At 48.0% G+C, this 72,089-nt stretch overlaps 1 long non-coding RNA gene and 3 other non-coding genes across 5 annotated transcripts; all 4 read right to left on the bottom strand.

Moving 5' to 3' along the window:
- Positions 1–15,331: 15,331 nt before the first annotated feature.
- trnar-ucg (transfer RNA arginine (anticodon UCG)) lies at positions 15,332–15,420 on the bottom strand. Its single transcript is given in 2 exon segments — positions 15,332–15,367; positions 15,384–15,420. It is a non-coding gene; the product is annotated as a tRNA-Arg (tRNA).
- Positions 15,421–29,220: 13,800 nt separating this feature from the next.
- Positions 29,221–29,292, bottom strand: trnaw-cca (transfer RNA tryptophan (anticodon CCA)). The gene has a single exon. It is a non-coding gene; the product is annotated as a tRNA-Trp (tRNA).
- Positions 29,293–29,737: 445 nt separating this feature from the next.
- Positions 29,738–29,809, bottom strand: trnag-ucc (transfer RNA glycine (anticodon UCC)). The gene has a single exon. It is a non-coding gene; the product is annotated as a tRNA-Gly (tRNA).
- Positions 29,810–32,249: 2,440 nt separating this feature from the next.
- LOC140400007 (uncharacterized) lies at positions 32,250–65,779 on the bottom strand. 2 transcript variants are annotated; one of them, XR_011937959.1, is made up of 3 exons: positions 65,710–65,779; positions 46,934–47,169; positions 32,250–32,788 (listed from the first exon to the last, which is right to left on the bottom strand). It is a non-coding gene; the product is annotated as an uncharacterized lncRNA (long non-coding RNA). The 2 variants fall into 2 exon arrangements; XR_011937958.1 differs by lacking the exon at positions 46,934–47,169.
- Positions 65,780–72,089: the final 6,310 nt, after the last annotated feature.

Genomic DNA, 72,089 nt, shown 5'->3' with positions numbered 1-72,089 from the left:
ATGCCCACCCGGTATGGGGACCTGACGCAATCAGCATCAGGGTCTGTTGGGCTGTCGGGATCGGAATCTGGCATGCCTTGTTGTATTGAGCGGACACTTCTGCGCCGCAGCTGGGATCGCTGGCTGCTGAGCGGTGGAGCAGATCTGCAAAGGGCTGCATAGTGGCCAAGCTTGCCACACTGTAGACACCGGCGTCCTTTTGCCGGACATTTCCGCTTTAAGTGGGTGGAGCCACAATTCGCAGATGTCATGACGCCGACGACAGGGCATTCCGTGCGCCATCTTGCATGCGCAGTGCGGTTGGTCGACGTACGCACCTGTGCAGTCGTGTTTTCGGCCTCGTCGTCCACTCGGTCATGGCGCACATGCACAGGGACCCGGGAAAAGTGCACAAAGTGACCACTCTCCTCGATGCTCAGGCCCTGCATTTGAACAATGGCCTGCACCCGTTCCGCCTCGTGGGCGGCCAGTTTTGCAGTTTCTGCCGCCCTGATGTGGGAGTAACGATTCTTAGCATGCTCATGGATAACGCATGTCTCAATAGCAACTGAGAGGGTCAACTGTTTGACTTTCAGGAGCTGCTGCCGAAGGGAATCGGAGTGGACCCCGAAAACGATCTGATCCCGGATCATGGAATCAGCCGTGGAGTCATAGTTACATGACTGCGCTAGGATGCGGAGATGGGTCACGAAGGACTGAAAAGGTTCATTCTTACCCTGAAGCCTCTGCTGGAAAAAGTACCATTCAAAGCTCTCATTCACCTCAGTGTCGCAGTGGCCGTCAAACTTCAGCAGGACTGTTTTGAATTTTGTTTTGTCTTCGCCGGCAGCGAACGTAAGGGAGTTGTAGATGTGGATGGCGTGGCCCCCCACGGTGGAGACAAATAATGTGATCTTCCTGACATCTGATGCTGCTTCGAGGTCGGAGGCCTCGATGTACAGGAGGAACTTTTGCTTGAAGATTTTCCAATTGGCGCCAATGTTGCCGGTGATGCGGAGCTGCGGAGGAGGCTGGTGTTTTCCATTTCACCGGATGGCTGCTTCCTGGTCAATGCTGATTCACTCGAGGTAGGTCCGTCAAGATCAGTATCACTCTGGTACCATGATGTGTTAGGCAGGTAGGCTCAATGTGGACTGCACTCGATGCAGGGAAGCTAAAAACAGACGTCGAACACTGGAGAAAATCCAACACTGTTTTATTCAACGATAGAACTGATACACATATTCAGCTGTGGGTCGACACTATACTGAACTGACTGGAGACCTTGTAGTAGCCTGATCAGACTTACTAGCTACCGCATGATGTTTGCACTTGCTAGCTCGTGGACTCTGACTGTCTCAGTGGCTGGGTCCAGAGAGAGAGGGAAACCTAGTGCCCTCTGGCTTTATAGTGGTAGTGTCCTGTTTGGTGATTGGCTGCACTGTGTTGTGCTTACTGGTCATCCTGTGTGTCCATCACTGACTGTTTGCATCTCATTATATACATGAGTGGATATTATGACAGACTCCAAATCCAATGGTCTTTTTCCGCGGAGAATCTATCCCTTCTCACAGACAGACTGGGAGACTCGTCATCGCATGAAAGCAATAACTTCCTGGAGTGATTCCAGGTTGGGTTTATATCGCATAAATTGTCAATGAATTTCTTGGTAAACGTAGTTCAGTTAGCGGAGTGGCTGTGGCTTGGTACTTGCAATCAACTGGGGTTCCCCCGCACAGATTCGAAACCTACTCGCACTGTAGGCAGCACGGTAGCACAGTGGTTAGCACAGTTGTTTCACACCTCCAGGGAGCTGCCTGTGCGGAGTCTGCGCGTTCACCCGGTGTCTGCGTGGGTTTCCTCCGGGTGCCTCCGGTTTCTTTCGGAAGTTCGGTGCAGACTCAAGAGGCCGAATGTCCTGCAGGGATTCTCTGGATAACAAATTAGAATCGTCAGAACTCCGACATTGACGGGATGTTTAAGGCGTCTGACTGATCTTCATCATGATGCGATCAAATGTTTGTATCTTTCAGACTTTCCGCGGTGTTTTATTTACAATGTGTAGAAACATGTTTAACATGGTGTTGAAGTGTTTCCCATCAGTCCATTCAGAACAATCCTTCAGCTGATATGATGGAAATGTAAGTTGCTGACAGAAACAACATTCCCAACACTTCACATCTGGCTGCACATCTGGACCAATGCACAAAGACGACCTTCTTCCGTTAGTTATTGTGGATATTAAACATCCATGGGGTGGTTTGCTGAAGTCAGGTCCTATGGCGAGTTGGCCGAGAGGTGAAGGTGATGCGCTGCTAATCCATTGTGCTTTGCATCTGCGGGTCTGAATCCATCCTCGTCGATGATCCATTTCCTGCGTCTCCGCGTTGGGCCACTTATTGAGGGTGACCTGATGATTCATTCAGTGTATCCGGAACTAGGATGGAGTTTAGATTCGGAGTTTAACAGGCCTGAGGAGTGAATCTTCTTGCACCAATCTCTATACCGATATTCCTAATCCTCTGTCTGATAATCGATTTAAATCTCGACACCAGCTTTGGGCACGAGTTTGGCACCATGAAAACTTGCGGCTTCAGAAACTCCAAAACAGACGCCAGCTTCATCTGGGGCACTGCTGGCAGATTTTGCCTTTCCAGAACCGGCCGCCCAGCCGTGAAATCAAGTTCATCAGGTGACCTCATTACACTGTAAGACGGAGGAGCAGAAGTAGGCCATTCGGCCAATCGTGTCTGCTCCACCATTCAAAGAGATTATGACTGATCTGATATAATCCTCAAATCCACTTTTCCGCCACATCCCCATAATCCTTGTTTTCTTTACTGATTAAATCTTGAACATATTAACTGACCCACCCTCGACAATCCTATTCGCTTAGAAACGATATTTCCACAGATACAGTATCTCCTTAGAGAAGAAATTACTCATCATTTCTTGCTTAACTGGGCGGTCCCTTACCCTGAGATTAATCCCTCAGGTCCCAGACTCTCCCACGTGGAGAAACAACCTCTCAGCATCCACCCTGTCAACCCCCCTGAAAAGCTATTAAATCTGTGAATTTGAATGGTGGGAATTATTCCCTGTCCCAAAGATTAGTTCAGGCCTCTGGATTCCCAATCCAGTGACATAATCTTTCATCCCTCTGAACAACAGTTGATTCGGCTCATTATTAAACATCTTGGGCCAGTGGGCCGATGAATGGCAGATGGAGTTTAATTTGGATAAATGTGAGGTGAGGCATTTTGGTAGCTCAAATCAGTGATTGACCTACTCAGTTAATGGTAGGGAGTTGGGGAGAATTACAGAACAAACAGATCGAGGAGAACAGGTTCACACATCCTTGAAGGTGATGTCGCAGGTGGACAGGGTGGTGAAGAAGGCATTCAGCATGCTAGGTTTTAAGGTCAAAATATTGAATCCAAGAGTTGTGATGTCTTGTTCAAGTTGTACAAGACATGCTGGTAAGACCACACGGGAAATACTGTGTTCAATTCTGGTCACCCTATTTTCGGAAGGATATTGTTAAACTAGAAAGGGTGCAGAAGTGATTTACAAGGAAGTTACCAGGACTTGATGGTGTGAATGAAAAGTAGAGGCTGGATAGGCTGGGACGTTTTTTTCCTGGAGCGTAGGAGGCTTATGGGTGATGTCATAGAGGTCTATGAAATAATGAGGAACATAAATAAGGTAATGAGGAGCATCTGAACGGGCTGCCAGAGGCAGTGGTAGTGGCGGGTATCATTTTGATTTTAAAAATCAGTTAGACAGTTACATGGGCAGGGTGGGTGGAGATGGATATGGGCCAAATGCGGGCAAGTGGGACCAGCTTAGTGATAGAAACTGGGCAGCATTGACAAGCTGGGACGAAGGGCTGTTTCCATGCTGCCAACATCCACGACTCTTTGACTCTGTCTGTCTTCCTGATGATATTAGAATTTCCTCCACAGAATTGTATTGAACCGATTGATACATAATATTTTATTCTATGTTTTATCCAAGTCAAACAGGTACTGTGGATTCATCAGGGGATAAACAAAATACTAGGATGAGAGCGAATTGAATGAACAATGTTCCCAAAAATTATATTCCAAAAGGAGCCCTGCAACGTTTGGATGGAAAGGTGAAACTTTGAGCGGAGGAAGGAAAACTCGGCTGACAGTAAGCTCCACCGGATTTCTACATCAAGCGATCGCGGTGGGACTCGAGCCTCCAATCATCTGATATCTTCATTATGTTCACCGAAATCAGACGCCTTAGCCATTAGGCCACGCGACCACCGCATGGGACATACGGGCTGATGTTTATCGCATGTGAATAAATACTGTGATTCTCTCTGTTTCCCTAGAAACCAGTACAATGCCGAAGGAGGCCATTCGGCCCATCGACTCTGCACCGACCCTCCAATCCTGCACCCCACTCATGCTTTAATTTGGATCTAGACTGGGACGTTCGGTGCTGTTCCATGTAAAGCAAAAATGAACTTCGAGGATATTTCCAATGCAACAGTTTTTCTTCCGCAAACAATTGAATCAGTGAAATTGTGCGTTTCGGGAGCTGGGATTTTCGAGTCTCTCAAGGCTTCTCTCCAAATCCATTGGTCATTTTAAGGTAGATTCAACCGCTCCTCACATAAACACCGGGGCACCGTTCATCGCAGGAATGCAAGAACGTCCTGGAGTGATTCCAGGCCAGTTTTATAATGTTTAATGAATGACCTATTGAACACAGCTGCGATGGTCGAGTGGTTAAGGTGTTGGACTTTCCCCAGCAGGTTCGAACCCTGCTCCCAACGACTGTGACTGAAGAATTAATCGATTTTTAGTAAACGGTTTGACACAAAGTTCGCTACTTAGCAAATTCTAATATCCTCAGGAAGAGGGTTAATGGTATTTTGGACATCAGCCCGGTTAGTTTGTCGGTAGAGCATCATAGATTATCATAGAATTGCATCGAGTCTGTACCGGCTCTTGGAAAGAGCACCCGACCCAAGGTCAACACCTCCACCCTATTCCCATAACCCAGTAACCCCACCCAACACTAAGGGCAATTTTGGAGACTAAGGGAAATTTACCATGGCCAATCCACCTAACCTGCACATCTTTGGACTGTGGGAGGAAACCGGAGCACCCGGAGGAAACCCACGCACACACGGGGAGGATTTGCAGACTCCGCACAGACAGTGACCCAAGCCGGAATCGAACCTGGGACTCTGGAGCTGTGAAGCAATTGTTCGATCCACAATGGTACCGTGCTGCCCTCATGCATGGGACTCTTAATCCCAGGGTCGTGGGTTCCAGACCCACGTTGGGCGCTTCCATATTGTAATCTGAGAGTGTTGAGCTGAACGAACTGATTTGATAACAGGAACACAAGGTTATGTTCCTGGACTGGGAATCCAGAGGCCTGAACTAATCTTTAGTGACAAGATTTAATTAATCTGGAATTGAAATTTCATCTCAGTAATGGCGCAGGAAGGTTCTGCTGCAGACGGATCATATTTCGACAACTGGGAACACATTTGCACAACAGGGAATGATTAGCACAACCACAGTGAAGATCTGTCACCGGCAGAGTCACGGTTCCAACAGAGAGAACAGTTACACAGCAGAGAGCACAGTTACACAGCCGGGAGCACAGTTACACAGCAGAGAGCTCAGTTACACAGCAGAGAGCTCAGCTACACAGCAGAGAGCACAGTTACACAGCAGACAGCAGAGAGCACAGTTACACAGCAGAGAGCTCAGTTACACAGCAGAGAGCACAGTTACACAGCAGACAGCAGAGAGCACAGTTACACAGCAGAGAGCTCAGTTACACAGCAGACAGCTCAGTTACACAGCAGACAGCAGAGAGAACAGTTGCACAGCAGAGAGCTCAGTTACACAGCAGAGAGCTCAGTTACACAGCAGGAAAAACATTTAATTGCCTATCTTTGTGGAACAGAAAATCCCTTTTTGCTAAATAACCAGTTTTTCCATCTCAGTACCTTGCTGGTTTGCTCGGCACCTTTTCTGTGTGTCATTGTGTGTGTGTCCTGATAGTCTCTTCCTGCTTTACTGTGTGTCTTTCTCTGTCTGTCACAGCCGTGCTGATGTTCCGTGTTATTGTCCAGCCAAGGTGAGCTTCACAACACGTGGTTCTCGTTTAAGAAAAAAATAGTTATGTGGCTGCCGCAGAACAGCAATTGCGAACACGGCGGATCTGAAAAACAGAGTGGCGCAGCGAAAGCGTGCTGGGCCCATAACCCAGAGGTCAATGGATCGAAACCATCCTCTGCTATTGATATTCTCAGTCACCCCAAAATTAAACATGACGCTATCACCCTGCGGCACATCCGCCTTTTCTTTTCAGTCGATTAGTATCAAAGTGTTGCATCCAGTGTGATCCGGACATTTGCGCCAGGAATGAAGCAGACAGCATTACATCACTGTGAAGCTCAAAGTAACAAAATAGGGAAGCTCTTCAATTGACTCTCACTGAGGAAAACAGACAACATCTGCTGTGTTGTGTGAGTATTATTGGTGCCAATATCACATCTCCTCTGACTGGAATGGGTTATGTTTTATTAACACAGTCATGTCATTTGGTAAAGATCGAACCGGGAGTTTTTCAGTGTTTTCAAACCCTATAACAGCGAGAACGTGAAAAGTTTATATAATAACTTCCAGGAATACCCCACAGAGGGGCAATAAGCATATATAACAATATCAAACCACTATAGAAACCGAGATCACAGTTTCGCCACTCGGACGGATGTGAACAATCCAACCAGACTATTTAGAACAAGCGGAGATTCCTGCCTCCAGCCACCTCGCTGTCTCCAGCTTTCTTCCTCAGCTCGAAACACAGGAAAAGACGCAAACGCCTCCAATCAAATTATTATTGCGATGGCCGGGAATCGTACCCGGATCAACTGCTTGGAAGGCAGCGATGCTCATCAGTATCCCCCCATCACTTACTGCCGAATGTTGAGTCCTTTTGATGCTTTGCATTAGTTTGATAAATTGTTTCGTAAACAACGTCTTACTATGTTTATGTTATTTCACTCCAATTTAAAATGCTCCTGAATGAAAGTGTCCGTGTCGCACGGCTCCCGGTCAGCCAGGAGATGGCACCCGTCCACAATAAAAGTATTTATTTCTGATGTTCTGTGTGCCATTACATGGGACTCTTGCTCTGGCCTGAGACCTTACCTTGTCCTTATGTCCTGATGCTGCCGTTTGCACCCTGGTTAAGTAACCATAGAATGCCTCCAGTGCAGAAGGAGACCATTCGGCCCATCCAGTCTGCACTGACCCTCGGAAAGAGCACCCCAACACGTACCCCCAATCATCTCCGAACCGTTTGGATACATCAGGTGTCAGTCTCCTCTGGAGACGAGGGTTCAATCCCACTCATGACATTGACATTGATTCTCGGCTGCGATAAAATGCCAGAGGTCCCGGGTTCAAAAATCCGGACGAGCCCGGATGGTGTCATTGACTGAAATTGGGAGGAGGTTTAAGCTCCCGGGAAGTTATTGCAGCGAATATATCAGTGCAGAACACGTGAAGAAACGGACCGGGTATTTAAAGGTCGTTTGATCATGGTGTGGGATCCTGAATTTCTCCTCAAGTGAAAACAGACGCACGCTTGTGCATCCGCGCAGCTGGCTGAATACAATGGTTATTTGTACCTGATAAACCTTTGATTTGACAAACGCGCTTGCGGGATGAGGTGGCCGAGGGGTTAAGGGGACGGGTTCTAATCCATTGAGCTCTCCGTGCGTGGGTTCGAAACCCATCATTGTCGATTTTCCATCCTGCTTTCTCCCAGTGGGACTCATTTTCCCAAAGTATCTGCAATCACTGATGTGACAATCCAGTCCAAGTTGTGAGGCCGGATTGCATCGAGTTGTGTTGGAAGCGCGAGAATTAAAATTCAGTCTTGTTCCGATTGAGATGCATTGATCGGGTAGTGAGGTCGGAACCACTCTGTCTATTGGGTAGTGTCAAAGCCAAGCGACATTTCATTGTTCGAGAGAATGAGGAGTTTAGGGAATCAGGATATTTACCCGGCAAAAATCTGCTGGAGGAGGGAATGAGGGGAGTCCAAAAATGTATTCAGAACCTTAATGTATCGGCGGCAATGCAGATTCACCAGAATGATACAGACATAGAAGGTTTCAATTACGAGAACAGATTAGAATTATAGAATCATAGAATGGTTCCAGCACAGGGTGCGGCCATTCCGCCCACCGTGTCCATGTCAGTCGCCCAGAGCTGGAAAATCTCAGCAGACCTGGCAGCATCTGTGGAGCGGCCGAGTTATCCAACATTGTCTATTTCTGTTGCAGCATTTTATGAAGAATCTCCATAGCGGCCTTGCCTTTGTGCTCGGGGTTTCTATTTATTTATTTCGTTCTGTATAAATTTAGAGTACCCAATTATCTTTATTCTCCAATTAAGGGCCAATTTAGCGTGGCCAATCCACGTACCTTGCACATCTTTGGGTTGCGGGGGTGAAACCCACGCACACATGGGAAGAATGAGCAAACTCCAGGCGGGCAGTGACCCAGGGCCGGGATGACGCTTCTATTTATAAAGACTGGTCCCGTATGGGCACTAAGGGCAATTTATCCAATCCACCTAATGCACGTCTTTGAACTGTGGGAGGAATCCGGAGCACCCGGAGGAAACCCACGCAGACACGGGCAGACGGTGCAGACTCCGCACAGGCAGTGAATCGAACCTGGTACCATGGCACTGTGAAGCCACTTGTGCTACCGTGCTTTGTGCCAGGTACATTATTGCAGCGAATATATCAGTGGAGAACAAGTAAAGAAATGAAAACGACATTTTTTAAAAACCGCACGCTTGTGCACCCAGGTAACTGGCTGAATGCAATGGTTGTATGCAACCCCGATAAACCTTTGATTTATTTGCTGAACAAGAATTTCCCCATCTCCGCCTTAAAAATAATCAATGTCCCGCTTCCGCGGCCTTCTGTGGCAGAGTTCCAAATTCGCACAACTCTCTGAGAGGGAGAAATCTCCTCATCTCCGTCCGAAAAAGAGCGACGTCCTTGTTTTGAACTGCCCAGTTGTTCTAGTCTCTCCCACGAGCAGTAAGATTGAACCAACTGTTTGGACAGCACGGTAGCACAATGGTCAGCACAGTTGGTTCAATATTCTCAGATAATAATATGGACGCGGCCAACTGGGAGGTAGAGTCACATGCTCTACTGACTGAGCTATCCGAGTCTCCGCATGTTCGATTAAACTGCATAAAAATATAAACTGAGCGGGTCAATCTGAAATATCCGCAAACATTTACCAGCATTGTGGCTTTGAACGGAGTCATTTCGGGAATATTTCCACAGAGAGAAATTCCTGGAACCAGCGGCAGAAAATCCTCCGGAGCCTGACGTGATTTGAACATGTAATTTCCTGAGCTGGAGTCAGACGCGCTACCGTTGCGCCACAAGCCCAAGTGCAAACCATTACCGGTTTCTCCTCATAGATTTATGTTTTATTTATACCCAACTGTGCGAAAGAAACGCAAAGAAGTTCGATTGAGGGATATTAAAGGGCCCTGAAGTAAAGCAGCTGTCCCACGTGGTTAAGGGGATGCACAATAATCCATTGTGCTCTGTACACGTGGCTTCAAATCCAATCCTGGCCTGTAACGTGTCTGTTGTGTCTCTGTTTGGTCCCCTCATGGGGGTTGTGGTCCACTGTAATAGGAGATGTAAGGTAGGGCCTGCACTACAGGTTCGCCGGTAGCTCCTGCCTGCTGGCTCCGCCCAGTGAGAACTGTATAAATATGCATGCCCTCCAGTGCCCTGCCATTTCGCCAGCTGCAGCAGGAGGCCTCGCATCTGACTGTAATAAAGCCACAGTTGTACACAACTTTAGTCTTTGTGCAATTGATCGTGCATCAAAGATGAAGTATAAATGCTGTTATTTTTAACTTTTGTTTGAGGGCTGGCGCGGGGGGCGGGCGGGGGGCGGGTTGATAGTCGAACACTGCCCACATTGAAACCACGTTAAAAAACGATAAATACTTATTTCATTCCCCGCTGTATTTGCGTCTAAGTGAGAAACTTTCTCTTCCTCAGTTTGAAACTCACGAAGAGGCGCAAAAATTCCCAATTTATTATTGCGATGGCCGTGAATCTAACCCGGGTCAATTGCTTCGAAGGCAGCTATGCTCACCACTATACCACCATCGCTCACTGATCAGAGACGTGTCCTTTTGGTTCTTTAGATCAGTTTGATTAACTGTTTCGTTACAAATACTTACTTTGCGTAAGTTATTTCACTCCAATTTAAAATGCTCCTGAATGAAAGTGTCCGTGTCGCACGGCTCCGGTTCAGCCAGGAGATGGCACCAGTCCACAATAAATCTACATTCTATGTGTCATTACACAGGACACTTACTCTGGCCTGAGACCTTAACTTGTCCTTGTGTCCTGATGCTGCCATTTTCACCCTGTTTAATAATCATAGAATGCCTCCAGTGCAGAAGGAGGCCATTCGTCCCATGGAACCGGTACCGACCCTCGGAAAGAGCACCAGATTTCGGCCGAAACGCACCTAAACTTTCGAATACGTCAGGATGGTCGAGCGCAGGTCGCAGTCTCCTCTGGAGGTCAGGGCCCGAATCCCACTCCTGAAATTGACTTTTCCTCCGCGAGGCACCATCCAAACCTGGAACCCCTCCCTAACAGCACTGTGTGTGTACATACACCATATGGACTTGCAGCGGTTCCAGAATCCCCTCACCGCCCATTCTCACTGTCAATTAATGATAGATTGTAAATGTTTGGCCGAATCAGCGACAATCAAAGCCAGAGCCCTTGTGATTAGCTGAACATCCTCAGACTCTGTAGCTTCGTCCGGTAAAGTGTCTGTTCCCTAAAGAAAAATCTGGACTCAAATCCCAGCCCAGCCTTATTCCGTTTGACCACCTGTGCGATTGAGAACTTCCTCCACAACAGGGGGAAATGTGTTGGATTTCTAGTCGGAAAATATGCCTTTTGCAGGTTTCAATTCAGTAGAATATCTACAGAGATTGTAACGCAAGTACTGATTTTAGCTGCCATCATCCAGTTGTTAAATCTTTCCATTGGAAACCCACTGGATTTTCCCCTTTGACTTGAGTCCTGCTCCCAGAGGATCAGTTCAGTATTTTCAACAATATTATATTTTGAATGCTCTGTGTCCAGAGAATTGTGACGCTGAAATTGCTCACACTTCTCTGCATTGTTATCTACTCTGCAGGTATTGACTACACCGTCTAATGGAGACATGCTCGCAGGGCTGTGAGAGAGGCTTTCTGTCAGGCGTGAGGCCTCTTTTGGTCCATCAACAGCAACCGGATGCCTGCAGAGAAACTCGGAATACCGAGCCCCTCTTCCCAGGATGGACTTAATCAGGGACAAGATGTTGTTTGAAGAGTGAATCAAAGGTCTGAAGAATTGGTCTGAGATTCCTGGCGTTTTGTGAAGAGAACAAGATGGTGGAGCAATGTGACAATAGCAGGATACGAGTTTGGGATATTATCCAGTTTGTGCTGGGGGGCTGCGGGAAGGACGTTGTCTTGTCTGCCCACCCAAGCTGAATGTTGGGATTGAGGTGGTGATCAGATTCCGAGAGGAGGGTGAAATCCTTTCACTGAGTTTCAAGCTCACAGTTCGGTTGAGTGTCTTGAGTTATAGGAAGATACAGACGGGATGGTCAAATGGGCAGAAAAGTGGCTGATGGAATTTAACGCTGAAAAATTAGATGTGATCATTTGGTAGGGGGTTTTCGCAGTAACTTCATTGGAGTGTTAATATAATCCTATTTGTGACAATAAAGAATATTATATTATTATTATAGGATTAATGTTAATGGCCCGACACTGGGAAGTCCTCAGGAACAAAGGGACCTTGGAGTGTTTGTCCAGAGATCTCTGAAGGCAGAAGGACAGGTTAATAGGGTGGTGGAAAAGGCATTTGAGATATTTGTCTTTCTCAATCGGGGCATGGATTACAAAAGCAGAGAGGTCATGGTGGAGTTGTATAGAATGTTGGGGAGGTCACAGCTGGAGTACCGTGTGCAATTCTGGTCACCACATTATAGGAAATATGTGAGTGCACTGGATGGGGTGCAGAGGTGATTCAGCAGGATGTTGCTTGGGATGGAACATTTAGGATATGAAGAGAGGTTGGATAGGCTTGTTTTCTCTCTCACGCAGGAACAGAGATGACTGAGGGATGATCTCATCGAGGTGTACAAGATTATGATAGGTATAGACAGGGCGGATAAGGAGCACCTGTTCCCCTCAGTCACAAGGGGACACTATTGTTCTGTGATTCTGTTACAGATCAGATCTTGGAGGTATCGCTGCTGTATTCCCAGGAGGCGGCGGTCTGATTCGGAGAGCAAAAGCTTACATCGAGGACGGGGTTCTCAATAAGAACAAACTGGAGGTGTGGGATGTTAGAATCTGCTCAGCACTGATTCATTTTTATTCATTGTTGTGTCCTAGAATAAACACGTGGATTGTAGCGGTCCATTCAAAACAAAAATAGAATTCGGAAGTTTCTGGCCAGTAACTTCACCATGTCCACGTTACATCACTCAGCATCCTCAGCTGCATCACATCTGGTCCACGTTTCCTCAGCAGAGAGCAGTTTCACAGCAGAGAGTACATTTCCACTGGAGAAATCGCAGTTTCTCAGCAGAGCGCACAGTTCACGGCAGAGAACACAGTAACACAACAGAGAGCACAGTTTCACAGCAGAGAACACAGTAACACAGCAGAGAGCACATATTCGCAGCAGAGAACACAGTACCACAGCAGAGAGCACAGTTTCACAGCAGAGAACACAGTACCACAGCAGAGAACACAGTACCACAGCAGAGAGCACAGTTTCACAGCAGAGAACACAGTACCACAGCAGAGAACACAGTAACACAGCAGAGAGCACAATTTCGCAGCAGAGAACACAGTACCACAGCAGAGAGCACAGTTTCACAGCAGAGAACACAGTCCCACAGCAGAGAACACAGTCCTACAGCAGAGAGCACAGTTTCACAGCAGAGAACACAGTAACACAGCAGAGAACACAGTATCACAGCAGAGAGCACAGTTTCACAGGAGAGGTCTCTCTCTGATACAGTCTGTGAGTTCGCCCTCAATGCTCTCACCTTCTGACCTATTGCTCACGTGCACACTCCCATGGTGTTGAAGTGTTTCCCATCAGTCCGTTCAGAACAATCCTTCAGCTGATATGTTGGAAATGTAATTTGCTAACAGAGACTATATTTCCAACACTTCACATCTGGCTGCACATCTGGACCAATGCACAAAGACGACCTTCTTCCGTTAGTTATTGGGGATATTAAACATCCATGAGGTGGTTTGGTGAAGTCAGGTCATATGGCGAGTTGGCCGAGAGGTGATGGCGATGCGCTGCTAATCCATTGTGCTTTGCATCTGCGGGTCTGAATCCATCCTCGTCGATGATCCATTTCCTGCGTCTCCGCGTTGGGCCACTTATTGAGGGTGACCTGATGATTCATTCAGTGTATCCGGAACTAGGATGGAGTTTAGATTCGGAGTTCAACAGGCCTGAGGAGTGAATCTTCTTGCACCAATCTCGATACCGATATTCCGAATCCTCTGTCTGATAATCGATTTAAATCACGACACCAGCTTTGGGCAGGAGTTTGGCACCATGAAAACTTGCGGCTTCAGAAGCTCCAAAACAGACGCCAGCTTCATCTGGGGCACTGCTGGCAGATTTTGTCTTTCCAGAACCGGACGCCCAGCCGTGAAAACAAGTTCATCAGAGGATCTCATTACACTGTAAGACGGAAGAGCAGAAGTGGCCCATTGGGCCCATCCTGTCTGCTCCACCATTCAAAGAGGTTATGATTGACCTGATATAATCTTCAAACCCACTTTCCCGCCTTATCCCCATAACCCTTGATTCCCTTACTGATTTAATCTTGCACATATTAACTTCCCCAGCCTCGACAAGTATTCGCTGAGAAACAATGTTTCCACAGATACACTATACTCTGAGAGAACAAATTACTCATCATTTCTGATTTAATTGGGCGGCCCCTTACTCTGAGATCATTCCCTCTGGTCCTAGACTCTCCCACATGGAGAAACAACCTCTCAGCATCCACCCTGTCAACGCCCCTGAAAATCAATTGAATCAGTGAATTTGAATGGTGAGCTTTATTCCCTTTCCCAAAGAGTATTTCAGGCCTCTGGATTCCCAATCCAGTGAGATAATCTTTCATCCCTCTGAACAAAAAACAGTTGATTCAGCTCATTATTAAACATCTTGGGCCAGTGGGCCGATGAATGGCAGATGGAGTTTAATTTGGATAAATGTGAGGTGATGTATTTTGGTAGCTCAAATCAGGGATTGACCTAATCAGTTACTAGTAGGGAGTTGGGGAGAATTACAGAACAAACAGATCTAGGAGTACAGGTTCACAGCTCCTTGAAGGTGGTGTCGCAGGTGGATAGGGTGGTGAAGAAGGCATTCGGAATGCGAGGTTTTAAGCTCAAAATGTTGAATACAAGAGTAGGGACGTCTTGTTCAAGTTGCACAAGAAATTGGTAAGAGCACACGTGGAATATTGTGTTTAGTTCTGGTCACCCTATTTTCCGAAGGATATTGTTAAACTAGAAAGAGTGCAGAAGTGGTTTACAAGGGTGCTACCAGGACTTGATGGTCTGAGTGAAAGGTAGAGGCTGGATAGGCTGGCACTTTTTTTCCTGGAGCGTAGGAGGCTTATGGATGATGTCATAGAGGTCTATGAAATAATGAGGAGCATAAATAAGGTAATGAGGAGCATCTGGAACGGGCTGCCAGAGGCAGTGGTAGAGGCGGGTATCATTTTATCTTTTAAAAATCAGTTCGACAGTTATATGGGCAGGGTGGGTATAGAGGGATATGGGCCAAATGCGGACAAGTGGGACTAGCTTAGTGAAAGAAACTGGGCGGCATTGACAAGCTGGGCCGAAGGGCTTTTTCCATGCTGCCAACATCTATGACTCTATGACTCTGTCTGTCTTCCTGACGACATTAGAATTTCCTCTGCAGAATTGTAGTGAACCGATTGATACACAGTATTTTATTCTATACTTTATCCAAGTCAAACAGATACTGTGGATTCATCAGGGGATAAACAAAATACTAGGATGAGAGCGAATTGAATGAAAACACTTAGAAGGAATTATATTCCATAAAACGCCCTGCAATGCTTGGATGGAAAGGTGGAACTATGAGCTGAGGAGGGAAAACTCGGCTGTCAGCAAGTTCCACCGGATTTCTGTATAAACGACCGCGACAGGACTCGAACCTGCAATCTTCTGATATCATCATTCGATTCATCGAAGTCAGACGCCTTATCCATTAGGCCACGCGGCCACCCCCAGTGACGTGCGAGCCAATGTTTATCCCATGTGAATACATACTGTGATCATATCTGTTTTCGTGGAAACCAGTAAAATGCAGAAGGAGGCTATTCGGCCCATCGAGTCTGCACTGACCCTCCATTCCTGCACCCCACTCATGAGAGGAGTGGGACGGATTTCAGGGGTTGGAATGGGGGTCAGAGTTGCTCCATCGGACCCAATATTCCAGTAGAGGGCAGGTGCGTGAGCTTTCGGAGGGTCAGTACATACTCGTTGTGCCGAATGGTCTTCATTTGCACAATAGGGATTCTCTGATTCTATGACAGCAGCGGGTTTAGGTGGCGAAGCCCTTGTGCCATACTGCCCACTCCTGACACCATGGAGAAATTCTGATCTCTCAAGGACGTGTAACAAAAAATAATCTATTTACTTTTGAGCAGCTGCTCCAGGCTTGTGCTCTGAGCGCGATCCGGGGAGAACACCTGATCATTTTAGATGCGGAACACGTAATCACGTGACCATTCGGTCTGCACAGGCCTCCTTCTGTGCTGCCAGTTTCTGTGATTGAATTGCTTTAATTTGGAGCTGGACTGGGAAGTTCGGTGCTGTTCCATGTAAAGCAAAAATGAACTTCTCGGATATTTCCAAAGTAACTTATTTTCTTCCGCAAACAAATGAATCAATGGAATTGTGCGTTTCGGGAACTTGGATTTTCGAGTCTCTCAAGGCTTCTCTCCAAATCCAATGGTCATTTGTAAGGTAGATTCAACCGCTCCTCACATAAACACCGGGGCACCGTTCATCGCAGGAATGCAAGACCTTCCTGGAGTGATTCCTGGCCGGTTTTATAATGTTTTGTATGTTTTATAATGTTTAATGAATGACCTATTGAACCGAGCTGCTATGGTCGAGTGGTTAAGGTGTTGGACTTCCCCAGCAGGTTCGAGCCCTGCTCCCAGCGACTGTGGCCGAAGAATTAATCGGAATTTTAGTAAACGGTTTGACACAAGGTTCGCTGCTTAGCAAATTATAATCTCCTCAGGAAGAGGGATAATAATAATTCTGACAGCAGCCCGGCTAGCTCAGTCGGTAGAGCATCGGACATTTAATCCCACGGTCGTGGATTCAAGCTTCATATTGTTTTCAAGCCCCATATTGGGCGCTTCCATCTGAGAATGTTGAGCTGACCGAACTGTTTTGATAACAGGAAAACAAGGTTCTGTCCCGGGACTGGGAATCTAGAGGCCTGAACTAATCTTTCATGACAAGATTTGATAAATCTGGAATTGAAATTTCGTCTCAGTAATGGCGGAGAAAGGTTCTGATTCAGACGGATCACATTTCCACAACTGGGAACATATTTACACAACAGGGAATGATTTGACCCAACCACAGTGAAGATCTGTCAACGGCACAGTCACGGTTGCAGGACAGAGAGAACAGGTACACAGCAGAGAGCACAATTATACTGCAGCGAGCGCAGTTACTCAGCAGAGAGCTCAGTTACACAGCAGAGAGTTCAGTTACGCAGCAGAGAGCACAATTATACAGCAGACAGCTCAGTTACACAGCAGAAAGCTCAGTTACACAGCAGAGAGCACAGTTACACAGCAGAGAGCACAGTTACGCAGCAGAGAGCTCAGTTACACAGCAGAGAGCACAGTTACACAGCAGAGAGCACAGTTACACAGCAGAGAGCACGGTTATACAGCAGAGAGCTCAGTTACACAGCAGAGAGGACGGTTACACAGCAGAGAGCAGAGTTACACAGCAGAGAGCACTGTTACACAGCAGAGAGCTCAGTTACACAGCAGACAGAACAGTTACACAGCAGACAGCACAGTTACTCAGCAGAGAGCACGGTTACACAGCAGAGAGCACAGTTACGCAGCAGAGAGCACGGTTACACAGCAGAGAGCTCAGTTACACAGCAGAGAGCGCAGTTACTCAGCAGAGAGCTCAGTTACACAGCAGAGAGCACAGTTACACAGCAGAGAGCACGGTTACACAGCAGAGAGCTCAGTAACACAGCAGAGAACACAGTAACACAGCAGAGAGCACAGTTTCACAGCAGCGTACACAGTACCACAGCAGAGAGCTCAGTTTCACAGCAGAGAACACAGTAACACAGCAGAGGGCACATTTCCACAGGAGAGGTCTCTCTCTGATACAGTCTGTGAGTTCTCCCTCAATGCTCTCACCTTCTGACCTATTGCTCACGTGCCCACTCCCATGGTGTTGAAGTGTTTCCCATCAGTCCGTTCAGAACAATCCTTCAGCTGATATGTTGGAAATGTAATTTGCTGACAGAGACTATATTTCCAACATTTCACAACTGGCTGCACATCTGGACCAATGGAAAAATACAACCTTCTTCCGTTAGTTGTTGCAGATGTTAAAGGTCCATGAGGTGGTTTGGTGAAGTTAGGTCATTTGGCGTGTTGGCCGAGAGGTGAAGGTGATGCGCTGCTAATCCATTGTGCTTTGCATCTGCGGGTCTGAATCCATCCTCCTCGATGATCAATTTCCTGCATCTCCGTGTTGGGCCATTTATTGAGGGCGCCCTGATGATTCATTCAGTGTATCCGGAACTAGGATGGAGTTTAGATTCGGAGTACAACAGGCCTGAGGAGTGAATCTTCTTGCACCAATCTCTATCCCGACATTCCTAATCCTCTGTCTGATAATCGATTTAAATCACGACACCAGCTTTGGGCAGGAGTTTGGCACCATGAAAACTTGCGGCTTCAGAAACTCCAAAACAGACGCCAGCTTCATCTGGGGCACTGCTGGCAGATTTTGTCTTTCCAGAACCGGCCGCACAGCCGTGAAATCAAGTTCATCAGATGATCTCATTACACTGTAAGACGGAAGAGCAGAAGTGGCCCATTTGGGCCCATCCTGTCTGCTCCACCATTCAAAGAGGTTATGATTGACCTGATATAATCTTCAAACCCACTTTCCCGCCTTATCCCCATAACCCTTGATTCCCTTACTGATTTAATCTTGCACATATTAACTTCCCCAGCCTCGACAAGTATTCGCTTAGAAACAATGTTTCCACAGATACACTATACTCTGAGAGAACAAATTACTCATCATTTCTGATTTAATTGGGCGGCCCCTTACTCTGAGATCATTCCCTCTGGTCCTAGACTCTCCCACATGGAGAAACAACCTCTCAGCATCCACCCTGTCAACGCCCCTGAAAATCAATTGAATCAGTGAATTTGAATGGTGAGCTTTATTCCCTGTCCCAAAGAGTATTTCAGGCCTCTGGATTCCCAATCCAGTGAGATAATCTTTCATCCCTCTGAACAAAAAACAGTTGATTCAGCTCATTATTAAACATCTAGGGCCAGTGGGCCGATGAATGGCAGATGGAGTTTAATTTGGATAAATGTGAGGTGATGTATTTTGGTAGCTCAAATCAGGGATTGACCTAATCAGTTACTAGTAGGGAGTTGGGGAGAATTACAGAACAAACAGATCTAGGAGTACAGGTTCACAGCTCCTTGAAGGTAGTGTCGCAGGTGGATAGGGTGGTGAAGAAGGCATTCGGAATGCGAGGTTTTAAGCTCAAAATGTTGAATACAAGAGTTGGGACGTCTTGTTCAAGTTGCACAAGACATTGGTAAGACCACACGTGGAATATTGTGTTTAGTTCTGGTCACCCTATTTTCCGAAGGATATTGTTAAACTAGAAAGAGTGCACAAGTGGTTTACAAGGGTGCTACCAGGACTTGATGGTCTGAGTGAAAGGTAGAGGCTGGATAGGCTGGCACTTTTTTTCCTGGAGCGTAGGAGGCTTATGGATGATGTCATAGAGGTCTATGAAATAATGAGGAGCATAAATAAGGTAATGAGGAGCATCTGGAACGGGCTGCCAGAGGCAGTGGTAGAGGCGGGTATCATTTTGTCTTTTAAAAATCAGTTCGACAGTTACATGGGCAGGGTGGGTATAGAGGGATATGGGCCAAATGCGGACAAGTGGGACTAGCTTAGTGAAAGAAACTGGGCGGCATTGACAAGCTGGGCCGAAGGGCTGTTTCCATGTTGCCAACATCTATGACTCTATGACTCTGTCTGTCTTCCTGACAACATTAGAATTTCCTCCACAGAATTGTAGTGAACCGATTGATACATAATATTTTATTCTATACTTTATCCAAGTCAAACAGATACTGTGGACTCATCAGGGGATAAACAAAATACTAGGATGAGAGCGAATTGAATGAAAACACTGTTAGAAGGAATTATATTCCATAAAAAGCCCTGCAATGCTTGGATGGAAAGGTGGAACTATGAGCTGAGGAGGGAAAACTCGGCTGTCAGCAAGTTCCACCGGATTTCTGTATCAAACGACCGCGACAGGACTCGAACCTGCAACTTTCTGATATCATCATTAGATTCATCGAAGTCAGACGCCTTATCCATTAGCCCATGCGGCCACCGCCAATGACGTGCGAGCCAATGTTTATCCCATGTGAATAAATACTGTGATCACATCTGTTTCCATAGAAACCTGTAAAATGCAGAAGGAGGATATTCGTCCCATCGAGTCTGCACTGACCCTCCAATCCTGCACCCACTCATGAGAGGGGAGGGACGGATTTCAGGGGTTGGAATGGGGGCCAGAGTTGCTCCATCGGACCCAATATTCCAGTAGAGGGCAGGTGCGTGAGCTTTCGGAGGGTCAGTACAGACTCGTTGTGCCGAATGGTCTTCATTTGCACAATAGGGATTCTCTGATTCTGTGACAGCAGCGGGTTTAGGTGGCGAAGCGCTTGTGCCATACTGCCCACTCCTGACACCATGGAGAAATTCTGATCTCTCAAAGACTGGCGACCAAGGACGTGTAACAAAAAATAATGTATTTACTGTTTGAGCAGCTGCTCCAGGCTTGTGCTCTGAGCGCGATCCGGGGAGAACACCTGATCATTTTAGATGCGGAACACGTAATCACGTGACCATTCGGTCTGCACAGGCCTCCTTCTGTGCTGCCAGTTTATGTGATTGAATTGCTTTAATTTGGATCTGGACTGGGAAGTTCGGTGCTGTTCCATGGAAAGCAAAAATGAACTTCTAAGATATTTCCAAAGTAACTGATTTTCTTCCGCAAACAATTGAATCCGTGAAATTGTGCGTTTCGGGAACTGGGAGTTTCGAGTCTCTCAAGGCTTCTCTCCAAATCCAATGGTCATTGTAAGGTAGATTCAGCCGCTCCTCACATAAACACCGCGGCACCGTTCATCGCAGGAATGCAAGAAGTTCCTGGAGTGATTCCTGGCCGGTTTTATAATGTTTTGTATGTTTTATAATGTTTAATGAATGGGTTATTGAACCGAGCTGCGATGGTCGAGTGGTTAAGGTGTTGGACTTCCCCAGCAGGTTCGAGCCCTGCTCCCAGCGACTGTGGCCGAAGAATTAATCGGAATTTTAGTAAACAGTTTGACACAAAGTTCGCTGCTTAGCAAATTCTAATCTCCTCAGGAAGAGGGATAATAATATTTCTGACAGCAGCCCGGCTAGCTCAGTCGGTAGCGCACAGGACATTTAATCCCACGGTCGTGGATTCAAGCCCCATATTGTTTCATATTGGGTTCAAGCCCCATATTGGGCGTTTCCATCTCAGAATGTTGAGCTGACCAAACTGTTTTGTTAACAGGAATACAAGGTTCTGTCCCTGGACTGGGAATCTAGAGGCCTGAACTAACCTTTCATGACAAGATTTGATAAATCTGGAATTGAAATTTCGTCTCAGTAATGGCGGAGAAAGGTTCTGATTCAGACGGATCACATTTCCACAACTGGGAACATATTTACACAACAGGGAATGATTTGACCCAACCACAGTGAAGATCTGTCACCGGCACAGTCACGGTTCCAGGACAGAGAGAACAGTTACACAGCAGAGAGCACAATTATACAGCAGAGAGCGCAGTTACTCAGCAGAGAGCTCAGTTACACAGCAGAGAGCACAGTTATACAGCAGGGAGCACAATTATACAGCAGAGAGCTCAGTTACACAGCAGAAAGCTCAGTTACACAGCAGCGAGCACAATTATACAGCAGAGAGCGCAGTTACTCAGCAGAGAGCTCAGTTACACAGCAGAAAGCTCAGTTACACAGCAGAGAACTCAGTTACACAGCAGAGAGCACAATTATACAGCAGAGAGCGCAGTTACTCAGCAGAGAGCTCAGTTACACAGCAGAGAGCACAGTTATACAGCAGGGAGCACGGTTGCACAGCAGAGAGCACAGTTAAAGAGTAGAGAGCTCAGTTACACAGCAGAGAGCACAATTATACAGCAGAGAGCGCAGTTACTCAGCAGAGAGCTCAGTTACACAGCAGAAAGCTCAGTTACACAGCAGAGAGCTCAGTGTCACAGCAGAGAGCACAATTATACAGCAGAGAGCTCAGTGTCACAGCAGAGAGCACAATTATACAGCAGAGAGCGCAGTTACTCAGCAGAGAGCTCAGTTACACAGCAGAGAGCTCAGTTACACAGCAGAGAGCTCAGTTACACAGCAGAGAGCTCAGTTACTCAGCAGAGAGCTCAGTTACACAGCAGAGAGCTCAGTTACACAGCAGAGAGCACAGTTACGCAGCAGAAATACATTTAATTGCCTATCTTTGTGCAACAGAAAACCCCGTTTTCCTAAATAACCAGTTTGTCCATCTCAGTATCTTGCTGGTTTGCACTGCATCTCTTCTGTGTGTCATTGTGTGTGTGTCCTGATAGTCTCTTCCTGCTTTTCTGTGTGTATTTCTCTGTCTGTTACAGCCGTGCTGAAGTTCCGTGTTATTGTCCAGCCAAAGTGAGCTTCACAACACTTGGGTTCTCGTTTAAAAAAAAACAGTTATCTGGCTGCCGCAGAACAATAATTGCGAACACGGCGGACCTAAGGAGCGGAGTGGCGCAGCGGAAGCGTGCTGGGCCCATAACCCATAAACCAACCTCTGCTATTTATATTCTCACTCACACCAAAAGTAAACATGTCGCTATCACCGTGCATCCGCCTTTTCGTTTCAGTAAATTAGTATCAAAGTGTTGCTTCCAGTGTGATCCGGACATTTGTCATTTCACATCACTGTGAAGCTCAAAGTAACGAAATCGGGAAGCTCTTCAATTGACTTTCTCTGAGGGAAACAGACAACATCTGCTGTGGTGTGTGAGTTTTACTGGTGCCAATATCACATCTCCACTGACAGAAATGGGTTATGTTTTATTAACACAGTCATATCATTTGATAACGATAGAACCAGGAGTTTTTCAATGTTTCCCAATTCCTTTAACAGAGCGAAGGGGAAAAGTTTATATAATAACTTCCAGGAATACCCCACAGGGGGTAATAAGGACAAGGTAAGGGCAGCACGGTAGCATAGTGGAATTGCTTTGACAAAACATTGAATTCTATACCCGTCAGTCTGGCCTCAATAAAACTCGAGTTGGATTTTTAGGCATAGTATTATTTATTTTTAACCAACTTGCAAGTCTAACTCGCTTCACAAGAACCCAGAACACAAGCTGCCTCCTGGGTCTTCCGAATCGAGTGTCATTGGAGACAAAGGTATCTCTACAAATACATTCAAATGGCATCAAGTTTCATATACACGATTCCCGTAGGCCATCCTATACACCTCCTGACCTGGCCACACATCCGAATTGGCTCACTTCTCATTCCTTAACCCTGGGCCTCTTGTTACCGAGCATCCTTTTCTCCTCCTCCACCAGACACCCCTCCCCCCCTTCCTTGCCATGCTGTCTGAAATCCTTTGTCTGTGGCCTAAACATCTACATTACTGTAACTAATATATTTAAACTAACTATTTTATATCACATTCATCAGCTTCACAGGTCCCTGTTCGATTCCCGGCTGGGTCACTGTTGTGCAGAGTCTGCACATTCTCCCCGTGTGTGAGTGAGTTTCCTCCGGGTGATCCGGTTTCCTCCCAAAGTCCAAAGATGGGCAGGTTAGGTGGATTGGCCATGCTAAATTGCCCTTAGTGTTGGTTGAGTGGGGTTATTGGGATAGAACTTCAAGTGCAGAAGGAGGCCATTCGGCCCATCGAGTCTGCAGCGGCTCTTGGAAAGAAGTGCAGGAAAGGAGAGGATGTGCAGACTCCGCACAGACAGTGACCCAAGCTGGGAATCGAACCTGGGACCCTGGAGCTGTGAAGCAATTGCGCTATCCACAATGCTACCGTGCTGCCCTACATAGTTTTTTGAAGAATAAAGGGATTAAGGGTTATGGTGTTCGGGCCGGAAAGTGGAGCTGAGTCCACAAAAGATCAGCCATGATCTCATTGAATGGTGGAGCAGGCTCGAGGATCCAGATGGCCTACTCCTGCTCCTAGTTCTTATGTTCTTATGTTCAGTCTGACTTAATATTTTAGGCACCATCACTTGCTGAATTTGCGCAGCTGTCCGCGCTGCACACTCTGCTTGTTCATTACCAACGTCAACTGGGGTCGGAAATATCCGCGGGCATAAGGAGGGCCTGCAGTAGGTCATTAACTAAACCCCGGTGGGATATTACCGTGCCGGCCGAGATAAGGAATCCCCTATTCTTCCAGAGCTGTGGGTTTGCTGTCGTCGAGTGTTCATCGTTTCAGGGACCTCAAAATATTTTATGGAAGTGCCGTCTGGCGTGACTTGAAGTGCGTACTCTGTTGGATCTGAATGATCCACTGTCCTCCTTACCATAGGCCCCAGATCCTTGGCATGGTACTGGTCGTGGACCTGACGTGTAATATGAGGGCCCACAGAAGCTGACTGTGTCCATAAATGTGGTGGTATTGTAACAAAATCGGCTGTACCTTCTTTTCCCGTGACTGTGGCTGTAACCTTGACTGGCCATTCGGTCCCAATTAACGGCCGGTATTTGTCCTCCAACTCCCTGTTTTTTCCGGTTCTGTCATAGACCAGGGTAACGTGGTGCAGTGAATGTTCCATGTCTAACGTCCACCACTGGGGAGTGATAGAAATATAGCACTGTTGTCTCATCCTCCATGATTGAACCGTTACCCCTTCGTCTCCGCACTCTAGCTGTAGCTGGAAGATACACAGTAAATCTCGGGCCAACAAGTTACAGTACAATCCAGTAGTCACCACAAACAGATGATCCGCAGACTTATTCTCATAAGTGGCTGTCACAGGTTCAGAAATAGGATACTCGCACACCTGTCCTTGAAACCCCGACAAATGCTGGGTGTGGCCGGATACTGGTAGTCGAAGTTCTGATTGCACCGAAGACATGACTTCTCCAGTGTCGATTACAAATGGACCGTGTTGATCTCCTATCTGCAGAGAAATAATAGGTTCCCTGTCCGATTGGAGAGCCGGTATGACTAAATTAGCTAGTCAATCTTGGGTGGGGAAAAGGTTTGCCTGGGAGAAGTCAGTGTACCTCGTCTGTCCTCCCATTGGTTGGTACCCCCTCCTTTGGGTCGGGTAGTCTCCTTCTGCTGCCCGTCTTTTAAAGGGGCATTCCTGTTGCCAGTGATCTGCACGGCCGCAATTAAGACATGTATTGTTCCCTCTATATCTGCCCCGTCCTCTTTTCCCAGTAGACCAATGGCCCCTCAGAGGGGGCGGCAGTTGTGAAGCTGTTGGTGCATACGGTGGGCCATAAAGAGGAGCTGAGGGTCCATTTGGGTGGGTTTGATATCCTACCCCATGTTGATCCACCCACCCAAGGTCACAATATTGGGGTTCCAGCTGGTAAGCCACCGTATCTGCCGCTGGTTGGGAGTCTCAGATCATCCTTTTTCATTACATACTCAGTCTTAATCTTTGTAACTGAGCCTCCTTCCTGGCCTACACACTCCTTCCAATAAAATCTGACTGCCCTGGCCATCAGAGAAGGGTCGTTCTCTGACTAATTCATGTTATTACAGTTCACGGCAGCAGCAACGGAAGGTGCTAGGCAATGCATTAACATAGCACAACATTGAAGGGAACTCTGACCATTTTGGTACGGCAAGTCGCCTGACTGCCCACGGTAGATTTCATTAAAATGTTCCAGAAATTCCTCTGGCTCTTCAGTCTTTTTAGGTTTGAGGTCTAAGATAGCAGAAATGTTTATGGGCGTTTGTAATGTGACATTCAACACATTCAGGATGTGTGCCCGTCTATCGTCGTCCAAAGTATGGGCTTGCTGATGTGCGGCGTGCCTAGCATAATTCAAGTGATTGCGATGATGGCTGTACTCTGCTGGGGTTAAAACCTGCTGGACTAGGGCCCAGATGTCCCTAGAATCAGCTTGATAAACTAAGATGGTAGTTCTCAGGTAATCCACGAAAGCAGCAGGAGATTTCTTCCTGTCTGGGATTGCAGCCAGAATAGCCATCATCTCATTGGGTCTCCATGGGAAATAAACGTCTATCGTGGGCTGGGCGGCCGCCGTTACAGCATCAGGGTTTGGTATTTTCCTAATCGGCAACTGTCTCAGAGTCTCACTAGGGGGCGCTCTAACGGATTCCTCTGGCTCTTCAAAGACTTCGACGTCCTTCCCTGCGACTAGGGGGAGCTCCAGCTTCTCAGAACCATTCCCATCCTCTTTCTTTGTTCTCATACTTTTCTGTCCTGCCATATCGGTCTGAAGGGATCTAGGTGGTATGCGTGATTGTTTCTGGATATGATCAGGCCCCTCTCTCATTGTCCGAGATCGGGTCCTAGAGCTAACTGGGCTTGTTGAACAGAGCTCCCCTTCTCGAACAGGCGGTGAAGATGCTGAAATAGGATGCAAGCTATCAACCGAAGGGGCTGGAGAGGCTGGCATGATTTGAATCTGGGGAGCAGCGACTGGATATAAATTATGATACCCTGCTGGTTCCTGAATTAGTGCAGACAGTGCTACTGGTGCAGTCGGGACTCTACCCGACATGGTCCGATTTTCTAGGTGCTCATCTGCTTCTGACAATGCAAGGTCAGTCATTGAACTATGTAGCTCTTTTTTTTTTTCTCGAGTCCATCCTCTCTTTACTTGCGCGTTTTTTGAACGCACACTCCTTTTTCAAGACCTCCAGAGTTTTCTGGTTCCCCATTTCACTTATTGGAATCCCCATTTTAAGGGCATTTTCTTGCCAATTTAATAACATGATCTTATCCCTCTCATGTTGACAATATTGTCTCCATAATCTAATTAACTCTATAGCTTTCATACTTTGGCTATCTTTTTTTTAAAAATGTATTTGCCTATTTATGACCAATGGCAATTTCTGCTACTTGGCAAAAGTATTTAAAAGGTTTTAACAGTGTTCTTTTAAAACTTAAAATGTTTGAAAATTCAAATTGAATTACTGCAACCTGCAAGCTTAGCTCTGATCTCAACTCAGAACTGAATTTACGATTTGCTTAACACAAACTTGTATAACTTTTACAACTTAATTAATTCTTTATCTTAACAATTTTTCTTTTAACAAGTTTTTCTTACATTCACAAAAATGTTGGCTGCTATCAATAAGGGAGCAGTTAGCTGCGGTGATTTATACCGGAGCAAAGTCAACTGTCATCTCCAGATTTACACTTTTTAAAATGGTGTCAGTGAGTTTCTTTAATTTTCTATTAAATCACAAATAAAATGAGATAAACATTATTTCAAGTAATTCAAACTGAAGATTCTGGCAATTTCAATCAATTGCTTGCTATAATAATTAACTTTTATCAAAGAGGTGGAGAAATCCACTGGTTTCCTTTACCTTTTACTTCCTTCAAAACGTAACTTTGCTGGAGTTTCACTGACTCGAAAGAAAGGTATCCAATTCCACCACAAGCTGCAACTTTGCTGGGGTTTCAGTGACTCGAAAGAAAGGTATCCAATTACACCACAAGCTGCCTGCTATCTCAAGCTGCTGTTAACCCTTTGAGGGACTTCTGCTTTAACTAACATGCAGCATCCAGTTTCTCTTAAAATGTATCTTTTCTCGCCACTACAGTCCAAGGATACAATTTTCGCTTAATCAACAATAGTTTCAAAAACACTCTCGTGGAACTAAACCATCTTGCCAGATGTCCCATCAGTTCAATTTTCTAATCCCCAGACTGACCTTTGATTTCATCGAGACGATCGTTCCATACCAACCGCGAGTGACCAGACAAATCAGACCATGAGAAGAGGGGAAAACCAATGTGTGTCATTTTACAGCTACACACATTGTGGGCCCGTTTCACTTTCCTTGTCTAAAATCAGTCTAATTCTGATTTCGCAGTTGGACGCTAACCGTCTGGAGAAATCCCGGGTTTCCGGCACCAAATGACAAAACATTGAATTCTTTACCCGTCAGTCTGGCCTCAATAAAACTCGAGATGCATTTGTAGGCATAGTATTATTTATTTTTAACCAACTTGCAAGTCTGAATCGCACCACACAAACCCAGAACACAAGCTGCCTCCTGGGTCTTCCGAATCGAGTGCTATTGGAGACAAAGGAATCTCTACAAATACATTCAAATGACATCAAGTTTCACATACAGATTCCCATAGGTCATCCTTTACCCCTCCTGACCTGGCCATACATCCTAATTGGCTCACTTCTCATTCCTTAACCCTGGATCTCTTGTTACCCAGCATCCTTTTCTCCTCCTCCACCAGACACACCTCCCCCTTTCGTGCCATGCTTTCTGAAATCCTTTGTCTGTGAACTCCCTAGAATTAGACTGGCCTACATCTACATTACTGTAACTAATACATTTAAACTAACTATTTTATATCACATTCATCAGCTTCACATTTCCAGGGTTCCAGGTTCGATTCCCGGCTGGGTCACTGTCTGTGCGGAGTCTGCACATTCTCCCCGTGTGTGAGTGCGTTTCCTCCGGGTGCTCCGGTTTCCTCCCACAGTCCAAAGATGTGCAGGTTAGGTGGATTGGCCATGCTAAATTGCCCTTAGTGTTGGTTGAGTGGGGTTATTGGGTTATGGGGATAGGGTGGTGTGGGCTTGGGTAGGGTGCTCTTTCCAAGAGCCGGTGCAGACTCGATGGGCCGAATGGCCTCCTTTTGCATTGTCAATTCTATATATAACAAAATCCAATAATAAATTACTACAGAAACCGAGATCACAGTTTCGCCACTCGGACGGATGTGAACAATCCAACCAGACTATTTAGAACAAACGGAGATTCCTGCCTCCAGCCACCTCACTTTCTCCAGCTCTCTTCCTCAGCTCGAAACACACGAAATCACGCAAACGCCTCCGATCAAATTATTATTGCGGTGGCCGGGAATCGACCCCGGATCAACTGCTTGGAAGGCAGCGATGCTCCCCAGTATCCCCCCATCACTTACTGCCGAATGTTGAGTCCTTTTAATGCTTTGCTTTGTTTCGTAAACAACGTTTTGCTGTGTTTCTGTTATTTCACTCCAATTTAAAATGCTCATGAATGAAACTGTCCGTGTCGCACTGCTCCCGTTCAGCCAGGAGATGGCACCAGTCCACAATAAATGTGGTGTTTGCAGCAATGTCGACTTCTGATGTTCTGTGTGTCATTATTTTGGACTCTTGCCCTGAGACCTCACCTTGTCCTTAGAATTTACTGAATTTACAATGCAGAAGGAGGCCATTCAGCCCATCGAGTCTGCACCGGCTCTTAGAAAGAGCACCCTACCCAAGGTCCACACCTCCACCCTATCCCAGTAACCCAACCCAACACTAAGGGCAATTTTGGACACTAAGTGCAATTTATCATGGCCAATCCACCTAACCTGCACATCTTTGGACTATGGGAGGAAACCCACGCAGACACGGAGTCATTTCGGGAACATTCCCACAGAGAGAAATTCCTGGAACCAGCGGCAGAAAAACATCCTGAGCCTGACGTGATTTGAACACGCAACCTTCTGATCTGGAGTCAGGCGCGCTACCGTTGCGCCACAAGCCCAAGTGCGGACCATTACGGGTTTCTCCTCATAGATTTATGTTTTATTTATACCCAACTGTGCGAAAGAAACGCAGAGAAGTCAGATTGAGGGATATTAAAGGGCCCTGAAGTAAAGCAGCTGTACCACGTGGTTAAGGTGATGCACAATAATCCATTGTGCTCTGTACACGTGGCTTCAAATCCCATCCTCGTCTGTAACGTGTCTGTTGTGTCTCTGTTTGGTCCACTTCATGAGGCTGAAGTGAAAATGCTGTGATTTTTAGCTTTTGTCGGAGGGCTTGGGTGGTGAATAGTCGAACACTGTCCATATTGAAACCACATTAAAAATGTTGAGAAAGTTACTTATTTCACTCCTCGCTGTACTTGCCACTAAATTCTGAGTGAGAAACTTTCTCTTCCTCAGTTTGAAACTCACAAAGAGGTGCAAAAATTGCAAATTTATTATTGCGATGGCTGGGAATCGAACCCGGGTCAACTGCTTGGAAGTCAGCTATGCTCACCACTATACCACCATCGCTCACAGAATGGAGACGTGTCCTTTTGGTTCTTTAGATCAGTTTGATTAACTGTTTCGTAACAAATACTTACTTTGCGTAAGTTATTTCACTCCAATTTAAAATGCTCCGTGTCCGTGTCGCACGGCTCCCGTTCAGCCAGGAGATGGCACCAGTCCACAATAAATGTACATTCTATGTGTCATTACATAGGACACTTACTCTGGCCTGAGACCTTAACTCGTCCCTGTGTCCTGATGCTGCCATTTTCACCCTATTTCAGTAATCATAGAATGCCTCCAGTGCAGACGGAGGCCATTCGGCCCATGGAGCCAGTACCGACCCTCGGAAAGGCCACCCGATTTCGGTCAGGATGGCCGAGCGCAGGTCGCAGTCTCCTCTGGAGGTCAGGGCTCGAATCCCACTCCTGAAATTGACTTTTCCTCCGCGAGGCACCATCCAAACCTGGAACCCCTCCCTAACAGCACTGTGTGTGTACATACACCATATGGACTTGCAGCGGTTCCAGAATCCCCTCACCGCCCATTCTCGCGGTCAATTAATGTTAGACTGTAAATGTTTGGCCGAATCAGCGACAATCACAGCCAGAGAGACCTGCAATAACCCTCAGGGCAGGAAAGGCAACTCATTGTCCTTTGACCCAAAAGCAAAATACTGCGGATGCTGCAAACCCGAAACAAAGACAGAAAAGGCTGGAAATATTCAGTTGATCCGGTAGCTTCTGTGGAGAGAGAAACAGGTCGTTCCAACGAAAGGTCAGGTTGTGAAATGTTAACTATTTCTCTTTTCACAGATACGACAGATCTGTACAGTATTTCCAGTATTCCCTTGTGATTAGCTGAACATCCTCAGACTCTGTAGCTTCGTCCGGTAAAGTGTCTGTTCACTGAAGAAAAATCTGGACTCAAATCCCAGCCCAGCCTTATTCCGTTTGACCACCTGTGCGATTGAGAACTTCCTCCACAACAGGGGGAAATGTGTTGGATTTCTAGTCGGAAAATATGCCTTTTGCAGGGTTAAATTCAGTAGAATATCTACAGAGATTGTAACGCAAGGACTGATTTCAGCTGCCATCATCCAGTTGTTAAATCTTTCCACTAGAAATCCACCGGATTTTCCCCTTTGACTTGAGTCCTGCTCCCAGAGGATCTGTTCAGTATTTTCAATAATATTATATTTTGAATGCTCTGTATCCAGAGAATTGTGACGCTGAAATTGCTCACACTTCTCTCCATTGTTATCTACTCTGCAGGTATTGACTACACCGTCTAATGGAGACACGCTCACAGGGCTGTGAGAGAGGCTTTCTTTCAGGCGTGAGGCCTCTTTTGGTCCATCAACAGCAACCGGATGCCTGCAGAGAAACTCGGAATACCGAGCCACTCTTCCCAGGATGAACTTAATCAGGGACAAGATGTTGTTTGAAGAGATAATCAAAGGTCTGAGGATTTGGGTTGAGGTTCCTGGACTTTTGTGAAGAGACCAAGGTGGTGGAGCAATGTGACAATAGCAGGATACGAGTTTGGGATATTATCCAGTCTGTGCTGGGGGGCCTGCGGGAAGGACGTTGTCTTGTCTGCCCACCCAAGCTGAATGTTGGGATTGAGCTGGTGTTCAGATTCCGAGAGGAATGTGAAATCCTTTCACTGAGTTTCAAGCTCACAGTGCGGTTGAGTGTCTTGAGTTACAGGAAGATACAGGCGGGATGGTCAAATGGGCAGAAAAGTGGCTGATGGAATTTAACGCTGAAAAATTAGATGTGATCCATTTGGTAGGGATTTTCGCAGTAACTTCATTGAGGTGTTAATATAAGCCTATTTGTGACAATGAAGAATATTATATTATTATTGTAGAACTAATGTGAATGGCCTGACACTGGGAAGTCCTGAGGAACAAAGGGACTTTGGAGTGTTTGTCCATAGATCTCTGAAGGCAAGGTTAATAGGGTGGTGGAAAAGACATTTGAGATACTTGTCTTTATCAATCGGGGCATGGATTACAAAAGCAGAGAGGTCATGGTGGAGTTGAATAGAATGTTGGGTAGGTCACAGCTGGAGTACCGTGTGCAATTCTGGTCACCACATTCTAGGAAATATGTGACTGCACTGGGTGGGGTGCAGAGGTGATTCAGCAGGATGTTGCTTGGGATGTAGCATTTAGGATGTGAAGAGAGGTTGGATAGGCTTGTTTTCTCTCTCTCGCGGGAACAGAGATGACTGAGGGGTGATCTCATCGAGGTGTACAAGATTATGATAGGTATAGACAGGGCGGATAGGGAGCACCTGTTCCCTTCAGTCACAAGGGGACACTGTATTATTCTGTGATTCTGTTACAGATCAGATCTTGGAGGTATCGCTGCTGTATTCCCAGGAGGCGGTGGTCTGATTCGGAGAGCAAAAGCTTCCATCGAGGACGGGGTTCTCAATAAGAACAAACTGGAGGTGTGGGATGTTAGAATCTGCTCAGCACTGATTCATTTTTATTCATTGTTGTGTCCTAGAATAAACACGTGGATTGTAGCTGTCCATTCAAAACAAAAATACAATTCGGAAGTTTCTGGCCAGTAACTTCACCATGTCCACGTTACATCACTCAGCATCCTCAGCTGCATCACATCTGGTCCACGTTTCCACAGCAGAGAGTACATTTCCACTGGAGAGATCGCAGTTTCTCAGCAGAGCACACAATTTACGGCAGAGAACACAGTAACACAGCAGAGAGCACAGTTTCACAGCAGAGAACACAGTCCCACAGCAGAGAGCACAGTTTCACAGCAGAGAGCACAGTCCCACAGCAGAGAGCACATTTCCACAGGAGAGGTCGCCGTTTCCCAGCAGAGGCACAGTTCACAGCAGAGATCATATTCCACAGCAGAGAGCAGTTACACAGTAGAGATCTCGGTTCCACAGTAGAAATCACAGTTCAGCGGGAGAGAATATACTTAAATATCGGAAAGCAGTTTAATTAACATCAGGGAAGACCTTTCAATAACAGAGTGAAGATGCAGATAACACAGTTACACAAGAGGAAAGAGGGGAGATTTTACAACAAAGAACAAAGACAAAGAAAAGTACAGCAGAGGAATAGGCCCTTCGGCCCTCCAAGCCTGAGCCGACCATGTTGCCCACCTGAACTAAAATCTTCTAGTCTTCCTGGGTCCGTATCCCGAAATTCCCATCCTATTCATGTATTTGTCAAGATGCCCTTCAATGTCACTATCGCCCCTGCTTCCACCACCTCATCTGGCAGCGAGTTCCAGGCACCCACTACCCTCTGTGTAAAAAAACTTGCCTCGTACATCTCCTGTAAACCTTGCACCTCTCACCTTAAACCTATGCCCCCTAGTAATTGACCTCTCTACCCTGGGAAAAAGCCTCTGACTATCCACTCTGTCTATGCCCCTCATAATTTTGTAGACCTCTTTCAGGTCTCCCCTCAACCTCCGTTGTTCCAGGGAGAACAAACCAAATTTATTTAACTGCTCCTCATAGCTAATGCCCTCCATACCAGGCAACATCCTGGCAAATTTCTTCTGCACCCTCTCTAAAGCCTCCACATCCTTCTGGTAGTGTGGCGACCAGAATTGAACACTATACTCCAAGTGTGGCTTATCTAAGGTCCTATACAGCTGCAACATGACTTGCCAATTCTTATACTCAATGCCCCGGCCAATGAAGGCAAGCATGCCGTACGCCTTCTTGACTACCTTCTCCACCTGTGTTGCCCCTTTCAGTGACCTGTGGACCTGTACACCTCGATCTCTCTGACTGTCAATACTCTTGAGGGTTCTACCTTTCACTGTATATTCCCTACCTGCATTAGACCTTCCAAAATGCATTACCTCACATTTGTCCGGATTAAACTCCATCTGCCATCTCTCCACCCAAGTCTCCAAACAATCTAAATCCTGCTGTATCCTCTGACAGTCCTCATCGCTACCCGCAATTCCACCAACCTTTTTGTCATCTGCAAACTTACTAACCAGACCCGTTACATTTTCCTCCAAATCATTTATATATACTACGAACAGCAAAGGTCCCAGCACTGATCCCTGCGGAACACCATTAGACATAGCCCTCCAGTCAGAAACGCACCCTTCCATTGCTACTCTCTGCCTTCTATGACCTAGCCACGTCTGTATCCATCTTGCCAGCTCACCCCTGATCCCGTGTGACTTCTTCACCTTTTGTACCAGTCTGCCATGAGGGATCTTGTCAAATGCTTTACTGAAGTCCATATAGACAACATCCACTGCCCTCCATGCATCAATCATCATTGTGACCTCTTCGAAAAACTCTGTCAAGTTAGTGCGACACGACCTCCCCTTCACAAAACCGTGCTGCCTCTCTCTAATACGACCATTTGTTTCCAAATGGGAGTAGATCCTGTCTCGAAGAATTCTCTCGAGTAATTTCCCTAACACTGACGTAAGGCTCACCGGCCTGTAGGTCCCTGCATTATCCTTGCTCCCCTTCTTAAACAAAAGAACAACATTGGCTATTCTCCAGTCCTCCGGGGCGTCACCTGAAGACAGAGAACACTGCAACTTAATGGGAGCACTTTCTATATATGATCAGTCAGTCGATGCTTGTGTGCGTGTGTGTTATCTTGTGTAAGGTGACAGTGTCCAGCTGCTGCGTGTGTGTGTGTGTCCAATTGTTGGTGAGTTACACAGTGGAATTGTGCCGCCAGGGTGCGCTGTCGAGCACATGTGGTCCTGATGAACAACATTGCGGAAGTGAGGAATTGTGTCGCTTCAACGCAATACTAATAATCATAGAGCAGAGTGTGCTGGGCCCATAACCCAGAGGTCGATGGATCGAAACCATTCTCTGCTAGTTATTTTTTATACTTTCCGTTACAGTAAAAAGAAACATTTAGCTTCTCACCACAAGTATATCTGACATTTCTTTCCAGGAAACGGGTTTTTTACTCGGCTGGAAGAGGGTTCCAGCAAACACTTAATTTGTGCAACCAATGTCTGAAATGGCATTTACTCACACACGGACACACGCTGTGAATGCTGCAAACACACACAGGCTTTCCATGATTGCAGAATGTTCAGCACCATTCACAACTCCTCTGTTAATGAAACAGTCCATGTCCAAATGCAGCAACCTGGACAATATCCAGGCTTGGGCTGAAAAGTTCCAGGCAAAGACCATCTCTAATAAGTGAGAATCTAACCATCGCCCCTTGACATTCACCGGAATTCCCATCGCTGAAACCCCACTGCCAACATCTGACTGATTGCCATTGGCCAGAAACTGAACTGGTCATTTAAATACTGTGGCTAGAAGGCAGGCCAAAGACTCGGACTCCTGTGGCGAGGCACTCACTCCCTGACTCCCCAAACCCTGTCGACACAGCATAAATCAGGAATGTATTGGAATAATTTCCATTTCCTTTAATAGTTGCAATTTCAACAACACTGAATAGGTTTGACACCATCTAGGACCAGGCATCCTGCTTGATCGGCACCCCATCCACAAACACTCACTCGCTCCACCACTGATGCAGAGTGGCAGCGTGTATACCAGCTACAGGATTCACTGCAGGAAGTCACCAAGGCTCCTTTGGCAACACCTTAAAAAACCCACATCCACCACCATCTAGAGAGGGACAAGGGCGGCCGACACCACGACCTGGAGGCTCTCCTCCAGCCACTCACCATCCTGTATTGGAACTATATCTCTGTTACTTCACTGCAGCTGGATTAATTATTTCTCTGATGTAATGTATCTGTCTCTGTGTATATCTGTGTCTGTGAGCACATGCGTGTTTCTATATATGTGTGTGTATTTGAGAATTTGTGTGAATGTTTATGTGCCTGTGTGTGTATACCTGTGTGTGCGGGTGTGTACAACTGTGTGTGTATAACACGTGTGACTCTGTATACTGTGTGTGTACACGTGTATATACCTGTGTGTGTATGTTTGTGTATCTGTGTGTGTGCAACTGTATGTATAATGTGTGTGGGCCTGTACACTGTGTGTGTATCTCTGTGTATACGTGTGTAAAGCTCTGTGTGTATACCTGTGTGTGTGTATGGGTATACGTTTGTGTGGTGTGTGTGCACGCAGTCTTCCGTTTGTATGTCATTATTGTTTCCTCTCTGAGAGTCTTTTAACCATTTCTAAATCTCTCAGAGGTACAATTGTTGAGTCTGATTGCTTTTTGTGATTGCTATTTATGAGTGAGTACAGTGTCTTTCAGCATCTTACTCTGAACAACCGTTTGAGAATAATCCTGAATCTGTCATGCTCCAGGACTCAGTGTGAGGATGGATCTTACTCTAAACATGTGTTTGGGGATTATCCTGTACCTGTCAGGCTCTGTGACTCAGTGGGAGGATGCGATTCAGGATGTGACCTTTCAATCTCTGGGACAGTTTATAAGTTTGCATTCATTCCACGTAAATTTCCAGCACTGAAAGAAACCATTGCTGTGGGAGGTTTGAAGCAAACAATGTGAGAGTTTTGGACCAGCATTTAATATCAGAACACAATTGTGAAAGATAATGTAACCTTCAATCTGATACTGGATTGCTCTGGAAGTTAAACTCAGGTTGTACACATGATTTGATCTGTGACACTCAGTCTGATTCGGAGTCAACATTTTGACATGAATGTAAAATGGACCACAGTCTGGAATTGCTGCAGTATCTTCCATCTGGAACAGATTCAGTGAGGATTTTGCAATAGTTTGCAAGTTACAGCTCAGTTCATAGTCAGCGAAATGAGATTGTATCTTTTATTTTCATAAACTTTGTCGCTTTCAGCATATCTCAATCGGAGAATGCACCTGATATTTGTGTTTGCAACTAATCTATTTGAGAGGACACACTCTGAGGATTAGTACAGCCACCCCTGATGTGAGTGATGTGGCTGGTATTTAACTCGAATCTCAGAGTACATTATTAAGATTAATTGTGTAATTCTTAACCGGAAACCATGTGTCAGTTTTCTCTGATATTGATTATTTCACTAAGCTGCTCCATTGTGGAACTGATACAGTGATGATGAGAATGGGTGAGAATTTGCACTGGGATTTATGGGGCCTCCTGTCAGCGGTACTGAGTTAGGGTGACATGGACACAGCGTCTGTCTCTCCTGCTGTTTAATTGATGGGTTGAAACTGTGTCCCTGGAACGATTTCTGCTGCCTGAGACTGTGGAACTGATGACCTGCCTGTGTCTCTTTGCTCTGTCAGTGACAATGTACGGATTGTGTGTGACAAGGAGCTGGCGACACTCTTCCCAAAAACTTGTTGGGAGGAAACATCACATTTATTCATCTTCAGAATATTCTGGTATTTGTCGGTGGAAACAAATTATATTTAAAACTCAAGGACAGTCAACAATTAACCAATCACAGGCCAGGGAGAAGAATGTGGAGGTTTTGATTGGCTGACATTTTCAAATTCGAAACTCCCGCCAATTTCAGTTCAGGAAAATCCCAATAACGGAACGGCTCAATGTTCAGGAAACTATTTTCCCTCCCAGAATCCGGGCGCTATTTTCGGAACAGTCTGATTTTGTCAATCTCTTCTCTGTAACCGGCGACCCCGTTCAGCAATTTAAAATGGAGCAAATCTCAGCTCACTGCAAAAGCAGAAACACAGAGATTACCAACCAACTCCTTCACACAGGCTTCACAGGGACAGAGAGAAAGGGCTGATTTCGGAGCCTCTCTCCTGAAAGCGGCCGGGAATGTTACTGGGAAGTGTGGAGAGAATCCCCGACTCTATCCAGCCGGTGGAACAGGCAGCTTTGTGTCCGGAGAATAGGGAGGGCCGGGGAGAGGCAGATCTTAAAGCGCTGCAATGGACTCAGGTCCTGTGTGTGCTCAAATCTCGCAGATTCCGTCCCCTGGGAAACCTGCGGAACAACAGATCAGCCCGAAAATAACCTCTTCATTCCCGCCTTTACTGTGTTCCGGGAGCGGGTACTACAACACCCGAGAGAAAAAAAATAAAAATTTCCTTATTAATTTAACTCATCAGTTGTTAAACTCTGAATATGGTTATCATTAAATTTAAATAATTCCCTCCTGAAATTGTGCTTCTCCTCATTGTCCGTCACAAATACCAGACTGGGTTGAAAATCCGCTCTCAATTCTGTTTGATTCTCTTCTGTGTGAAAGTGTCTGTGACGGGCGGGTATGAAGCCACATTCACAACATTCTGGAACGGGACAAATCTCTCTCCTCCACAAAGAGATTTCTCATCAAGTCAATGCGGGAAAAGATGGTGCAGCTTTTTCACAGAGATTGTGGGTGGCTCTTAAAAGAGCCGTTGTGTTTGGGGTGGTTTTCAGTCCATTGTGGATTTTACTTGGAGCTGGTGTACTTGGTCACCGCCTTTGTCCCTTCCGACACGGCGTGCTTGGCCAGTTCCCCGGGCAGCAGCAGGCGCACGGCGGTCTGGATCTCCCGGGAGCTGATGGTGCTCCGCTTGTTGTAATGGGCCAGGCGGGAAGCCTCACCCGCGATGCGCTCGAAAATATCGTTGACGAAGGAGTTCATGATGCTCATGGCCTTGGAGGAGATGCCGGTGTCGGGGTGAACCTGCTTCATCACTTTGTAGATGTAGATGGAGTAACTCTCCTTCCTCGACCTTCGCCGCTTCTTGCCGCCCTTTACTGCCGGTTTCTTAATGACTTTCTTGGCTCCCTTTTTGGAAGCTGGTTTCGATGTTGGTTTCTTCTCGTCAGCCATCGTCAATTTCACCCAGAAATAAAGCAAACCCCTTCCGAGCGCAGATTAAATAGACAGAGCCTCACATCTATTCTAATGAGGAATGGGGAAAGGAATGATTGTGATTGGACATTGTGAAAATGAGGACAGCCAGTTACGTTCTGTTTATTTGATTGGAGATGTAAACAGACCAATCACATTTAGGAATTTCCACCAATCAGAAACCTTCTTACTACAAACAGGGCATCCATTTCAGAAAGAATGTCTCCAGTCCCAGTTTGTCAATGTGTAAAGATTCACCGGGAAAAGTCACCTGGCTGTCGGTGAGAGGGATTGTGCGGCAGTCTGGGATTCCTTCAGGAACTGTGAGTGTCTTGTAATGTGTGAGAGTGTGGGATTTACTCACTCTCCGATACTGTGTGAGAGTGTGGGATTTACTCACTCACTGATACATTGTGTGAGTGTGGGATTTACTCACTCTCCGATACTGTGTGAGAGTGTGGGATTTACTCACTCACTGATACAGTGTGTGAGTGTGGGATTTACTCACTCTCTGATACAGTGTGAGAGTGTGGGATTTACTCACTCTCTGATACAGTGTGAGAGTGTGGGATTTACTCACTCTCTGATACAGTGTGAGAGTGTGGGATTTACTCACTCTCTGATACAGTGTGTGAGTGTGGGGTTTACTCACTCTCTGACATAGTGTGTGAGTGTGGGATTTACTCTCTCACTGATACAGTGTGTGAGTGTGGGATTTACTCACTCTCTGATACAGTGTGTCTGTGTGATTTACTCACTCTCTGATACAGTGTGTGCGTGTGGGATTTACTCACTCTCTGATACAGTGTGTCTGTGGGATTTACTCACTCTCTGATACAGTGTGTCTGTGGGATTTACTCACTCTCTGATCCAGTGTGCGTGTGGGATTTACTCACTCTCTGATACAGTGTGTGAGTGTGGAATTTACTCACTCTCTGATACAGTGTGTGCGTATGGGATTTACTCACTCTCTGATACAGTGTGCGAGTGTGGGATTTACTCACTCTGATACAGTGTGAGAGTGTGGGATTTACTCACTCTCTGATACAGTGTGAGTGTGTGATTTACTCACTCTCTGATACAGTGTGTGTGTGGGATTTACTCACTCTCTGATACAGTGTGAGTGTGGGATTTACTCACTCTCTGATACTGTGTGTGAGTGTCGGATTTACTCACTCTCTGACACAGTGTGTGAGTGTGTGGGATTTACTCACTCTCTGATACAGTGTGCGAGTGTGGGATTTACTCACTCTCTGATACAGTGTGTGAGTGTGGGATTTACTCACTCTCTGATACAATGTGTGAGTGTGGGATTTACTCACTCTCTGATACAGTGTGAGAGTGTGGGATTTACTCACTCTGATACAGTGTGAGAGTGTGGGATTTACTCACTCACTGATACTGTGTGTGAGTGTGAGATTTACTCACTCTCTGATACTGTGTATGAGTGTGGAATTTACTCACTCTCTGATACAGTGTGTGAGTGTGGGATTTACTCACTCTCTGATACTGTGTGTGAGTGTGGGATTTACTCACTCTCTGATACAGTGTGTGAGTGTGGGATTTACTCACTCTCTGATACAGCGTGAGAGTGTGGGATTTACTCACTCACTGATACAGTGTGTGAGTGTGGGATTTACTCACTCTCTGATACAGTGTGTGAGTGTGGGATTTACTCACTCTCTGATACAGTGTGAGAGTGGGGATTTACTCACTCTCTGATACAGTGTGTGAGTGTGGGATTTACTCTCTCTCTGATACAGTGTGTGAGTGTGGGATTTACTCTCTCTCTGACACAGTGTGAGAGTGTGGGATTTACTCACTCTCTGATACAGTGTGAGTGTGGGATTTACTCACTCTCTGATCCAGTGTGTGAGTGTGGGATTTACTCACTCTCTGATACAATGTGTGAGTGTGGGATTTACTCACTCTCTGATCCAGTGTGTGAGTGTGGGATTTACTCACTCTCTGATACAGTGTGTGAGTGTGTGGGATTTACTCACTCTCTGATACAGTGTGTGAGTGTGGGATTTACTCACTCTGATACAGTGTGAGTCTGTGGGATTTACTCACTCTCTGATCCAGTGTGCGAGTGTGGGATTTACTCATTCTCTGATACAGTGTGTGAGTGTGGGATTTACTCACTCTCTGATACAGTGTGTGAGTGTGGGATTTACTCACTCTGATACAGTGTGTGAGTGTGGGATTTACTCACTCTGATATAGTGTGTGAGTGTGGGATTTACTCACTCTCTGATACAGTGTGTGAGTGTGGGATTTACTCACTCTCTGATACAGTGTGTGAGTGTGGGATTTACTCACTCTCTGATACAGTGTGTGAGTGTGGGATTTACTCACTCTCTGATACAGTGTGTGAGTGTGGGATTTACTCACTCTCTGATACAGTGTGTGAGTGTGGGATTTACTCACTCTCTGATACAGTGTGTGAGTGTGGGATTTACTCACTCTCTGATACAGTGTCAGTGTGGGATTTACTCACTCTCTGATACAGTGTGTGTGTGTGGGATTTACCAACGTTTTACAGTTCCAGCAGAACCTGCCTGTTCTTAAACTCTGTGCCTCGGCTAATATAGTCTGTGGTATCATGAGCCTGTCATTTTTAAGCTCAGGGTCGTGTCCTGTGGGTGGATCTCGGGAAGGTTCCAGGATGGTGGCGGTAATCAAGATTGCGGGGGGAAGCTGCAAGCTGACCTGAGGGCCTGTATCAAAGATGAATTCTAGCAGCAGAGGGAACAACTGTGAAAAGACCTCATCAAGGCCACTGAAGGGACTTCCGGTTGCGGTGATGTCTAGCTAGCCGCACGCTTCGGCGGCTCCAGCTCCGACGGACCTTCGGGCTCTTTTAAGAGCCCCAACGGGGAATTTTTCGACGCGCAACCCGGTGTGGGGTGTGTGAGAAGGGAGTCCCCCCCAAACGAAGGAGGAAAAAACCGGCGGCGGCGGCTGCAGCGGGAGGAATCGTCGACCAAAGGGTCAGAAAGAGAGAAGTACAAGATGGCGGCGGAGAAAGCGCAGGCGACATGGGGGCCTGAGCAGGATGAAATTGTGAGATGGTGCGTGGAGCTGCTGAAGAGGGAGGTGCTGACCCCGTTGCTACAGGCAATTGAGGGGCTCAAGGAGACATTAAAGACCCAGAAGACTGAGCTCCACGTGGTGGAGCAGAAGGTGACAGATATTGAGGACGAGATCCTGGGCCTGGCGGTTAAGACACATACGCATGAGGCACTTCATAAAAAGTGTACTGAAAGGATCGAAGCCCTAGAAAATGGAGCGCGAAGGAAGAACCTTTGGATACTGGGTCTCCCTGAGGGTGTGGAAGGAGTGGACTGTGGAGCGTATGCAAGTACGATGCTGAGCTCACTGATGGGTGCTGAGGCCCCTACCGGCCCCTTGGAGGTGGAGTGGGCAAATCGGATTCCGGCGAGAAGACCAAAAGCGGGAGAACCACCCAGGGTGATAATCGTGCGATTTTACCGCCTTAAGGATAGAGAAGAGGTCCTGAGATGGGCTAAAAAGGTGCTGAGTAGCAGATGGGAGAATGCAGTGGTACGGGTATACCAGGATTGGAGTGCGGAGGTGGCGAGAAGGAGTGCGAGCTTCAACCGAGCCAAAGAGCTGTTGCATAAAAGGAAGGTGAAGTTCGGGATGCTGCAGCCGGCAAGACTATGGGTCACGTATCAGGAGAGACACCATTATTTCGAGACGGCGGAGGAAGCATGTACCTTCATCAAAGAAGAGAAATTGGATCGGGACTGATGCTGCAGGAAATGTTATTGTTAATGTTGTGGTTGAAGTTAATTGAGAAGTAAATTGGGAAGGGGGGAGACATTGGGAAAATGTGGGCGCCGGTGAGGGAGGAAAGACGGAACATAGTTGGGGAATGGGGAAGGGGAGGGGGAGGGGAAAGGGAGCTGCGCCATAAGAGGCGGGTCAGGTAAAGGGATGTTACCGCACCAGAAAGAATAAGGCGGGAAGACAGGCGCAAGGCGGATGGGAGTTCCCCACACGGGGGGGGGGGTCGAGGAGTGAGCAGGAGTAGCCGGGGTCAGTTGAAGTCAGCTGACTTACGGAAGTAATATGGGGGGGAGCAATCATGCTAGAAAGAGATCTAGCGGGGAGGGGGGTAGGGAGGCGGAGGGGGGGGACAACTGGGTTGCTGCTGCGGAAATCCAAAAGGAAATGGCTAAAGAGTGGGTGGGCGGGGATGGTGTGCGACGCTGGGGGAGTGAGCGGGAGCGCGGAGGCGGGATATGGGACTGGCCTAGAGAAGGTAATGGCTAGTCGACACGGGAGGGGGGCAGGTAGCCCCTTAGTGAGGCTGATCACGTGGAACGTGAGAAGCCTGAACGGAACGATAAAAAGGGCCCGAGTGCTCGCGCATTTGAAAGGACTAAGGGCAGACGTGGTTATGCTCCAAGAGACGCACCTAAAGGTGGCAGACCAAGTTAGGCTAAGGAAAGGATGGGTGGGACAGATGTTCCACTCAGGACTGGACGCAAAGAATAGAGGGGTGGCCATTTTGGTGGGGAAACGGGTAGCATTTGAAGCAAAGAACATCGTAGCAGATAGCGGAGGTAGTTATGTAATGGTGAGTGGCAGGCTGGAGGGAATGGAGGTCGTGTTGGTTAATGTGTATGCCCCAAACTGGACAATGTGGGATTTATGAGACGGATGCTGGGGCGTATACCGGACCTGGAGGTAGGAAACTTGATTTTAGGAGGGGACTTTAATACGGTGCTGGACCCGGGGCTAGATAGATCCAGCTCAAGGACCGGAAGAAGGCCGGCAGCGGCCAAGGTACTTAAGGGGTTTATGGACCAAATGGGGGGAGTGGATCCATGGCGATTTCTTAGACCTAGGGCTAGGGAGTTATCTTTCTTCGCCCATGTCCATAAAGTGTACTCCCGGATAGATTTTTTTGTTTTGGGAAGGTCGTTGATCTCTAGGGTGGAAGAAGCTGAGTACTCAGCCATAGCGGTTTCGGATCATGCCCCACATTGGGTGGACCTGGAATTAGGAGAGGAAAGGGAGCAGAGAACACTCTGGCGATTAGATGTGGGACTGATGGCGGATGAGGGAGTGTGTGCAAGAGTGCGGGTGTGTATTGAGAGATACCTGGAGGTCAATGACGACGGCGAGGTCCCTGTGGGAGTGGTATGGGAAGCACTAAAAGTGGTGGTCAGAGGAGAGCTGATCTCCATTGGGGCCCACAAAAGGAAAACAGAGGCCAAGGAAAGGGAAAGATTACTGGGGGAGATTTTAAGGGTGGATAGGGAATTTGCAGAGACCCCGGAGGAGGAATTGTACAGGGAGAGGAGACGACTCCAGACGGAATTTGACCTTCTGACCACCAGAAAGGCGGAGGTACTGTGGAGGAAGGCACAGGGGAGGAGGTATGAATATGGGGAAAAGGCTAGTCGCCTGTTGGCTCATCAATTGCGAAAGAGGGCAGCAGCGAGGGAGACAGGAGGAATTAGAGACAAAAGGGGAGACACGGTGCGAAGGGCAGGAAAGATAAATGAGGTGTTCAAGACCTTCTATGAGGAACTGTATAGGTCTCAACCCCCAGAGGGAGAGGAGGGGATGCGGCAATTCCTGGACCAATTGAGGTTCCCGAAAGTGGAGGAGCGGGGGGTGGTAGGCCTGGGGGCACCGATTGGGGTGGACGAGGTTATTAAGGGACTGGGAAGCATGCAAGCAGGGAAGGCCCCAGGACCAGGCGGGTTCCCGGCGGAGTATTACAGAAAATATGTGGACTTGTTGGCCCCGTTGATGGTGAGGATGTTCAATGAGGCCAGGAAAGGGGGGACTCTACCCCCAACGATGTCGGAGGCAACGATATCGTTAATTTTGAAGAGGGATAAAGATCCGTTGCAGTGCGGGTCCTATAGACCCATTTCATTATTGAACGTGGACGCCAAATTGTTGGCAAAGGTACTGGCATCGAGGATAGAGGACTGTGTCTTGGGGGTGGTGCACGAAGACCAGACAGGGTTCGTAAAAGAGAGACAACTGAATGTTAACGTGCGACGACTATTAGGGGTGATAATGATGCCCCCAGTGGAGGGGGAGGCAGAGATAGTGGCGGCAATGGACGCAGAGAAGATTTGATAGGGTGGAGTGGGAGTATTTATGGGAAGTGTTAAGGAGGTTTGGGAACGGGTTTATTAGCTGGGTTAGACTTCTTTATGGGGCTCCAACGGCAAGCGTAGTTACAGGTCGACATAGATCGGAGTATTTCCGACTATATAGGGGAACAAGACAGGGATGCCCGCTGTCTCCATTGTTGTTCGCGTTGGCAATTGAACCTCTGGCCATGGCATTGAGAGACTCCAGGAATTGGAGAGGGGTGATTAGAGGGGGAGAAGAACACCGAGTCTCGTTATACGCGGATGACCTATTGTTATACGTGTCGGACCCAGCGGGGGGGGGGGGGGGGGGGTGATAGAGGTTATGCAAATTTTGAGGGGGTTCGGGGATTTCTCGGGGTATAGGCTAAACATGGGGAAGAGTGAATTATTTGTGATACATCCAGGGGACCAGAGTAGAGAGATAGAAGGCTTGCCTCGAAGGAAAGTGGAAAGAAACTTCCGATACCTGGGGATTCAGATCGCTAGGAGCTGGGGAACCTTGCACAGACTTAATCTGACACGGTTGGTAGAACAAATGGAGGAGGACTTCAAGAGGTGGGACATGCAGCCTCTATCGCTGGCGGGCAGGGTGCAAGCAATTAAGATGATGGTCCTCCCGAGGTTCTTATTTGTATTGCAATGTCTCCCTATACGAATCACCAAGACCTTTTTTAATAAAATAGACAGGAGCATCACGAGCTTCGTGTGGGCAGGGAAAGTTCCGAGAGTAAGGAGGGGGTTCCTTCAGCGGAGTAGGGACAGAGGAGGATTGGCACCACCGAACTTGGGCGATTACTATTGGGCTGCCAATGTGGCAATGATACATAAATGGATGATGGATGATGGAGGGTGAGGGAGCGGCGTGGAAAAGACTGGAGAGAAAGTCCTGTAAAGGGACGAGTTTAGAGGCGCTGGTGACGGCGCCGCTACCGATCTCACCTAAAAAGTTTACCACAAACCCGGTGGTGGCGGCAACATTGAATATCTGGGGACAGTGGAGGCGACAGAGAGGGGTGCGGGGAGCCCTGGTGGGGTCCCCAATCGGGAACAACCATAGGTTCGCCCCAGGAAGAATGGATGGAGGATTTCAGAGCTGGTACCAGTTGGGAATTAGGAGGGTGGGAGATTTATTTATAGATGGGACTTTTGCGAGCTTGGGAGCATTGGAGGAAAAGTATAAGTTGCCCCGGGGAAATTTCTTGAGATATATGCAGGTGAGGGCGTTTACTAGACAACAGGTGAGGGAATTTCCGTTGCTCCTGGCACAGGGGATACAGGACAGGGTGTTTTCAGGGGTGTGGGTCGGAGAGGGCAAGGTGTCAGAGATTTACCGAGAGATGAGGGAAGAGGGGGATGAGTTGGTGGGCGAACTAAAAGGAAAGTGGGAAGAAGAACTAGGGGAGGAGATAGAGGAGGGTATGTGGGCTGATGCCCTAAGCAGGGTAAATTCCTCTTCCTCATGTGCCAGGCTTAGCCTGATTCAATTTAAGGTGCCACATAGAGCACACATAACGGGAGCAAGATTGAGCAGGTTCTTTGGAGTGGAGGACAAATGTGGGAGGTGTGGCGGGAGCCCGGCAAACCACGCACATATGTTTTGGACGTGCCCGGCACTGGAAGGGTATTGGAAGGGAGTGACAGGAGTGATTTCGCGGGTGGTGAAGGCCCGGGTCAAACCAGGCTGGGGGTTAGCTCTATTTGGAGTTGCGGAAGAGCCAGGAGTGCAGGAGGCGAAAGAGGCCGACGTTGTGGCCTTTGCGTCCCTAGTAGCCCGGCGCAGGATCCTACTCATGTGGAAGGAGGCGAAACCCCCCGGACTGGAGGCCTGGGTAAATGATATGGCGGGGTTCATTAAACTGGAGCAGATAAAGTTTGCCCTGAGAGGATCGGCTCAAGGGTTCACCAGGCGGTGGCAGCCATTTCTCGACTACCTCGGGGAACGTTAGAGGGAAGACAGATGACCAGCAGCAGCAACCCAGGGGAAGGGGGGGGGGTTAGTTTAGTTTAGGTCAAAGATAAAGGGGTTTTGCTACTTGTGTATTGTTAAAAATTTCTGTATTGTTATTGTTGCGTTTGCTTTGTAAGAGGGGAAAAATTGTTGTTTGGGAAAAAAATTTCAATAAAACATATTTTTTTAAAAAAAGATTGCGGGGGGAATGGCCAATGGTCACGACCAGCTTTTATAAGTGCCGGCCGTGAGGCCGTTTTAAGATTAACTGCCATCCGCGCCTGCCCACCTTATCAAGTAGTGCGCAAGGTGGACCGGCTCCTCCTGATGTCAGTGCACAGTCCCAGGCCAGTTATTTTCAGCAAATTCTGGAATCCTCCCACCGGAGGCGGCGCCAGAGAGCAGGTCACACGCCCCGTACGCTGACATCACGTGTTCTGGGCCCGAGAGAGATTCCTCCATTTTGCAGCTGCCAGCAGTGCTGGAGTGAACTCCAGGGCCTCTGGTGAACAACCCATGAAGAAGCTGAAAACAGGAACAAAGCAGCACAATGATGATTAGGGGCAGCACGGTAGCAGTGTGGATAGCACAATTGCTTCACAGCTCCAGGGTCCCAGGTTCGAATCCGGCTTGGGTCACTGTCTGTGTGGAGTCTGCACATCCTCCCCGTGTGTGCGTGGGTTTCCTCCGGGTGCACCGGTTTCCTCCCACAGTCCAAAGATGTGCAGGTTAGGTGGATTGGCCATGATAAATTGCCCTTAGTGTCCAAAATTGCCCTTAGTGTTGGGTGGGGTTACTGGGTTATGGGGATAGGGTGGAGGTGTTGACCTTGGGTAGGGTGCTCTTTCCAAGAGCCGGTGCAGACTCAATGGGCCAAATGGCCTCCTTCTGCACTGTAAATTCTATGATAATCTATGATTATTTGAGGGGTGGGTTTATAAATTGTGCCACTGCAATCAGGAGTCAAATTTCATGGGTGTTACATGCAGGGAATTACTGGCAAATGAAAGTTTAAAACCTCAAATTGTCAAAGACGTTTGAAGAATAAACATGGCGAGTTCGAGGACAAACCTCTGTATTTTTTTCAACGGATGCAGTGAGATCTTCAATCATCAGCTGAAGTCATTATCAGAAATGTAACAGTGAATAACAAAGCAAGTGAGATCGTGGGGACCAAGCTGGCTCACCTGTCACATTAAAGTCAAGTGAAAATGGTGGGTCGCGAAGATCAGCCGGAGATGGTCGCAAAGGCCGCCCAGCGAGGGTCCCGAAGGATGGCCGGTTGGTAAAAATGGGACCCCGGTTAAAAAGTTTGATACACACTGCATTGGCTTCCTTAACCATTGTATCCAGCTGCTCTGCTACCTTAAGGTACTGGTGTACATGCACACCAAGATCCCTCCGGTCCTTCGAGCCTCCCAGCGTCCTGCCATTTATCATGTATTCTCTTGTCTTGTTTGTCCTGCCCAACTGCATCTCTTCCAGATTGAATTCAGTTTGCCACTGATCAGTCCATCTGTGTCGTCCTGTATTCGAAGGCTATCCTCCTCAATATTTACCACCCCACCAAATTTCATATTAGCAGCAAACCTACTGATCAACCCTCCTATATTCATATCTAAAGCATTTGTATCAACCACAAACAGCAAGGGCCTCAACACTGATCCCTGTGGAAAACCACTGGACATAATCTTCCAATCAGAGGCTAGGGGCTGGTTTAGCACAGTGGACTAAACAGCTGGCATGTAATGCAGAACAATGCCAGCAGCGCGGGTTCAATTCCCGTACCGGCCTCCCCGAACTGGTGCCGGAATGTGGCGACTTGGTGCTTTTCACAGTAACTTCATTGAAGCCTACTTGTGACAATAAGCAATTATTATTATTAGAAAAACACTCCTCCACCAACAGCCTCTGCTTCCTGCCACTCAGCAATTTTGGATCCAATTTGCCAAATGTCCTTCAGTCCCTTGGGCATGTGTCTTCACATCAGTCTCCCATGTGGGACCTGATGAAAAGCCTTGCTGAAGTCCAAGTAGATTACGTCAAATGCATTTCACTCATTGACACACCTGTTCACCTCTTCATAAAATTCAATCAAGTTGGTCAGACATCTCCTCCCCTTAACCAAACCACGCTGACCTTTTAATATCTGCCTCTACAAATGCAGATTAATTCTGTGTCTCAGATTTGCTTCCAATAGTTTCCCCACCACTCAGGTTAGACTGACTGGCCTGTAGTTTCCTGGTTTATCCTTTCCTCCCTTCTTCAATAATGGTACCACATTGGCGATCCTCCAGTCCGCCAGCACCTCTCCTGTGGCCAGAGAGGAATTGAAAATTATTGCCAGTGTCCCTGCTATGTCCTTGCTTGCCTCACTCATCAGCCTAGGATACATTTCATCTGGCCCTGGAGCTTTGTCTACTTTGAAGCCTCCCAGTCAGAACCTCCTCTCTGTCTATATTAATCTCTTTAGTTTTATTACAGTCCTTCTCCCTGATATCTATACCCACACTGTCTTTCTCACGGGTGAACACTGACACAAAATACCCTTTTAGAACTCCACCTACATCACCCGGCTCCACACACAAGTTACCACTGTGATCCATCATGGGCCTTACTCTGCCCCAAGTTATCATTTTACACTTAATGTACTTGTAGAACAACTTAACAACTTTATTTTACCTGCCAGTATCCTTTCAGTATCTGGTGCGACCGCATTTGGAGTATTGCGTGCAATTCTGGTCGCCGCATTATAGGAAGGATGTGGAAGCATTGGAAAGGGTGCAGAGGAGATTCACCAGAATGGAGGGAAGATCTTAAGAGGAAAGGCTGAGGGACTTGAGGCTGTTTACGTTAGAGAGAAGAAGGTTAAGAGGTGACTTAACTGAGACATACAATAGGGCAGCACGGTGGCGCAGTGTGTTAGCCCTGCTGCCTCACGGCGCTGAGGTCCCAGGTTCGATCCTGGCTCTGGGTCACTGTCCATGTGGAGTTTGCACATTCACCCCATGTTTGCGTAGGTTTCGCCCCCACAACCCAAAGATGTGCAAGTTAGGTGGATTGGCCACACCAAATTGCCCCTTAATCAGAAAAATGAATAGGGTACACTACAAAAAATTTTTTAAAAAATAAATAAATTGAGTCATGCAGGATAATCAGAGGATTGGATAGGGTGGACAGTGAGAGCCTTTTTCCTTGGATGGTGATGTCTCGCACGAGGGGACATAGATTTAAATTGAGGGGAGCTAGATATAGGACGGATGTCAGAGGTAGATTCTTTACTCAGAGAATAGTAAGGGCGTGGAATGCCCTGCCTGCAACAGTAGTGGACTCGCCAACACTAAGGGCATTCAAATGGTCATTGGATAGACATATGGACGATAAGGGAATAGTGTAGATGGGCTTTAGAGTGCTTTCACAGGTCGGCACAACATCGAGGGCCGAAGGGCCTGTACTGCGCTGTAATGTTCTATGTTCATGTCTCCTTTTTGCTCTCCTCATTTCCGTTTTAAGTCCCCTCTTGCACATTCTGTACACCTCTAGCACTTCTGCTGTTTTGAGCCCTTGATATCTGCCACAAGCCTCCCCTTTTCTACTGATCCAACGCTGTATATCCCTCAATATACATGGTTGACTGGATTTGTTGGTCTCACCCTTTTCTTGATTGGAACATGTTGGCCGTGTACTCTCCCTATTTCCTTGCTGAATGTGTCCCACTGTTCTGTCACAGATTTACTGAAAGGTGTCTGCTCCCGATCCACTCTGGCCAAATCATATCTGTTCTTATTAAAATCAGCCTTCCTCCATTTGTGAACTTTGATCTCAGGTCCATCCATCTCCTTTTCCAGAACTATCTTGAATCTAATGAAGTTAAGATCACTGTCTGCAAAATGCTCCCCCAACGATACTTCAACCACTTGTCCAGCTTCGTTACTGAAAGTGAAGCCCAAGACCGCTCCTCTCTTGTCTGTCCTTCTACGTACTGGCTTAAAACGTTCTCATGGATGCATTTTAAGAATTACGCTCCCTCTAAACCGTTCACACTATGACTACCCCAGTTCATATTGAGGAAGTTGAGATCCCCCACTGTTCCCACTATCACAACCCTATTACTGTTCCACTTCTCTGAAATTTGCCTCCATATTCACTCTTCTATTTCTCTCGGATGGTTAGGGGGCCAATGGAAAACTCCAGCAATGTGATTGCTCCTTTTTGGTTTTTAAGTTCTACCCATTTGGCTTCAGTATAGTTCTAATATCTGGGCCCTGCAAGGCTGCCTACTTAGCCCCTTACTATCCTCCCTGTGCACACATGACTGCGTGGCCAAATTTGGTTCCAACCCCATCTACAAGTTTGCTGACGATACGATCATAGTGGGCCGGATCGCGAATAATGACGAGTCAGAATACAGGATGGAGATCGAGAACCTAGTGGAGTGGTGTAGCGACAACAACCTCTCCCTCAATGCCAGCAAAACTAAAGAGCCGGTCATTGACTTCAGAAAGCTAAGAACTGGACACACCACTGTCAGCATCTATGAGGCCGAGGTGGAGATTGTTCGCAGTTTCAAATTCCTAGTGGTTCACATCTCCAAAAATCTGTCCTGGTCCACCCACATCGACGTTACCACCAAGAAATCTCAACAGGGCCTTTACTTCCTCAGCAAACTAAGGAAATTCGGCATGTCCACATTAACTCGTACCAACTTTTACAGATGCACCATAGAAAGCATCCTAGCTGCTGCATCACGGCCTGGTATGGCAACCGCTTGGCCCAAAACCGCAAGACACTTCAGAGAGTCGTGAACACCGCCCAGTCCATCACACGAACCTGCCTCCCATCCATTGACTCCATCTACACCTCCCGCTGCCTGGGGAAAGCGGCAAGCACAATCAAAGACCCCTCCCACCCGGCTTACTCACTCTTCCAACTTCTTCCATCGGGCAGGAGATACAAAAGTCTGGGAACACGCACAAACAAACTCAAAAACAGCTTCTTCCCCACTGTTACCAGACTCCTAAACCACCCTCTTATGGACTGACCTCATTAATACTACACCTCTGTATGCTTCACCCGATGCCGGTGTCTATGTAGTTACATTGTGTACCTTGTGTTGCCCTATTATGTATTTTCTTTTATTTCCTTTTCTTTTCATGTACTTGATGATCTGTTGAGCTGATCGCAGAAAAATATTTTTCACTGTACCTCGGTCCACGTGACAATGAACAAAATCCAATCCAGTTGAAGAGCTTTCTAAGATGTCATCTCTCCTTACTGCTGTAATTCATTCTCTGATCAAAATTGTGACACTCCCTCCTCTTTTACCTCCTGCCCTATCTCTCCTGGAGATCCTGTATCCTGGAATATTGAGCTTCCAATCCTTCCCCTCTCCCAACCGTGATTCAGTGACAGCAAATACATCATAACCCCATGTTCTCACTTCATCTGCCTTGTTCGTCTGACTCGCAATCTCGCTGTGATATAGAACGCATACTTACTGTTTACTGCTAAGTTAGTGTGTGTGAGTTTTATCCTCAATGTCCCTGTGATATATAATGCATATTTTACTGCTTCCTGCTCAGTTACTGGTGTGTCAGAGTGAGAGAATGTGAGTGTGTGTGCGTGTGTTTTATTTTCAATGTCACTCTATGATATATAACACGTATTTTACTGCTTACTGATCAGTTATTGATGAGTGAGTGTGTGTTTGTGGGTGTGAGAGAGTGTGAGTGACCGCATTAATGTGTGTGAAAGTGTGTATCACCCTCACTGTCTCTCCTTGATACAGAACACATATTTTACTGCTTGCTGCGCAGGTACTGGTGTGAGTGTACGTGAGAGAATGTGTGTGAGAAAGCGCGCGCGCGTGTGAGAGCGAGCGCGCGTGAGAGAACGAGCGCGTGTGTGAGAGCGCGCGCGCGCGTGAGAGCGATTGCGCGCGTGAGAGCGAGCGCGCGCGCGAGAGGGAGCGTGCGTGCAAGAGGGAGCGCGCAGGGGCGTGCGATAGAGAGCGCGCGTGCGAGAGGGAGCGCGCGTGCGAGAGGGAGCGCGCGTTCGAGGGGGAGCGCGGGTGCGAGAGGCAGCGCGGGTGTGCGAGAGGCAGCGCGGGTGTGCGAGAGGGAGCGCGTGTGCGAGAGGGAGCGCGTGTGCGAGAGGGAGCGCGTGTGCGAGAGGGAGCGCGTGTGCGAGAGGGAGCGCGTGTGCGAGAGGGAGCGCGTGTGCGAGAGGGAGCGCGTGTGCGAGAGGGAGCGCGTGTGTGAGAAAGCGCGTGTGTGAGGCATGTGTGTGAGCATGTGTGTGTGAGCATCTGTGTGTGTGAGCATGTTTGCATTTTACCCTCTTTATCTCTCTTTGATATATTACACATATTTTACTGTTCATGCCCAGTTACTGGTGTGTGTGAGAGAGAGAGTGCGAGCGTGTGTTTTCCCATCATTGTCTCTCTATGATAGATGATGCATTTTTTACTCAGGAACTGTTGTGTCAGAGAGTGTGAGTATCAGAAAGTGTGTGAATATGAAAGAGTGCGAGTGTGTGAGGGAGCGTGTGCAAGTGAGTGTGTCAGTCTGTGTCAGGGAGAGTGAGAGAAATAGTCTGCAGGAGTGTGAGTGTGTGGGGAGAGAGTGTGTGTTTTACCTTCATTGTCTCTCTGTGATATATAACATATTTTACTGCTCAGTCACAGGTGTGTGAGTGTGTTTTATCCTCACTGTCTGTCTATCAGAAATAACATATTTCACTGCTTACTGCTCAGTAACTGGTGTGTGTGAGAGAGAGATTGTGGGGAGAGCGCGTGTGAGCATGTGTTGTACCCTCACTGTCCCTCTGTGAAATCAGCAAGAAGTCTTGCTGGAGAGGGATAGGGCCATACGGCAGGGCAAGGTTTATAATTGGGGGAGGGGGGAATTTCCGGTTGCGGCTATGCGGAGCTAATTCGCACATTCGGCGGTTCCCGCAAAAACAGACTTTTGGGCTCTTTTCAGGGCCCCTAACGGCACTTTTTCGACGTTTCCCGGTGTGGGAAGGAGTCTACAACAGCTCCCCGTCAGTATATGGCTTCAACTAGGAGCGGGGCGAAAAAAAAGGTGGTGGTGGACCTGACGAAGGTGTGAGGGAAGAAGGACAAAATGGCGGCGGGCGGAGACTAGGCAGCGTGGATGCAGTGGGCGGAAGAGCAGCAGGAGGGTATCCAGCGCTGCTTCAGAGAGATTAAAACGGACCTGCTAGAGCCGATGAAGGCGTCGATTGATAAGCTGCTGGAGACACAGACGGCCCAGGGAGTGGCGATCCGCGAGGCTCGACAAAAGATCTCTGACAATGAGGACGAGATCTCAGGCCTGCCGGTAAAGGTGGAGGCGCACAAGGCGCTCCACAAGAAATGGCAGGAGCGGTTCGAGGAGATGGAGAATCGGTCGAGGCGGAAGAATCTGCGGATTCTGGGCCTCCCGGAGGGGCTGGAGGGGCCGGACGTGGGGGCCTATGTGGTCACCATGTTGAACTCACTGATGGGAGCGGGGTCCTTCTAGGAGCCCCTGGAGCTGGAAGGGGCCCATCGAGTGCAGGCGAGGAGGCCCAAGGCTAACGAGCCTCCGCGGGCGGTGCTGGTGAGGTTCCATCGGTTCGTCGATCGGGAGTGTGTGTTCAGGTGGGCCAAGAAGGAGAGGAGCAGCAGGTGGGAGAACGTGGAGGTTCAGATATATCAGGACTGGAGTGCGGAGGTGGCGAAGAGGAGGGCCGGGTACAATTGAGCGAAGGCGGTGCTGCACAGGAAGGGGGTGAAGTTTGGCATGTTGCAGCCGGCGCGACTGTGGGTTACCTACAAGGACCGGCACCACTATTTTGAGTCTCCGGAGGAGGTGTGGGCCTTTGTTCAGGTCGAGACGTTGGACACAGATTGAGGGTCGGGACGGGCGATTGGGGACTATGGTTGATATGCTATGTTTATTTTTGTTTCGAGGGGGGGGCTTTTGTATTGCTCCGGGTTTCTTTTTCTTTGTGTTTTTCCTCTTTTAGGTCGGAGAAGGTGGCTGGGGCGGGTTGGGCACTGTTTTGGTTGGGTTGGTCGGGGGGGCTCTTGAAGGTGAGATGGGGCCTTGCGGGGGAGGGTGAGGCCCGAGTCAGGGGTGAGGGGACAGGGCCTGTAAAAGGAGCTGCGTCAGAGGTGGCGGGGCCTGGTCGGTGGAAAGCGCGGGCTTTATCCCACGCTGAAGACTGGAGGGGGCGGGGCCGGGGCAGGGAAGCGAGGGTTGTTTCCCGCGCTTAGAACAGAAGGGGGAGGGGGAGGGCCTATGGATGGGGACGGGAGAGGAGGGTGTGCCACAGAATGGGAGGAGTCGAAGGAGAGGCGGGAGTGGCCGGGGTCAGCAGGAGTCAGCTGACTTGCGGAAGGGCAATGGGGGGAGTAAATCAGCTAGGATGGGTTCTAACCGGGGGAGGGGGGTTGGGTGGGGGGGGGAAATCGAATTGCTGCTGCTATGGTCAAGGAGGACCTGGAGCGAGTGAGGGGGGGTCGAGACGGGGGTATGCCGCTGTGGGGAACGGGCCCGGTGTGGGGTGTGGGCACGTGGCTGGCCAAGGAGGGGTCATGGCTCGTCGGCGGGGGAGGGGGGTGGGTAGCCCCCTGATCTGGCTGATAACCTGGAATGTAAGGGGACTGAATGGGCCGGTTAAGCGGGCCCGCGTGTTCGCTCACCTGAAGGGGCTCAAGGCGGATGTGGTTACGCTTCAGGAGACACACCTGAAGGTGGCAGACCAAGTAAGATTGAGGAAAGGGTGGGTAGGTCAGGTGTTTCACTCGGGGCTGGATGCCAAAAATCGAGGGGTGGCGATCTTGGTGGGAAAGAAGGTGTCGTTTGAGGCGTCGAGCATTGTGGCAGATAATGGCGGCAGGTACATGATGGTAAGTGTAAGTTACAGGGAGAGAGGGTGGTACTGGTCAATGTGTATGCCCCGAACTGGGACGATGCAGGTTTTATGCGGCGTATGTTGGGTCGGATCCCAGACTTGGAAGTGGGGGGCCTGATAATGGGGGGAGACTTTAACACGGTGCTGGACCCGGCACTGGATCGCTCCAGGTCTAGGACGGGTAGGTAGTCGGCGGTGGCTAGAGTGCTGAGAGGGGTTTATGGACCAGATGGGAGGGGTGGACCCTTGGGGATTTGCAAGGCCGGGGGCTAGGGAATTTTCATTCTTCTCACATGTCCATAAGGCTTATTCCCAAATCGACTTTTTCACCTTGAGTAGGGCGTTGATAGCGAGAGTAGAGGATACTCAGTATTCGGCAATAGCCATTTCGGACCACGCCCCGCATTGGGTGGACTTGGAGATGGGGGAGGAGAGGGACCAGCGCCCGCTGTGGCGCTTGGAGGTGGGGCTGTTGGCGGACGAGGAGGTGAGCGAGTGGGTCCGAGGAAGTATAGAGAGGTACGTGGAGACCAACGCCAACGGGGAGGTCTGAGTGGGGATGGTATGGGAGGCACTGAAGGTGGTGGTGAGGGGAGAGCTGATCTCCATTAGGGCCCACAAGGAGCGGAGGGAGTGGGGGAAGAGGCTGGTGGGGGAGATGGTGAGGGTAGACAGGAGGTATGCGGAGGAGCCCGAGGAAGGATTGTTGAGGAAGAGACGTAGCCTCCAGGCCGAATTCGACCTGGTGACCACCAGGAAGGCGGAGGTGCAGTAGAGGAATGCCCAGGAGGCGATTTAAGAGTATGGGGAAAAGGCAAGCCGGATGCTGGCGCATCAGCTTCAGAAGCGGGACGCAGCTAAGTTAAGGACAGGGGGGGCGGGGGCGGAGTGGAGCTGGCTTCACTGGGGTCTTCAGGGACTTCGACGAGGAATTGTACTGATCCGAGCCCCCACGGGAGGAGGGAGGGATGGGCCGCTTCCTGGACCAATTGAGGTTTCCAAAGGTGGAAGAGGGACTGGTGGCGGGATTGGGGGCCCCGATTGGGCTGGAGGAGCTGATCAAAGGGATAGGAAGCATGTAGGCGGGGTAGGCACCGGTGCCGGACGGTTTCCCGGTCAAATTCTATAAAAGGTATATGGACCTGTTGGGCCCGCTGTTAGTTAGGACCTTCAATGAGGCAAGGGAGGGGGGGGGTTGCCCCCGACGATGTCCCGGGCACTGATCTCCTTGATCCTGAAGCGGGACAAGGATCCCCTGCAGTGTGGGTCTTACAGACCGATTTCCTTGCTAAATGTAGATGCCAAGGTGCTGGCGAAGGTCTTAGCCTTGAGGATTGTGTGCCGCAGATCATCCATGAAGACCAGACGGGGTTTGTGAAGGGGAGGCAGTTGAACGCGAATGTGCGGAGGCTTTTGAACGTTATCATGATGCCGGCGAGGGAGTGGGAGGCGGAGATACTGGTAGCGATGGACGCTGAGAAAGCCTTCGATAGGGTAGAGTGGGGGTATCTGTGGGAGGTGCTGAAGAGGTTCGGGTTTGGGGAGGGGTTTGTCAGGTGGGTTAGGCTGTTGTATGAGGTCCCGATGGCGAGTGTGGCCACAAACAGGAAGAGGTCCGAGTACTTTCGGTTGCACCGAGGGACGAGACAGGTGTGTCCCCTATCCCCCCTGCTCTTCGCACTGGCGATTGAACCGCTGGCTTTGGCACTGAGGGAGTCAAGGAACTGGAGGGGGTTGGTGCGGGGTGGGGAGGAGCATAGGGTGTCACTTTATGCGGACGACCTGCTGCTGTATGTGGTGGACCCGGTGGGAGGAATGCCGGAGGTAATGAGGATTCGTAGGGAATTCAGGGACTTTTCGGGGTACAACCTCAACATGGGGAAGAGCGAGCTGTTCGTAGTTCACCCATGGGACCAGGAGAGGGGGATTGGCGAGCTCCCACTAAAAAAAGCAGAGAGGAGCTTCAGGTATCTAGGAGTCCAGGTGGCCAGGAGCTGGGGGGCCCTGCATAGGCTTAACTTTACAAGGCTGGTGGAGCAAATGGAGGAGGAGTTCAAGAGGTGGGACACGTTGCCGCTGTCCTTGGCGGGTAGGGTGCAGTCAATCAAAATGACGGTGCTCCCAAGGTATTTATTCCTGTTCCAGTGCCTCCCAGTGTTTATCCCGAAGGCTTTTTCAGGCGGGTTAACAGGAGTATAATGGGGTTTGTGTGGGTGCGACGGACTCCGAGGGTGAGAAGGGTGTTCCTGGAGCGGAGTACAGATAGGGGGGCACTGGCGCTGCCCAACCTCTGTGGATACTTTTGGGCCGCCAATGCGACGATGGTGTGCAAGTGGGTGATGGAGGGGGAGGGGACCGCATGGAAGAGGCTGGAGACGGCATCTTGTGTGGGTACGAGTCTGGGGGCGATGGCAACAGCGCTGCTGCCGCTCCCTCCAAGGAGGTATACCACGAGCCTGGTGGTGCTGGCTGCCCTCAAAACCTGGGGGCAGTGGAGGTGGCACAGGGGGGAAGTGGCGGCCTCGGCGGGGACCCCATTACGGGGGAACCACCGGTTCGCCCCAAGAAGAACAGGTGGAGGGTTTGCGGGGTGGCACAGGGCAGGGATATGAAAGTTGGGGGACCTGTTTGTGGACGGGAAGTTTGCGAGCCTGGGTGAGCAGGAGGAGAAGTACGGGCTCTCCCCAGGGAACACCTTCAGGTACTTACAGGTAAGGGTGTTTACCAGACGGCAGGTGACGGAATTCCCACGGCTACGGCCACACACAGTACAGGACAGGGTGCTCTCGGGGGGGTGGGTGGGAGTGGGGAAGATCTCGGAAACTTAACAGGTGATGCAGGAGGAGGAGAAGACCTTGGTGGTGGAGGTAAAGGGTAAGTGGGAAGGGGATTTGGGAGAGGAAATTGAGGAAGGGACGTGGGCAGACGCCCTGGGGAGGGTGAACCGTTCCTCATCGTGCGCGAGGCTTTGCCTCATACAGTTTAAGATGCTGCACAGGGCACACACACCGGGACAAGGATGAGTCGGTTTTTTGGGGGTGAGGACAGGTGTGTTAGGTGCTCAGGGAGCCCAGCAAACCACACCCATATGTTCTGGGCATGCCCAGTGCTGGAGGAATTTTGGAAGGGCGTTGCGAGGACGGTGTCGAGGGTGGTAGGATCCAGGGTCAAGCCGGGCTGGGGGCTCGCAATATTTGGGGCGGCAGAGGATCCGGGAATGCAGGAGGAGAAAGAGGCCGGAATTCTGGCCTTTGCGTCCCTGGTAGCCCGGCGGAGGATTCTTCTTCAGTGGAAGGATGTGAGGCCGCCAAGCGTGGAATCCTGGATCAACGATACGGCGGGGTTTATTAAGTTGGAGAGGTTGAAATTCGCCTTGAGAGGGTCGGTACAAGGGTTCTTTAGGCGGTGGTAACCGTTCTTAGACTTCCTGCCAGAGCGGGAGACATTGGTCAATGGCAGCAGCAACTCGGGGGGGAGGGGGTCACTTTATTTTTTTGTTTTTGTTATTTACAGTGGAGGGTCTCAGGGGTTGTATATACTTGTTGTATTAAGTCAGGGCGTTAATCTTAATTTATTATTCATGTACAGGGTGGGGGGGGGGGGGGAGGGGATATGGAGGGTTGTTTTTCTGGACTGTGTTTTGTACTTAACCCTGGTGGGTTTCTTTTTCATTTTGTTATTGATATTTTATGAAAACCTTTAATAAAAATGTTTTAAAATAAAAAAAATAATTGTGGGAGGGTTAATGATGATGTGATTAGGCAAGAATTAGGAAGCATAAGATGGGAACAGAAACTGTCAGGGAAAAGCACAAATGAAAAGTGGAGCTTGGTCAAGGAACAAATACTGCGTGTCCTTGATAGGTATGTCCCTGTCTGGCAGGGAGCAAATGCCCGTGAGAGGGGACCATGGTTCACAAAAGAGGTTGAATGTCTTGTCAAGAGGAAAAAGGAAGCGTATGTAAGGATGAGAAAACAAGGTTCAGTTGGGTCGCTTGAGGGTTAGAAGGTGGCAAGGAATGAGCTTAAAAAAGGGCTTAGGAGAGCTAGGAGGGGGCAGGAGAAGTACTTGGCGGGTTGGATCAAGGAAAACCCCAAGGCATTTTCCTCTTATGTGAGAAATAAAAGAATGACCAGGGTGAGGTTAAGGCCGGTCAAGGACAGTAGTGGAAACTTCTGTGTGGCATCGGGATAGGAGAGGCGTTGAATGAATACTTTTCTTCAGTATTCACCGAAGAGAGGGGCTATGCTATTTGTGATTTTAATAAATGACTTGGAGGAGGGGACTGAAGGGTGGGTCAGTAAATTTGCTGCTGACACCAAGATTGATGGAGTAGTGGATGAGGTGGAGGGCTGTTGTAGGCTGCAAAGAGACATTGATATGATGCAGAGCTGGGCCGAAAAATGGCAGATGGAGTTTAACCCCTGATAAGTGCGAGGTGATTCATTTTGGTCGGACAAATTTGAATGCGGATTACAGGGTCAACGGCAGGGTTCTGAGGAATGTGAAGGAACAGAGAGATCTTGGGGTTCATGTCCACAGATCTCTGAAGGTTGCCACTCAAGTGGACAGAGCCGTGAAGAAGACCTATAGTGTGTTAGTGTTTATTAACAGGGGCTTGAGTTTAAGAGCCGTGGTGTTATGCTGCAACTGTACAGGACCCTGATGAGACCACATTTGGAGTATTGTGTGCAGTTCTGGTCACCTCATTATAGGAAGGATGTGGAAGCATTGGAAAGGGTGCAGAGGAGATTTACCAAGATACTGCCTGGATTGGAGGGTAGGTCTTATGAGGAAAGGTTGATGGATCTAGAGCTTTTCTCATAGGAGCGAAGGAGGATGAGAGGCGACTTAATCGAGGTTGAAAGATGATGAGGGGGATAGATAGAGCGGACGTTCAGAGACTATTTCCTCGGGAGGATGTAGCTGTTACAAGGGGGCATAACTATAAAGTTTGGGGTGGGAGATATAGGAGGGATGTCCGAGGTAGGTTCTTTACTCAGAGAGTGGTTAGAGTGTGGAATGGACTGCCTGCTGTGATAGTGGAGTCGGACATTTAAGAACTTTCAAGCGGTTATTGGATAGGCACATGGAGCACACCAGAATGACAGGCAGTGGGATAGCTTGATCTTGGTTTCGGACAAAGCCCGGCACAACATCGAGGGCCGAAGGGCCTGTTCTGTGCTGTGCTGTTCTATGTTCTAACAACACCAGGTTCAAGTCCCACAGGTGGTGCTTCGAAACAAACCTTTTGGACTTTAACCTGGTGTTGTGAGACTTCTTACTGTGCTCACCCTAGTCCAACGGTGGCATCTCCACATCATCTCTGTGATATATAACACATTTTACTGCTCAGTAACAGGTGTTGGAGAGTGTGTGAGTGTGTGTTTTACCCTCACTGTCTGTCTATCATACACAACATATTTTGCTGCTCCCTGCTCAGTTGCTGGAGTGTGTGAGTATGTGAGAGTGGCGAGAGTGTGTTTTACCCTCACTGTCCCCCTGAGACATACAATGCATATTTAACTGCTTACTGCTCAGTGACTGGTGTGTGTGAGAGAGCATGAGTGTGTGTGAGAGATAGTGCCTGTATGAGTGTGAAGGTGTGATTTGCCCTCACTGTCCCCCTGAGACATACAATGCATATTTAACTGCTTACTGCTCAGTGACTGGTGTGTGTGAGAGAGCATGAGTGTGTGTGAGAGACAGTGTCTGTATGAGAGTGTGAAGTTGTGATTTGCCCTCATTGTTTCTCCGTGATATATGATGCTTACTGGTGTGTGTGAGAGTGTGTATGAGTGAGAGAGTGTGTGAGATCTCTCAGTGATGTCTAACACATTGTAATATTCTGTTACCGGTGTGTGTGTGAGCGAGAGAGTGTGAGCAGCAGTGTGTGTGTGGGTATCAGTTTTCTCCTCACTGTCTCTGTGATATATAATGCATATATTAGTGTCTGCTGCTCAGTCACTGATATGTTTCAGACTGGGTGTGCGTGAGAGAGAGCTGGTGTGTATGAGAGAGAGAGCGGGTGTGCATGAGGAGAGCGGGTGTGCGTGAGAGAGAGCGGGTGTGCGTGAGAGAGAGCGGGTGTGCGTGAGAGAGAGCGGGTGTGCGTGAGAGAGAGCGGGTGTGCGTGAGAGAGAGCGGGTGTGCGTGAGAGAGAGCGGGTGTGCGTGAGAGAGAGCGGGTGTGCGTGAGAGAGAGCGGGTGTGCGTGAGAGAGAGCGGGTGTGCGTGAGAGTGGGTGTGCGAGCGAGTGAGTCTATGTGTATTTAACCCTCATTGTCTCTCTTTGATATATAACACATATTTTGCTGTTGCTGCTCAGTTACTGGGGTGTGTGGTGAGTGTGTGAGAGAGAGAGTGAGAATCTATTTGACCATCACTGTCTCTGTGATATATGATGCATATTTTACTGCTCACTGCTCAGTTACTGTTGTGAGAGTGTGTGAATATGAGAGTATGTGAATATGAGAGTGTGTGTGAGAGAATGTGTCACTGTGTGTTTGGGAGTGTCTGAGTGGGAGAAATAGTCTGTGTGAGTGTGTGTGTGTTTTACCTTCATTGTCTCGGTGATATTAAACACATATTTTACTGCTCAGTTACTGGTGTGCGAGTGTGTGTTTTACCCTCACTGACCCTCTGCGATATAAAATGCATATTTAACTGCTTACTGCTCAGTGACTGGTGTGTATGTGTGTGTGTGAGAGAGAGTCTGCGAAAGAAGCAGCAAGAGTGAGAGAGAGAGACAGCGTGAGTGTGTGGGAGAGCTAGTGTTTGCAAGAGAAATAGAGTGTGAGTGTGTGAATGAGATAGCGTATGAGTGTGTGAGAGACAGAATGTGTGAGAGAGAAGTAAATATGAGTTATATAGCATAAAGAGTCAGTGAGGGTAAAGACACACTCTCACTCTCAACACTCACTATCTCTCACACACACAGACCTGTAACTAAGCAGGAAGCACAAGAATATTCATTATATGTCACAGAGAGACAGTGAGGTAAAAACACACACTCATGGATAGATAGTCCCAAAAGACGTGCTGTTTGGTAATTTGGACATTCTGAATTCTCCCTCCGTGTACCCAAACAGGTGCCAGAATGTGGCGCCTAGGGAATTTTCACAGGAACTTCATTGCCATGTTAATGGAAGCCTACTTGTGACAATAAAGATTAGAAGATAGAGTCATATTAACCTCAATGTCTCTCTGCGATATATAATGAATATTTTACTGCTTACTGCTCAGTTAATGGTGTGTGTGGGAGAGCATGAGAGAGATAGTGTGTGTGAGATGGTGGGAGTGTGGGTGAGATTTTTATCCTCACTGTCTCTCTATGATATAGACACATATTTTACAGCGTACTGCTCAGATAATGGTGTGTGTGAGTGCCAGTGTGTGTGTGGGAGACATTGAGTGGAAGTTTTATCCTCACTGTCTCTGTGATGTATTACACATATTTTACTGCTTATGGCTCAATTCCTGGTGTGAGAGAGTGTGTTTGAGAGGGTGAGTCTGTGAGTATGTGTGAGGGATGGTGAATGTGTGTGAGAGCAACAGGGTGAAAAGTTGATGTGCTGCTGATGGGCAGCAGGGTGGCACGGTGGTTAGCACTGCTGCCTCACAGCACCAGAGGCTGGGTTTGATTCTGACCTCAGGCGCCTGTCTGTGCGGAGTTTGGGTTTCCTCCGGGTGCTCCAGTTTCCTCCCACAGTCCAAAGAAGTGTAGGTTAGGTGGATTCAATATGCTAAACTGTCCCTTGGTAGGGTTACAAGGAGATGGTGGGAGATTGGTCTTCGGGTAGCATGCTCATTCAAAAGGTCAATCCAGGCACGATGGGTTGAATGGCCTCCTTCTGCACTGTAGGGTTTCTATGAGAGAGAGTGTTTTACCCCCTCCCCCCCCCCACCCACCCCATCTCCTTTGATACACTTCGTCCTGAGTGCTAAATCTATCTGTTTCTTAAAAAGGGCAGCACAGTAGCAATGTGGATAGCACAATTGCTTCACGGGTCCCAGGTTCGATTCCGGCTTGGGTCACTGTCTGTGCGGAGCCTGCACATCCTCCCCGTATGTGCGTGGGTTTTCTCCGGGTGCTCCGGTTTCCTCCCAAAATCCAAAGATGTGCAGGTTAGGTGGATTGGCCATGATAAATTGCCCTTAGTGTCCAAAATTTCCCTTAGTGTTGGGGGGGTTACTGGGTTATGGGGATAGGGTGGAGGTGTGGGATTAAGTAGGATGCTCTTTCCAAGAGCCGGTACAGACTCGATGGGCTGAATGGCCTCCTTCTGCACTGTAAATTCAATGATAAAAAAAAGACCCTCACTGATTCTCTCTGATTTATAACAAATATTTTACTGCTTACAGCACACACACACTCTCTCCCTCTCACACACACACTCCAGTCACTGAGCAGTAATCAATTAAATATGCAATATATACCACAGAGATACAGCGAGGGTAAAACATGCACTCACTCTCTCACTCACACTCACTCAGTCACACAGCAGTAACTGAGCAGTAAGCTGTAAAATATGTGTTATACATCATAGAGAGACAGTGAGGGTAAAGCACACACACACATATTTTACAGCTTACTGCTCAGTTACTGCTGTGTGACTGAGTGAGTGTGAGTGAGAGAGTGAGTGCATGTTTTACCCTCACTGTATCTCTGTGATATATGTCACATATTTAATTGATTACTGCTCAGTGACTGGTGTGTGTGTGTGAGAGAGGGAGAATGTGTGTGTGAGAGAGAGAATGTGAGTGAGTGTGTATTGACCTCACAGTCTCTGTGATATACAATTAATATATTCTTGATTACTGCTCAGTTATTGATTTGTGAGTGTGTGGGAGAGACAGTGCGTGGGTGTGTGTGAGACTGTATGAGAGACAGAGTGTGAGTGAGTGTGTATAAACCTCTCTGTTTCTGTGTGCGATATATGACATATTTTACTGCTTGATGCTCAGTTATTGGTGTGTGTGTGTGTGTTTCACCCTCAGACTTTCTGTGATATTCACTGCATATATAGTGCTTCCTGCTGAGTTACTTGTGAGTGAGCATGTGCATGAGAAAACGTGAGTGTGTGTTTTACCCCCACTGTCTATTTATGATATATGGCATATTTTACTGCTTACTGCTCAGTTGTTGGTGTGCGAGTGTGAGTGCGTGTTTTCCACGGTAGCTGTCTGTCTCAGTTATGGGTCAAGTGTTAGGGGGAAACTTAATTTGACTCACTAACACTCTGTCTCTGTGCTTGCATTTGTAGCTGTCTGTCTCTGTTATGGGATTATGGGTTTAATCTCCGTCTGTAATATTATTTACATTTACACGAGAAGACAGGTAATCTCAGTCTGTCCACCTCTCTGATGTGCAAGATTTTATTGTGTTTTCTGTACTTGTCAATACCTGTTTTGTGAGTTCAGGGTGAACATTCTGTTCAGTATTCATCCTCCATTATTACTTTTAGTGATAACATTGATATGTTAAATGATCTATTTCCATGTCTGTTTCATGAGAATGACACTGTACCATTATATCTGAGATTGTGTGAGATATTTGGATGGGAATTTTATATTTTGTTTTGGGATGTGTCTCGGTAGAAGTTTATGATTAATTCGGCACTTTTCAATAAGCTGTACTATCCGACCTTTTACTTGTACCAAAGGTTCACAACTTGTGAGATGAAAGGATGGCCTGACAATTTGATAAGTGTCCCTTTGGAGAACAATTTAAATGTATCATTTTTCTGTTAATGCCTTATTCAAGTGCTTTGCTTCTGAAATATTTTAAACTAAGAAAGTTACAAAAAAGTGCCAATGGATACTTGCACATTGATTGCTGAATCTATAGCCTAATTAATACTATACTGATTACTTTACAGATGAAACGCTGTTGTCAAAAGTTGATCCAACGTTCCATGAGAGAGTAGGGGTGAATTGTGGAAAATTATCCCACCTGCCCTGTCGTGTATCTGTAAATAATATTTACATTTTCTCCAGAAGTCCAGATTTACTTGAATTTCTTCAATTGGATAAAGAGGACTGTTGGATTGGACATGTTCATCTGGGACTTGAGGTCTCTGCGAATCTGACTGCTTCTGCTCAGTGACGGTGGAGCTGATGTGTCTGTGTCTCTGCAATGTTGCATTAATATTGTACTTACAGTCAGTTAGAAGGAGACGGCTGCACATTCACGTTGCTGAGGAATCATCATAATCATCTTGGAACTCATCTTTTCGTCTGTTGAACGAGGAAGAAGAAAACAAATTTCTTGTAAGTTAGGGTCAGATGAGGTCAATGATAGATCAATCCATTCTTTCAACTGATAATCAGTAAAATAAAGAAAATACTCTCCAAATCCTAACCCAGAATCAGACAAATAAGCCAGGCCCAGAAAAAGCTCTCCCTTCCCCCCGCTCACTCCAAGTCCCGGAACAAGATCGTGCTCCGCTGCGCCTCTTGCAAACAGCCCCCGATTCTCCCTGAACACCCCCCGAGTCAGTAATGATCTCTGAGCCTCTTTCCTCACACTCCCAGATGGATGTGCTGCTGCAATGAGAACGCTGTTTCCTCGCTGACCTGGGCCCTGACATTGACATTTCACTCAGCTTCAACAAAGCGATTCCACTCACTGACAAAAAGGAGTGTGCGGGAGAGGGGCTGCGCATGCGCTCTAAATCTCGGAATGACGACAGGCAAGCGGTTACGCCGGGCATGCGCAGATCCCCAAGCAATTCCGCGTTGAGAATCAATGGGAGTATTCCCCATTTCACTGTCATCGCATAGAGAGCAAAACCTCCTACAGAGCCCGTGTTGGGGGGACTGTGTGTGTGTGGCTGCAAGTGGCCCTGTGCCCTCGGGCTCAACCAGTCACCTTTTGTAGCTGTGTGTTTGTCCCAATGAGAGATTCAATTTGCAGTCATTGCCTGCAGCTTGTTTGTTATTACACTGTCACTCAGCCCCTCAAACTCACACTTTCTGCAAACTACCATTTCACTGACTGACTTCATTTTTCATAGAAGCACACAAGTTATTTTCAAAAATATACTTCATTTATAAAATCCCTTGAAATAAACATGGTCAAACATTTCAAATTGTCATCACAATAACATCGTTTTGTACAATAATATTTACATTTTCTCCAGAGGTCCAGATTTACTTGAATTTCTTCAGTGAGATAATGAGGACATTACACACATTTCAATATTTACATTACAATTCTTCTCAAAATATTTACATCAGTCATGTTCCACCCTGTAAAGCTTCAATAATTTTAAACATTTCGTGTTAATCACACATACGAGGTGGATTTTACACAGTTACCAGCCCCTCTTTAGTGTTACTCACACAGACCGAGGGGTTTTACCCTGTTACCAGCCTCTTGGTGTACATTTGCTGCAAGAACCTACACAGTGGCCTTTCCCCATTGAGCCTTGGTGCCGGGTACCCCAAGCTTGAGTGCGTCCCTCAGCACATAGTCCTGGACTTTGGAATGTGCCAGTCTGCAACACTCAGTCGAGGACAATTCTTTACCCTGGAAGATCAACAGGTTACAGGCAGACCAAAGAGAGTCTTTCACCGAGTTTATGATCCTCCAGCAGCAGTTGATGTTTGTCTCAGTGTGTCCCCCTGGGAATAGCCCGTAGAGCACAGAGTACTGTGTCACAGAGCTGCTCGGGCTGAACCTGGACAAATCCCACTGCATCTCTCAAACAAAGAACAATACAGCACAGGAGCAGGACCTTCGGCCGTCCAAACCTGTACCGGTCATGATACCAAACTTTGCCAAAACCCTCAGCACTTCCTTGTGCCGTATCCCTCTCTACCCATCCGATCCATGTGTTTGTCAAGATGATTTTTGACCGCCGTAATGTAGCTGCTTCCACAACCTCCCCTGGCAACGCGGTCCATGCTCTCCCCACTGTCTGTGTAAAAAAACCTGCCTCGCACATCCTCTGTAAACTTTACCCTGTACACCTTAAATCTATGCCCCCTGGTGACTGGCCCCTCCACCCTGGGAAAGATTGCCTGCCCATTCACTCTATCCATGCCGCTCATAATTTGGTCGGCCTTTATCAGATCACATCTCCGTCTTTCTAATGAAAACAGTCCGAGTCTATTCAGCCTCTCCATAAAGCTCACTTTCCAGACCAGGCAACAGCCTGATAAACCTCCTCTACATCCTCTCCAAAGCCTGCACAGCCTTCTGGTAAGGTGGCGACCAGAATTGTGCACAATATTCCAAGTGCGTCCTTACCAAGGTTCTGTACAGCTGTAGCATAACTTGCCAGTTTTTATATTTAATGCCCCGTCCAATGAAAGCTGGCATTCCGTCTGCTTTGTTGACAACCTTGTCCACTTCCATTGCCACCTTCAAAGATCTGTGGACCTGCGTGTCCAGATCTCTCCGACTTTCTATATTCCTAAGAGTTTTGCCATTTACGGTATATTTCCCCTCTATGTTAAACCTACCAAAATGCATTACCTCCCATTTGTCCAGATTAAACTCCATTTGCCATTTCTCTGCCCAAGTCTCCATCCATTGTATGTCCTGCTGTATCCTCTGACAATCCTCAACACTCTCTGCCGCTCCCACCAACCTTGGTGTCATCCATGAACTTTCACTCTCCAGACGTTATTTGGAAAGGCACATTCCACATGGAGGTGAGTGACCATTTCGCACCTCCCCCCCCCCCCCCCCCCCCCAGCCACTTCGAGGGCAGCGTGTGACGGCGTTGAGACTTCGGGAGTGCATGAAGGATCTGCCGGGAGAGCCCTGCTCACCACCAGCCAAGCTGGGGCTTGGTGCGTGTTTGAAAGTTCTGGTGATGAGATGATCTGCCAGATGCCTCTGAGAGTCTGCTCAGGGGAACCATCTGACATGATCCACCGTCTCTTTTTCCATAAGGGCCTCGAGGACATTATGTGCAGACCACTGCTTGATCGCCTTGTGGTCAAAGGTGTTTTCCTGAACAAATGTTTCCATGAGGGACAGGTGTTACGACATGGTCCAACTACCAGAGCATCCTGCGGCAATGAGGCCAGACACATCGTTCGTAACACCGGGGGCAGGTAGAACCTCAGTACGTAGTGACACTTGGTGTTTGTGTACTGGGGGTACACGCACAGCTTGATGTAGTCACACACAAAGGTGAACATCGGGGAGGCCGGCCTTGTGTATGTTTCTCCCTCCATTATCCAGAGATTTGTACATGCTGTCCCTTCTGTTTGTATATGGGTCCCTGTGATCTCCAGATGAACCTGATGATGACTCGGGTGACTGCTGCGCGCAGGACTGGGGAATGGGCCAGACCTGCGCCACGTCCAGCAACACCGAGATCCTTCCCATATAATTACTACAGTGCAGGAGGCCATTCAGTCCATCGAGTCCACAGCGACTCTCTGAAAGAGCAAACCTACCCAGGCCCACTCCCTCGCAACTCCACCTAACACACACCCCGAGACACAAAGGGTTAATTTAGCATGGCCAATCCACCGAATCTGCGTATCTTTGTGGGAGGAAACCCACACAGACACAGAATGTCAGGGTCAGAGTGAACCCGGGTCCCTGGCGCTGTGAGGCAGCAGTGCTGACCACTGTGCAGCCCATCATGTTGCAGTTTGTACGTGTTGTTCAGCGCGCTCTTTTCACTTCTGTTTGGAATATAAAATGTGGGTTGGAGCAGGCAGGAGGAGGAGCTGGCTGATCAAAGACATTTCACTGCTCTGTCTGTCACTCAGTCTGCTCCCCGCCTCTCTCTCTGTCAGGTCGGGGCGGGCTGTATAATAAAGGAAAGTGCAGCAGCTCGTCTCTCATTCAGCAGCGATTTGACTGAACAAGCATCATGTCTGGCAGAGGGAAAGGAGGCAAAGGACTGGGCAAAGGCGGAGCAAAGCGGCACCGCAAAGTGCTTCGTGATAACATCCAGGGCATCACCAAACCAGCAATCCGCCGCCTGGCTCGCCGTGGCGGCGTCAAGCGCATCTCGGGTTTGATCTATGAGGAGACTCGCGGGGTGCTGAAGGTTTTCCTGGAGAATGTGATCAGGGACGCCGTCACCTACACTGAACACGCCAAGCGCAAGACCGTCACCGCCATGGATGTGGTTTACGCTCTCAAACGCCAGGGCCGCACTCTCTATGGATTCGGCGGCTGAGGAAATCCATTTGACAATTTAACAAAACACAAAGGCTCTTTTAAGAGCCGCCCAAATCCTCACATTGAGAGCACTGACCTGAGAATGGCGGCAGCATAATGTACCGAGCAGGTTTACGAGTAAGGAGGCAGTGTAGCGTTAAAATAGACCAATATTTCCCATCATTGATCTCTCTTTTCACATTCCAAGGCGACATGAACCTGCTGTAGAGTCTGAATCACAACAGCTTTCTCCCAAGTCAGACCTGAACCGCACAGTGAACATTGTAATGAGAGCGGGAATGAAATCTGAAACCCCGCTCACCCATTGCACATAAATGGTCTGTTTAGGAAAGCCTGCCCGCTAAAAATTGCCGTCCCCCGGTAAATACCAACCATACAGGGGAAGCTCATTCCAGCCGGAAGCCTCTGGGAAATTCTCACAAACACGGCACTAAGCGGATCGAGAACAGGTCACCCTTTTTCAGATAAAGTGAGTGGCTCTGAAAAGAGCCTTTGTGTTATTAGATTAAAGAATGGTCGCTTCACTTCTTGCCGGCGCCAGCGCTGCTTTTCTTGGGCAGCAGCACGGCCTGGATATTAGGCAGCACCCCGCCCTGAGCGATGGTCACCCCTCCCAGCAGCTTGTTGAGCTCCTCGTCGTTGCGGACGGCCAGCTGCAGGTGCCTGGGGATGATGCGGGTCTTCTTGTTGTCCCGGGCCGCGTTGCCGGCCAGCTCGAGGATTTCAGCGGTCAGATACTCGAGCACAGCAGCCAGATAGACCGGGGCTCCGGCCCCCACACGCTGGGCATAGTTGCCCTTTCTCAGGTGCCTGTGAACACGCCCCACCGGGAACTGCAGTCCAGCCCGGGAGGAGCGAGACTTGGCCTTGGCCCGAGCTTTACCGCCGGTCTTTCCTCTTCCAGACATTGTCCCAATCTCACAAACACTTTCACACACAATGAGGAAACCCGCCCACATTCACTTCTCTTATAGCTTCAGGAGGAATGGCGGTGCACACATTGCTGATTGGTTATCTGAACAACATTGTGGAGCCTGGCACAAAGTGACCAATCAGATGTCTGTTTGAAGCACCAATCAGGAGACTCCACGGTGCTGAGGGCGGAAAGTTTGGGCGCCAAATGTTCAGATTCCAACCGAATATTTATTTTAAAGCTTAAAAGAGCGCGAAAAGATAAGAGATAAAATTGAACAGGGACCGTAAAACATGTGAATAAATCATTTGAGTTTTGAGTATAAGATTGTTGGATTCTCTCTCTTTCCCGAGTCCAGTTTCCCTATATCTGTCAGTTTCTGATTTCGGGGTTTCTCTCTAACAGAACAAACCCAAAATAAATTAAAGCAAAATAATGCGGATGCTGCAAATGTGAATTAATGAGAAAATGCTGGATAAACTCAGCATATCTGGGAGCATCTGTGGAGAGAAACGTTTAAGATCTGTAGAAGGGACGTTTAGATCCGAAACGTTAACTGTCTCCACAGGTTTAATCCGGCTGTTGTTTAAAACGCGCTCAGCCGTCGGCAGTGTCTATTTTAGAGCCATCTGCAAACAATAACATTTGTTCCCATTGCAGACTGCTCCCGCTTCCTCAGTGTTAAAAGTGGAGTGAGCAGTTTGGAGCTAGTGTCAGTATTGAAATGGAGTTTTCCCACCACCGGGGTGCTCAAATAAACTGATCGATTATTGAGAGTAAACCCGAACATAAATGCAAAGGGAGGTTTTGGATTTCTATTCTCTCCAAATCCAGCTTCAGCGCCGAGTATGAACGAGTCAGAGGCCAAAGAGTCACCGAGCAGTAACTAAATGATGGGACTTTATAGACAAGACACAAAGATCGACAGGACGATAACTCGGCATTGCACAGGATGTTGTTCTAGTGAAACGCTATTAAAACAGGTCTGGCTATTCATAATAGAAATAAACCAGTAATTTAAAAAATTATGGTTTGGCTGCTTTCCAGAAGTTGTGAGTGGCTCTTAAAAGAGCCGTTGGGTTTGATGAGTTTGAGAACAGTTTTACTTGGAGCTAGTGTACTTGGTCACCGCCTTTGTCCCTTCCGACACGGCGTGCTTGGCCAGTTCCCCGGGCAGCAGCAGGCGCACGGCGGTCTGGATCTCCCGGGAGCTGATGGTGCTGCGCTTGTTGTAATGGGCCAGGCGGGAAGCCTCACCCGCGATGCGCTCGAAAATATCGTTGACGAACGAGTTCATGATGCTCATGGCCTTGGAGGAGATGCCGGTGTCGGGGTGAACCTGCTTCATCACTTTGTAGATGTAGATGGAGTAACTCTCCTTCCTCGACTTTCGCCGCTTCTTACCGCCCTTTACTGCCGGTTTCTTAATGACTTTCTTGGCTCCCTTCTTGGAAGCTGGTTTCGATGTTGG

Source organism: Scyliorhinus torazame, chromosome 24 (genome assembly GCF_047496885.1).
Source record: "Scyliorhinus torazame isolate Kashiwa2021f chromosome 24, sScyTor2.1, whole genome shotgun sequence".
In the NCBI taxonomy this organism is placed as follows: domain Eukaryota; kingdom Metazoa; phylum Chordata; class Chondrichthyes; order Carcharhiniformes; family Scyliorhinidae; genus Scyliorhinus; species Scyliorhinus torazame.
Note: the sequence above shows the minus strand (reverse complement) of the source record. Positions and strands in the feature narration are given on the sequence as shown.